This window comes from Aquila chrysaetos, chromosome 26 (assembly GCF_900496995.4).
Source record: "Aquila chrysaetos chrysaetos chromosome 26, bAquChr1.4, whole genome shotgun sequence".
In the NCBI taxonomy this organism is placed as follows: Eukaryota; Metazoa; Chordata; class Aves; order Accipitriformes; family Accipitridae; genus Aquila; species Aquila chrysaetos.
The window spans coordinates 902,151-971,802 of NC_044029.1; the positions used below are offsets into that span (position 1 = coordinate 902,151).

Genomic DNA, 69,652 nt, shown 5'->3' on the forward strand with positions numbered 1-69,652 from the left:
ATATTCAGCCTACATGCTACCTCAGTTTGACTCACATGTTGTGAGTATTTCCCTGAGAAGACTGCTGAGGCAACAAGGGGTTAATAGCTCTGGGGAATAAGTGACTTTTTTTCTCTTACCAAGCTAGAATGGTTCTTTGTGTGATACAATCACCAGAACATCTGGAATAGACGGGTATTTTGGGGAATATGACTGCTTGTGCCTAGAGCTAAAGTGTCCCTAAGGCTTCATATACCCAAAGGAATACCTTTGTAGCACTGGGATTAAATTTGCACTGGTGTGAAAGACAAGCTCAATACTCTCACTGACACCTTATTCTAACAGTTTGAGGAAACAAACCAAACCATATTGTTACTAATGGTTGTTACTGTTATCTGCTCTATGGCAATGCTGAGAAGCTAGGGCCCCAACGTGCTAGGTGCTGGTCCAAAATATAACAAATAAGCCACCACTGTCCTTAGAGGGCAATGTGATGCTGAAATGCAATAGTGATCACTAGTGTGGCCATCACAGAGATCTGGGTCCCTGTTTCAGAGTGCAAGGGCTGGCCTGGAAGGAAGCCATTTTCTTTTCATGTGCTCTTCAGTTTGGATACTTTGGGGAATATTTCCAGACATGCGGTGCTGACCTTCCCACCTCGGTTATTCTGTTGCTGGTGCCTACATGGCTGTCATCAGGAGCAGTGAGACCTGCCTCTGGAGGCAACCAGTCCTGTCACACCGGGATCGTAAGCTCTTTGCCTGCTGTGGGCAGCTGGAGATGGTCACAGCTGCTGCTCCCACAGACTGCTCTGGAATTGTGGTTTCTTACCACTTCTGAAAATCTGGCTCTTGCTCCCAGCATTGCAGGCTGTGGGCTTCCTTTTGACAGGGGGGTGAACCAGGGCAGGGCAGGGCTGGGACAGGCAGTTCTTCTGAAAAGCTGGGCTTGCACACACAGTGATGAAACTTTGTCTTGGAAGGACGGAGGCAAGTGGAATACGCTGCTTAAGGGAGAAGATCCAAGAAAAAAATAGCTGGAGTAATGGAAAGAGTTTGAGTGAAAGGAAATTTTCAGTTGAATATCAGGAAACCTTTGCTAGCAACTGACTTTTGTTGGTGTGTGGAATAGCTTCCCAAGGGAAACCCAGTAATGGAAGCCTAGCCTATCAGTTCCGGTCTCCAAAACTGGCCTGGACACAGGAGAACACACTGCAGGCCAGGAAATGGACTTGCTTTGGCTGGGATGAAGACTGTGGCTGTGACCCTCAGCCATAAAAAACTAATGCGAGTGTTGCCAGTGATCTCAGGGAACACAGGCTCCTTCTAAACAGTCATCCAGTGCTGATTTTCCATCTCTCTTCTACACTCAAAGGTGTTTCTTGTCAGTGCAGTGGTGGTGGCAGAGTCACCGGGATATCCAAAACCATGCCTTGCCATTCAATTCTGCTGTTTTTTCCCCTCAGGCAGCTGTTAAGGGATGGTGCAAGAGTCTCTGAGATGCACAGAGCATTAAGAGGAGAGAGCCAAATCTACTTCTCATCAGCAGGGATGGGAGGGAGCACATCTATACTGTGCATGAGGCCTGTAAACCTGTGTTTATGTGATTACTTGAAACTCACCCAGCCTGTGATCTGGCAGAGGTGAGGAAAGGGGAGGGAATAGATATCTTTCCACCAGGCTTGGTTTTACCTCATTTGTGCCCTCTGCTCCCCTGGGACTCCTCTGTCCAGTAGCCCTTACAGCAGAGGCAGGTGACACTTTTCTGGTCTCTCGTGCTGATGACTGGTCCCAGTGGACATCTCTGTCTCTTGCCAGATGTATCCCGGAGCAGCCATCCTCCTAGCCCTCTTTACAGTCCTTCCCAGTGCTCCCCAGCTATGCTAAGGTGTGTTAGTGCTAGGGTGCACAGGGCAGCGTGAGAAGGGTGGAGGCAAATAACTGTGGTTTTAAAAGTAAATAATTTAAGCAACAATAACCTCTCCACCCAGGTAATCACAATCATGGTGAACAAACATTCTGCATGTCAAAGGTGTTTCTGGAGATAAGGGTTAGCACAATAAGTCTCCTGCTTTTCTTAGCTTTATCTAGTACTCAGCACTTAATGCTACCTAGCTCCCTGCTGAAGGCAAAGTCTCGTCCCTCTAAGCAGCAGTGCCCCAGTAGAAGTTACCAGTCATTTTTCAAGGGCAAGTCTTTGGGCTGACAATAAGCTCCCAGTGTGGCAGGTATGGTGTTTTCCAAAGGGGCTGGATTTAACCCCTAAAACTTCGCCCTTGACTCAGAGAGTGCAGTATCTGTCTGGGGGAGAAGGGAAGAGGGACAGATACGGAGAAAAACTCATTCTGGTGGCTGGGAAATTCAGCTTCATAGTTGCAAACTGCACTTGTGCTTGCAAAGCAGGTTGAGGTTTTTGTTTTCCCTTTTTTCTTTTTTAATTACCCATGCAAATACCACTTGCTGGAGAAAATCTCTGTTTCCTCAGCTACCCAGCCAAGGGGAGCTCTATGAAAGAAGTCCTGGAGATTGCTGCTGAAGATTTGGCCTTGTGACCTTCCTGCGGTATATTGACAGGCCATTACCGTGTTGTGATGGTTGCCTAGCAAGGTGGTGACAATTGTGCTGAGGCACGGTGACAGCTTTGTCACCCCAGAGGGCTGCTGAGGCTGAAACTCTGTAATATTTGTTTTGCAACAGTGCAGCACTTGCATCAGTATATCCCCAAGTCATGAGTGAGGGCGTAGTAGCAGGGTGACACTGCCTACGTGCTCACCTAACTTCTGCCACCGAGTGCCCGGCAGTGGCTCCCTGGTTTGGTGCTACCAACGTCCCTGCAAACAGAAGGGACCGAGCCTTGCTGTGCTCGTAGAGACGAGAGGTAGAGTGGCTGAGTGGCAGTTCTGTAGACCTCTGCAGCTGAGCTTGGAACTGTGCTCAAGGGCAATGCCTTACGTACAAACCCCATCCTTTCATCTGCAGTACAGTTATTTTTATGTTATGATGTAATGATCAAGACTGTGGCATGTAAGAGTCCTTGGGCTGCGATACAGAAACCTTCTTGAGGATGGCAGGGTTAGAGGCAAAGATAACCACCACCACCTCTGTTGCATGGCTTGAAAGCTTATCAATGGTTAGACTTCAGAAAGTACCTGCCAGGGGTGGATCCTGTTATCAGCAAGTGCTTCTAGTGGGGTTCCTACAGAGGTAAACTTTTAGCCTGATGGTACTGAACTTATTTATCAGGAAAATTTAATTGCTGGCATAGATGAATGTCACACAAATAATAGCGGAGAGGGCAACAACAGCAAAGTCAACTCAAATTGCACAGGCAGAGATGGATCTCTTGAGTGCATTTCAACAAAGAAATGCCACGGCTACCTTCCTGTAGCAAAGTGTGCATGTGGGATGTGCCAGCAAGATTGGAGACAGTATCCTGGAAGACAGTGCCACTATAGAGGATATGACCATCATGGTAAATAATCTTTAGGCTAAAAACCTCAACAGTTTAGGAAAGACATCACTCCTAAATGTATGAGGGGAATAGCAAGTGGGACATTTTCATTTTTTCAGTCCCACTAATGTCTGTGTCCAAGCTGAGCAGCAGAAGTGTAACTTGGCACCCTTTAAACTTTTGGTCCCCTGAGAGCTCATGCCAAGGACCAGATTAGTGTACTGTCCAGCTGGCCCACACCTGTAGGATTCCTGACCCTGGAAATGAGGTACACAGATGAGCACAGGAGGACTTGTGCCTTGTGCTGTGCTCATAAGGGGAAGGGCAGCTGGGAAGGACCTGGAGTAAAGGCATAGCTGGTGAGATCATACTGGAGGACTGTCTTCTGTTTTCCTGTTTGTATTTCTCAAAGGATGCCGAAAACTGGAAAGGAATCAAACTGTAGTTTATATAAGAGAAAGTTAAGAACTGACTTAATCACAGTCTACAAATACTTCACTTGGGAGAGAGATTTCTAATAGTAAACAATGCTGGCAGAAAAGGTCTTGTCGAAATCTAGGTTACACCTACACTAGTAAATAAAGTGATCCAGGGCCAGTTCTCTGAACCTGAGGGCAAGAGGCACAGCATCCCTCTGAATAAAATTTCTGCTCCCCCAAAGAAGGTAACCTTGCCCAAATAACCTGCTGGGAATGATGCCCTGACCCGTGGTGTCAGACTCAGCCCTGCTGTTCTTAGGAGAGTACTAGCTGCCACAAGCCAAAACTTGCCATGAAGCATGCTAACAGTTTAACAATGCAGAAAATTGCATGTCAGGGCTCGAGTGCCTGGCCTGAACTGCTTAGCTTACTAATACAGAAGTCAACTCAGTGGCTGGCTGTTGAAGGCCATCTAGAAATAGGGTGTGCACTCCGAACTGTGAGGCTGGTTAGCCAGTGGGACAGTTTAGGGACGGTAGGTTCCTTGTCATTTGAAGTCTTTCAGTCATCCTAGAAAGCCAGAGATGTAAGAGAAACCATGGCCTTTGTGTTGGCTGGAGAGAGCCCAAAGCTGAATGCTGTGCCCGGGGTCAGAGCAGGTATCTGCAGGGTCCAGCAGATGCACCTGTATCCCTGAAGGGTGTGATCACTGCAGGGAAAGCCTCCATGAGAACCTCCTAATGATCGGAAAAGGACTCGTTCCCCATCATCACTGCTAGGAGCCCCAAGGTCTATGGAAAGCACTCGATTAAATCTCTCTGCCTCCGGGACAGGAGGTTGAGGCAGCACTCCCTGCGCTCCCTGCTGCTCTCTTCTCTGGGAAGTCTCAGCACCTACACATAACCTAGTAGCTGAGAGGGGATGTGGGGGCTCAGAAAAAGAGAGACAAGCTTTTTGGGGGTGGACATAGGCATTCCAAGCCATGGCCATTTTCCAAGCAGTGATAGAATAAGCTGGCTGAGATCCTGTAGGTGTCGAGTCACTTTCCTTGGATGTACATTTTGGTTAGGTGCTAGTGAGCCAAGGGTCGGAGTCAGGGCTCCAGTGAAAGCCTGGGAGTGAGGAGGTGGAGAAGGAACAGTACAGGAATCTTCCCATTAGGAAATACAGTAAAGGTGGCCAGATTGAAGGTATGGCTCCCCTGACATCCCTGCCTCCGCTCACCAGGATACATCCCCAAGACAGCATCTGGTTCTGTCTGGGACACTTTGTGCCTTACCAGATTTGATCTGCGACCTACAGGTTTTTTTCTTTAACAACACCAAAAAGATTTCAGTAGCTCTTCTGTCCCAGAGAATCTCAAAGCCTCTCGAGGACCACATTTGAGCTTTTAAAAGAACAGTCTCCAGATCTTCAGTGCAGAGGTTAAGCCAGCTGTAAAAATGACTATGAAGGATTGTGGGGAAGTTCAATCACTCTAGATTTTAATTTCCATTTAACAATTAATAAATGTATTTTAATCTATAAAGAGAGGGGAACAGCAGATCTGCTCCAGCAAAGCTGTGAAGCACACATTTAAGGTCTGCAACAAACTGTGGGTGGAAAGAAACACCAGTAAATTCCAGAATGGTTTTGTTGAGAATCTTAGCAATATTGCACTTCAAACAACACTGTCATCCCAAACCCGGAGCATGACGATTGCAGAGGGAGGTGTTTTCCTGGACTGCTGTGTTAGCCCAAACCAGGAGGTGTTCCAAGGCTGGAACAGTAAAACATGTGGTACAGTAGGACAGACGGACTTTCCTAGGGCTGACTGGGGATTGCTCAATACAGGTCAGACTTCAGATGCCCATTAGCAGAGCCCTAGAGCATCCTTAGGATTGCAACACAGACAGACTTACCCGGAGGGGTAAAGGGCTGTAGCACAGGCCGGTGACCTGCTTTGAGTCTCATGAAAAGGGAGCGTCTGACCCGTGACTGCATCCACGATGCATGAACTGAAATGCTAGGGATTTTGAAAGTCAGGATTGTGGTACATTGGTAAAGCTGCATGTGAGGCTTCAAGACTGATGGGAGTAATTAAGGATGTTTGTTGTGTCCAGTACTGGATTAATGAAGGAGTGAAAAACCAGCTCTGCAATCTCTGTTTTAATCCAACCCTCTGAAAGATGATTTCAAACCAAAGCAAACCAGAAAACTCTTGCTTTAAAAGGAAGGAGGGTGGAAAAGAAGCCCCTAATCAAATGTTCTGCTAACTCAAAAACCCTTTGGTGAAAACTAGCAGGGGAGAGTCATGCAGAGAGCTAGAGCTGAGCCTTCCCACTTCTTGTCCAGTGCTGAAGACTGACCATAAGTGACCACAGCACGCTTAATTAGGGTCACAGCTCTCTCAAAGCAACCCTCTTTACCATTGACGTAACCCCTAATCCTCACCCATGGTGCCCTCAGCATAGCTCACCTGCACATGCATCAGTCTGGTTGGAGCAGCCCCCCCCTCCCCAAACTGTGTTCCCTCCTGTTCTCTCCAGCCAGTCTTTCTAGTTTCACAGCCTCTGCAAGGCTGCAGGCTTCTTTTTTTGTGTCTTCCAGGAAGCACACCCACCTCTCTCTCTCCTGCCCCATCTTCTGCCTCGCTCAGAGATTCTGTAACTCATGTGAAGGAATTTCAAGCAATGCAAACTACAGCCAATTTAAACAAACAAACAAAAAAATCATAAAAATTACAGATGGGAAAATCTTGCTAGCTCATCCAGTCCATCTTCTCACATTCTAGCCCAGCCCAGTTCCTGCAAGATTCTTGCCTACAGTACATTTTCCAGTGCATTATCCTGTCTGGTTGTATATGATTTAAGCAACGGGCATCCTTTACTTCCCATGAGAGACTGTTCCACAGACAACTACTTTTCACTGTTTGGAAGAGGTTTCAAAGTTTTCTTTCCATTCTGCCTGACCTAACTTCTCTAAGCTCTTCCCGTGGTAACATGCTATCCAAATGTTCTCCTTCTTTCATGCTTACCCTGTTCAGGTGATGGCAAATCTTGTTCAGTCAAGGTGTTTAGCCACGACACTTAATACTTAGTTGTAAAGCTCAGCATTTTTAATCCTTGGCTACCTGGGGAAGACTAATGTTGAGATGATTAGCATGTTAATGGGTGCGCAGAACATAGAAGACATTGCTAGTAGCGTTGCCTCTTTATTATAATAGTCACTTGACACATCCCATCACAAGGTTTGGCTTTGGTTGCTTTTGCCTTTGCCAAACTTGGAGTCAACACCTTCTAGCTCACGTCTTCTTCAGCTGTTTTATTGGGTTCTTTTTGCTTTTGTTTTTAATTTCAGTGAAAACCACTTAGCTGTTTCTGAGAACAAGGCTGGCAGGGGAATATTCTTTTTTATCCACATTTGAAAAAAAATCTTGATCACTTTTTCTTTTAAAAAACCACCCTCTGAGCAATGTCTTGCTTTAAAATAAATCACAATTTTTCTGTCAGGAACATGCCTTTTGCCATCTATGACAAAATCTCCCCTGAATTTGGCTAAATAATGAGCCTTTGAGTAATTGCAGCTTGAGCCTGCTCAGAAAAAAATAATGGGGGCCAGGAAGGACAGTTGGTTTTTTGTTTGTTGTTGTTTTTTTTTAACTGTGGGCCTGATGGAAATACTAGCACATGATTTAAGGCCCAGGTTACAACGCGCTTGCACAAAGGGCCCTGGCTGTGGCTGCAGGGTCATCTCGCTCTGGCCTGCCCTGGCCCAGAAGGGTGTAACGGCTCCTGGACCCCTCCTGCCCGCGGCCGGGGCACCCTGGGGAAGCGATGTCCCCACTCCACGTGCGGGGCTGGGGTCGCCCAGGAAAACGGAAGCCTGGCTGTGAGGAAACAGGGAAGTACGGAGCGAGGAGGAGGAGAGAGAAAAGGGAAAAAACAGAAAAACCACCACCACCACCACCAAAAAAAACCCAGCAGAAGAGAGGGAGACGCCCAAGTTCTCTGCCAGCAGCCTCCAAAATATTTCTCGTTTCCGTTTCCACGACCGGGGCCCTCCCTTCCCCCAGGACGTGTAGGGAAGCCTGGGTGCCCCACGGCTCCCCGGCCACGGCCACGGCCACGGCGCACACGTGCGGCGTCCGCCCCGCGCCCGCGGTGGCTCCCGGCGCCGCCGGCTCCCTCCGGCCCTCCGCGGCGCTGGGTGGGCCAGGGGCCCAAACTGGTGTCCCCGCCGCCGCGTCCCGACCCGTCCCCTCCCGCTGTGCTGCCCGCCGCGGCGCGCACGGGCACGGCAGGCACGAGCCCCGGGGACGGCGCGCGACGGCAGGACCAGCCGTGAAGCCGCAGCTCCAAAAGGCCACGAAGGAGCGGAAAGGGATCCGAAATCCTCATTAAATCTGGGAAAAAAGGAGACGCCTTCAATCCTGGATAATTACCAGGACATCCAGAAAGATAAAAGGTGCGATTATAATATCTAGCGCCGTTGTTTTCAAAGCACCCGCTGTCACATAGCCCCTCTGCTCAGCGCTGTAAAGAAAGCTGGTTTTATTATTCCCTTGAGACCGGTGTATTAGACCTTGGCTCCTCTGACCTGTGCTCCCTACCATCTCTGCTCCGTCAGGGAAGCCAGCCTGAGAAACTTGCTTGTCCCTTCTGGCCACCCTGGTTGCTGCCCTTCTTGCCATGCTGCCTCTTTATTCATGAATCTTTCCCCTCCTGGTTTTCTCTCCCCCCTTTTTTTTTCTTGCCAAAGCAAGGAGTTTTTAATAGCTAGAGAACGAAAACACCTCCCACGCCTCACCTCAAAAAAGCTAACTCTCTGTCTTACTCACTCTTTTTGATTTCCAAACCTCTCCTGCTAGCTTAGACTCTTCCTTTGAAGCACTGGTTCCTCAAATACTAGCGCGTGAGTATAACTTTAGTAAACCGTGTAGTTCCAATGGCCTCAAGGGGACAATCCACGTGAGTAAATAATTCAGATGTGGGATGGAGACCATGGCATTTAGCAGAGATGGAAAAGTTTTCTGTTGGATATTGTGATTTGGTTGGAATTGAGATATTACAAGGGAATATACTGACAGAATGGAGTATCTGCCTTGCAGAAAATTTTAACAGTAAGCTTGAAGGTCTTCAGCGTGTCTAGATCGTATTGATGCGGGTAGATTGACTAGATAGTCTTTGGAGACTTCCTCTAGCTCTGCTTATTCTGATTCACCATAGCAAAATGGAGAAAAAGAGAAACTGAAGCAAAGAACAATTGCTTTGACTTACTCATTTCCATACATGAAACCAAAGTGCAGTGTGGTTCAACTGTAGTGTTTCAATTTTTTTTTTTTTTGCTTTAAAACTGATATTAAATGTTCCTTTGACTCCAAGATCACCTGCATGTGTGATGTACTCTTTGCACAGATTAATTCTAGATCCTCGAGTTCTGTCATTATCAAACCAATGTCTCTTTCCCACTGGCTTTGTGCTGATTCCAACACCAAAAAGGATCAGCTGTGCTGTAGATTTGTGTCTGTGGGAATGACTATGAAGACCCAACTTTATAGTGCAGGGAAACAAGAACTATTTTTGAACTATCAGTCCAGCCATGGCAACGTGGAGTTCAGCGCAGCTTACTCTACTCTGTTTCTGGACTGAGGTTTGTACCCTGCATTGTGCTCCATATTGCTGGAGCAAAATTGCTAGCAACACCCAATTAAAACAAGCACTGAATGTTTACTCCCCATCACTGCCACTGCTTTGACTGCAGCGTAAACGCACCACTAATGACTTGGCCAATGGGAGGGGAAAATTTCGTGTCAGAGCCAAGTACAGAACCAGGAATTTGGGCCATCAGCCAGCTTGTTAGATCACACTGTGTGCCTCTAATGAAATGCATTGATTTGTGACTCTGACAATAACATTTTTAGGAAATCATTTCACTGGCTATTTATTTGTGTGTTGGAGCAGCCTGATGAGGTTGGAAAACTGAGGCAGACACTGTGCTTACAAATCAAAAGCAAAATTTTAAGAATGAGATTAATTAACCATTGGAATAACTTTTCTAAGGATGTGATGGGTTTTCCATCATATTCTGTTGCAGAGTTGATACTAGTTAGTTGTATAAAATATGTGCTCTAGCTCCAGCAGGAGCTCTGTTTATTGCCAGAAATGATTGTCTGAAGTTCTTTGGGTTCTGCTACACTTGAGATGAGACTATGTTGTTGTAATGGTCCCTCTTGATGATAAAAAAACCCATGAGCCTGTGACAGCCATTGAGTCTGGGTGTTTGTGATTCTGTGGAGTAACAGACTGAGATCCCATAAGTGGTAGATTTAAAACTGGCAACAATTTTCATAAAGGGGACTACTGAATTACAGACGCAGTCTGCAGAAGTGGACACCCTGCCAATCCTGCGGCTGATATAATGTACTGTGATGAATTAGCGAGCTCAGAAAGAATTAACCCATCAATAAAATGACAGACTAGGTACATTTCAAAGCATCTGGTCAGATCTCATGGAATTTCTTGGCTGCTACATGTTCAGTCAGAGAGAAAGAAATAGTGGCGAGAGTCCATGATCACCTTGTAGTATTTCACTGGATGCCTCAGAAGAGCAAATGGGGACAGGGAGCAGTGGATAAGGTAAGCATTTATCTACTTGGGGGTTGGTATGGACCCTTTCCTGGACTGGCTCCTCTTTAATGTCCTTTTAGATCTATATAAAAAGTTGTCTTTTTCTTGTCTTCTTACAGTTTCTGGTTGGCTAAATTTCATAAATAACATTTTTTTCAGTGTGCTCAGGTGAACACATCCGAGAGTTGCCAGAGTTTAAGTACTCTGTGAAAAGCAGCCTCCTTTAAATAGTCTTATGCTGCCTATCTAGAAATTGAGGCATCTAGAATCTCTAGTGAGTCCTCAAAGTCTGTGTTGCTGCATTTGAATTTTTTTCTTTTCATGTCTGCTTTCCCTGGGGTTTTTGAGTGGCTGATAACCATAAAGATTAGAAAAATATCCAGCCAAAACAGACTTGTTTTGGAAAAAAAAAAAGAAAAAAGGAAAAAAAGAAAAAAAAAAGTGGTGGTGGGGAGGAAAGTAGTTAGGTCCAAACTGATGGCAAGCTTGTTTGTTCATCTTTAAGAAGCATTTACTTATTCCGATTCAATCTTTATTTCTGTTCTGCCACAGACTTGATGTCTAACAATGTAAGCTGTTCATGTTTAAAAACAGAATTCACCTTTAAATGTGCTTAGACTAGGAAAACTATGCCTGGTGAGGTCACTTGCAGAGCAAGAGTTAATGCATCATGCAAACAGCTAAATAAAGGTTACAATCTGAGTGGAATTATTCAGAGCTCAGGGAGAAATCTGGCATTTGCAGTCTGTCACTGGGTTTGCGAAGTCTGGCTCCCTCAGTGTCACTGCCACCCGGAGCCATCCTGCTTTCTGTGTGGCAATAAGGGAGGGGACCGCAGCGCTGGACCGTCTTCCTGTAAAAACAGCAAAAACAGGAGCGGTGGGAAGTGTCATGTGCAAGGAATGTGTGGAATGAGGGGTGAGTATGAGCCCGTCTTTGTCCAGGTTTCACAGAGCGAGTTCTGGTGTAAATAGCTGCTCTTCCTCCTCTCTTTTCCTCTTCAGGACAGCTGAAGAGCCCATGTCAGGACAGCATATGATCCCTGCCATCCCCGGGGAGGACTGCTGCATGGAGGGCTACGAAGAGCCGTGTGCCTCTTGAGACCTGCCAGTTAAGTATTGCAGTTTCTGGGCCCTCTCTGGTAAGGGCTGCTCACTTTTCTTTTCCACCAACAGCCTTGGGAGTTGAGGGTGTCCCTTTGGGGCAGGATACACCCTAAGTACGTATGTGATACAGCCAGAGTAAAAAAATGCATCACTTGTAAACGCCCGGGCTTTTTTGGAGTTGGCAATCTCCACAGAGGTGTTGTGCTAAGACTGTGTTTTGCATTTCGTTTCCTTGTTTTGTTTCTATAAGCCAAGCGCTTGGCTGATTGCGCAGGAAATCAACTGCTATGGGCATTCACTTCAATGGGCAAACTTTAAACGAGTCACCAGGGACTGGCTGCTGCTGAGTTCAAAGAGAAAGAGACATCCAAAACCTCTAGCCAAGCCAAGTTATGGTGGGAAATATCAAAGAGGAGAAAACTCGAAGGCACAACAGGGTGAAAGACAGATACAGCTTGGTTTTCCTGTCCATAATTGGTCAGATTAAGGAGATGCTGGAAGGGAGATTTAAAAAAAAAAAAAACCACCATAAAATTTTGCTGAGGGAAGTTTGTTGAACATTAGGAAATGTGCTCTAGTGTTCTATGAGCTGTGTGCAATAATCTGGGGATGGAAACACGTTGAGAAAGTTAATATGGTACTTGACAAAATATTGGAAAATATATTAAAAAGAATAGTTCTGTGCAGGGCAGAAGTTAGAGCAAATGCCCTACTAAGCTCCTCCATTCATTCCTGCTTTTTTCTTTCCCCAGTGATTTCAGAAGTCTCCCCAGGCTCAGATAACTCAAAGATAACTCACCCCCGCCATGTCCCCAGCTGAGGTAAAGAAGCTGCGTTCATAGAAATGGAAAAAGAGGAGGATAAAGGGGGGAAAAACATAAAGGGAAGGAACAGAAGTCCCAGCACACGTGAGCAGCAGGAACTCCCAAAACAAAGGCTAGAGAAAGATTGCCATCTTCTGGAAGGATAAATATCTGCCATTATTCAGAATACTAAATCTGATATGCGTATATTTTGGAAACCATAGCATATTTCTGATGAATTTATTTTTAAATCTGAATTCTTATCCCTATAAATCTAATTCAGTCTCATTTCATCAATATATATGCTGTGATCCCAGCTTTAGAAACTGACATAGCATCCTGGATTTTAATGAGAATCTCAGCAAGTTTAAAATTAGGAACATGTTAACATCAAGGATTATCAGTAGAGAGATGGACTTTATCTATTCTTGAGCCTGAAACCCAGGCTTTTTTTTACTATTTAGAAGCCAAACTTAAGGTGTCCAGATGCGGAGAGACTGACCAATGAAAAAAAAATAAAGATTTCCACTCTCCTTTCAAACAGCATCAGCTGCTGTTCTACCTACTTCAGTAAATTAAGTACATCTGTGTCCAACAGAACCTCGTTATTAATCAGAAAACCTGCACACTGTCCATGGAGCACAGAAACATTTAGCATTGCTTTCAGTTAGCCCGTCTTAGAAATGATTATCTATATTAGAGGAGTTTATGCAGTGACGGGGATTAAAATAGCCGCAGAGCTACGGACCGTTCTGCTCAGGGCAGGAGGGGTGAGGAGCCCGTGATAGCAGAGCCCACGTGCGGGACCACGAAGCTGTCGGCTCCGTCCGCCGCCGGCGCTGTGCAGGGACTGTCACGGGCGCTGTGTCACCCGGCGCTGGCGCCACCGGCCTCCCAGGCTCTGGGCTCTGGCGCTGGAAGCGGGGCATGAGAGCCGCCGGGCCGCCGGTGTCCTCTGTCCCGGCAGAGCAGCAGGGCAGGCGTGCAGGGAATCTGCCTCCCTCCCTCCCGGTGGTGGTGGGAGCCTCACCCGCTCGGCACCGGGCAAAGCCTCTGTGGGGAAGATGGGGTGCGTGCCTTTGGGATGCTCCTCTCCCTTGCAGTTTGATTCGATGCGGTGCTGCTCCATGCCCGCTAGTGATGGTTCGCTCTCATGAGAGGTGATGCCATTCTTACTTTTCACTGTTTTGATACCAAACGAGGAGAATCAACACCCTCAGGTATTGTGGGAGCCTTTAAACTTTCAGGTCAAGAGCTCAGAGGGAACTTGGGGTGAGTGTGAATCTTCCTGTCTCTCCTTACTAGCTTCCCACATTCATCCAATGTGAAGCTGCTAGGAGCTGGGAAGTTCCAGGTGAACTTCGTGCCTTGGTGCCGCTATGAGGGACACCGACAGTCTTCCCCACGCTCCCACCCTTTGAGTTTTGGACTTTTTTGACTCGTGGCTGTTTCACATACCTCTGTCACGGTGGTGATGCACCCATGGGGAGAGCTGGATGGGCATCTCTTCGGGGTCTGAAATCCTCAGTCCTCACAGCAGATGCAGTCGCATAAACTTTCCCCATTTTTTCCTTCTCCCCTTTCTGCAGCTGGTATCCCAGGGCTGGGGGGCCCGTGGCCTTTGCCATTCTGCTGAGACACTGCACAGGGCAAGGGGCGACCTGATGCCAAGGGTGCTGGTAGTTTCTGAGCTAAGGTCACTCGTCCCCTGAAGCACTGGCCAGAGAGCCACCAGCTCGCTCCATACAAGCTCCCAAAGAGCCACCACATGGAGATGGCTGGGATCTATCTGGTTTTTACAGAAACTTTCTACTCAGTCAATACAGGTCACCCTTCTGCACTTAATCCCAGCCTGCAGCACCAATCACTTCCCGTATAATCTCCCAGAACAGCTGTGCTGTGATTGCATTGTGGATTACAAAATGACCATTTTCCACAAAACAGCTGCTGGCTGGAGGGATAGCATTTAATAATCACTTGGGGGGGGGCGGTGAGGGAGGAGGGGAGGAGACAAAGGAGAAAGGGGTTTTGAAGCAATTGGGTTTCTTGGAGGATCTAGAGATGAGCAAACCAGCAGACAAAGCGTGAGTGCCATTTCTGTATTTCTCCTCCAAATTAACAGGACTTTGCGGACTTGCTGCCAAGGTAAATTCAACTCTCTTTCCTTTTGGGGTTATCTAGATACTGTGGTCAGTTATCGTCAGTAAGTGCTTGGCTTTTATGGAGGGAAACTTTTCTGACAATGTTCTCATGAAGGAGTAGTTCAGATTTGCTTCTCATTCCCTATGTCCTCTGCATCCTTGATCCAGTTCCTTCTTCTGACTCATTTGTTTCTTATATTTTTTTCCCTTTTTTGTTATCACTTGTTCTGAAATTATATGGCCTTTCAACTACTATCACAAATCAACTGGAGAGAATACTATTGAAGATTTAAATTAGAAAAATTATTTTTGTCAATATTATGAGTGGAAAGATTTTTTTTTTTTTAAATAAAAGCATGAGCAAACTGAAACCTGATGACAGAAAATCTTATAATCAAGCATTGATGAAAAACTGAAAAACTTTGTGTACTGAAGGTTTCTATTTTCAGATGAAAAATCATGTTTTTGAGGAGAGCAATTTTATCTGTAATTTCCTTTTCAATCATAAGCCAAATTTTCCACTGAAAAAAACCTTCAGTGAGGAATTTGCCACCAACCTTAGCCAGAAACCTTCAGATAACTGTTCCTAGTAGGTAACTGCTCTGTGAAAATGGTGATACCCAACATGCCTTCAGATCATGGAAGTCATTCGTTATGATATCACTAAGATGTTACCATCTCCAGGGTGCAGCATCTCCATTGCTGAAAGAAAGAAATGCTCTGGTGAAGAGAAAAAAGAAGCCAGAGCATAAAACAATACAGGAATTTTTCAGGAGCTGGGTATTTTCTTGCCTTTGACGAGAGTGTTCTGGATCAGTTACTGTTTCCTCAGTGTGATGAGATGCTAATGAAGTCCTGCTTTCCAAGAGGAGCTTCAGTATCTTCTTTACTGACCACATTTCTGAGCTTGCTGGTTAGCAGAACAAATGCTTCTAACTGCACCACTTTTAGCTATGGTGCAGTCACAAACAATGCAAAGCTCAGTCTCGTATCATTTATTTATAGTAGTGTCCACAGTACGCTGGGCCTTTCTCACACGTTCAGCGTTGGGTGAGTCAACCGAAGTTATGTGAAGAGGACCGGCAGCAAGCACTGTCTGCACAAACTGAATCTATTCATGGGCAAATAGATTTTGAGAGTCATAAATAGGAAAAGGTGGGAGTATCTGGATGAAGTTGTGCCAAACATAGGGAGTGCCATGTGGGAAGAGGCATGCGTTGATGACATGAAAGTTGATGTGTGGGTAGATGACATCTAATCAATCCATGGAGTGATAAGTTGGGGTTCTCAGAAGTCAGTGCAAGGTTTTGTAGGAATCATAGAATTTTAAGCTTCCCTCTGAGTGAGAAAGACCACAGGACCCTGGTACACAAACTGTTTTCTGAATTACTTTTTCCTGATGAGATGAAACCGGGAAGAGTGTTTGTGGCAATGTTTGCTCTTAAAAAAGCCAACCCTTTGGCACTTTATGTGAGAGCAGAGACACTGTCGTCCCACCACCCTACCAAATTTCTGGTGTGCAGAGCAGTGCTTGCTCAGGTGGGAGGTGCTGCTCTGGGGTTTGAACTCGAGCTGCCAGCTCTGGATAGCTGGGTCTCCCTCCTGAGCAGGTCACTGCTTTGATGTGTGACCTCCAGTGATCTGGGAACATTTTCCTGCCTTTCCCCACTGTGAAATCAATACACTCCCTACCTCCCTAGTAATGAACTGCTTGAAGAAGTGTTTTGGGACACTTGGCAGCAAGAATTCTCATTTTGTTGGACAGAGCATTCATCATGCCCCATCTAAAGGCAACACATGGTATTTGGGGAAGTTGGTTAACAGTTTTTTCCTACCATCTCTGAGATGGAGTGAATATGATGTCCCTTTCATTTTGCTCATGTGCTCACACACCCCGATGCACTCAGCCCCGCTGTGTCTGCTGGGTCACCCTCTCTTCCCCAGTACAGATATTCAGTGTACTTTGAAATGGTTGAAGCTGACCTATTGCTCCACCGCCCTGGCTTTCAGGAAATGGTTCTTCTGTGCTGGGTGAGCTGTTGGGATGTTGTGAGAAGGGCAGAGTGCTCATATCCCCTCCCCATAGGTGCGTGCTGGGAAGAGCTGGGATTCGTAAGGCTAGGTGGGACAAGTGGCTGGTGTGACCGTCCCTCCCGTTTGTGTGTTGTAGATGGAGCTGCTGAAGGGATTGCCATGGCGCCGTGCTTTCCTGGCTGTCATCCTGAACCTGCTGGCTCTCAGCCTCTCCACCACCGCCTTGCTCGGCAGCTACTGGTGCACCGGGACCCAGAAAGTGCCCAAGCCTTTGTGTGGGAAGAGCAAAGCCACCAAGTGCATTGGTGTCCCCATGCCGCCTGATGCAGGTGCTAGCAATGTTTCATCCCAGGATGTGGTGCACTACAGCTGGGAGACCGGGGATGACCGCTTTGCCTTCAAATACTTCCACACGGGGATGTGGCTTTCCTGTGAAGAGAGCATGGAAGGGCCAGGTAGCGTCTTGCCCAGGCAGCCACAACTTCTTCCCTTGTATTTACTCCATGGGAGTTTGGAAATGGAAGGTGGGAGGCTGACAACCCTTGGGAGAAAAGCCTTCGTCATTTTCCCAGATGGCATCGGCCCTGTGCTGCTGTGGTCATTATATTTCTGTCCTTCATTGGAATGTTTACAGAGGGGGCAAGGGAGAATGGTTGTCTCTGGTGTGCCCTTCGGTCTACAGCAGGGGCTGTGAAGTGCAAGTGGTGGTGGTGGTGGCAGTGACTTTGTGATGGCATCATTCGTCCTGATGTGAACTGGAGTGAGCCTGCTTTCCCTTTCCCTATATGTCCACTCCTACTCATGGCTTACTTCATGCTCTCCAGGGCACATTTGTGTCCCCTCAGAAACCTAAGCAAGGTGATTTTATGCAGTGTTGTCAATTTATAGTTATCAATGTGAGGACTGCAATAGTTGGTGTTCTCCTTAGATCACCAAACTGAGAGGTTTTGTGAATTGAACAGGGACTGGGCTTTTCTTAAAAAGAAATTAAAGAGGGAAAGAGAAGTACTGCCTTACAGATACAGAGAAAACCTGGAGGATCTGAACCCAGAGGAACTAAAGTCAGGAGGCAAATTGACCTGAGGATTAGAGCTGCCGTGTTGTAATTTTTTCAGTTGTTTTTGTGATACTGTGGCAGGTTTCAGTTGTGATTTTTTGACCATGTGGGACTGGCACTGTAAAGCCTGGAGTGTGAGGGGCTGGTTGTGCAACCCGTACGAGACCCCTTTGGTGCCTCCCTTCCCCTTTGGCTTGCTCCTGCCCAGCCCTGCTGAAGTCCTTCTGCTGAAACCCGTGCCGTGCCAGCACGGGTGGATGCTCTGCAGTGCACGGATGCTCTTTACGGCCTGGCACACACATCAAGGATCAGAACTGACCCAGAAGGTGGCCAACAGGGAGATTTGTATCTAAAGATAAAGTGATGAAAATCGCTTTCATCAGGCCCATTCCCCTGAGCCCACCGCCCTCCCTTCAGCTCTCCCTGAGCACAAACCTCTCACCTTCTTTAACTAAGCCACTGTTCTAGTATAGCATTTCTCATTTTCTTATCTGTTGCTGTCGGAGTTTGAAAATAAAGAACCGGTGAATAAAAGCAGACAGAAGGGGGGTGGGAGCAGGAGGGGATGTGCTTGAAACTCTCATGTCCTAACGAGAGGGCTGTTTCATTCCGAGATTTCCAGACATGCTGCAGAAGGAGATGTGTTTATTTGGGACTGGTTTGGGTTGGGGGTGTGTTTCCATGGTGCTTGTGGGAATGGGACTATATCCCTTGACAGCTTTCTCTGAAAGAATTGACTGGCCACCGGGCAGCCCTGGAATAACCCCGATGCCTGAAGGAACACAGAGAGCGTGTTACATCTGGATTGCAGCAGAGCATGGGGTAGAGCACACAGTCAGTCTCAGTCCCCTGCTTCCTGTAAATCGAGTACAACCCACCCACTGCTGTGGGTGTTTGAAGCAAGTGCATAGACAACAACAACAAAAAAGGGGCTACTATGAGCAAAAGGAATTTGAGTTGAGCTGGAGAAAGGATTTCATTATTCAGGCTAATCTCAGGACCAGTTTAGATGAGCCATTACCGAATAACCTCATTAAAGTTCTAGGTGAAGTAGCAAACTGCAAGTTAATGAGGACTGCAGATGGCACTAAATTGGGTAGTGTCCTGAGAGCTGTGGATGACAGAAGTAATACAGGAGATTGGGAGAGATTAGAACTGGGGATAGAAATTAAGAAAATGAGATTCTTACATGAAAAGCAGCAGGCTGATACTTCTGGGAGAAAATACTGTGCCAAGTAGAGGAGAGGACCCTCAAATGCAGTATGCAGTAGGCAAGACTTACAGATAATAATGATGGACCCTCAGCTAAGACAATAGTTTGCATCTGGCCAACGTAAAAAGCCAAAGCAAGTATGAACACCATTTGTCCAAATAGCATGCCTAAAATGTGAGGACAGAAGACTATATTTCTGTGTGATTCTCTGCCACAGAAGAGGGACTCACATCTCTGTCATACAGCATTTCACTTGGGAAGATTTTTTTTTTTCTTTCTTCTTTGGGAAGCAGTGCTAGAACTGCTCTGCTGAGACTGGGGTGAGTGGGAATTCACATCCTCAGCAGAAGTGGTGGGTCTGCAGTCTGTTATAAGCAACACCCTTAATAGGCCTGACCAACAGTAATGTTGTGAATGAGTAGCAACAGATTTTTATATTCACCAGGGGCTTGTAACATTTACAAATCACTGAAGTTTTTTGCTGGAAAGGCCACTTCTAGTTTTCCAGGCAGACATTGCCTTCCCCTACCTTGCCCCAGTGAAGGTCTGGAGAGATGGTCAGAAAGAGAGCAGAGGTGAGAAGATCTGATGGGTAGACTCAGGGATGACTGGAGCTATGCAGTGAAAAGAGAGTGAGAGGAAGAGATTTTCTTTTCCCTTATGTACCCTGCATTGTTTTGCAAACTAATACCTTTGGCTTTGTGTTTCAGAAGAGAAATGCCGTAGCTTTATTGAGCTTTCACCACCAGCAGAGAGAGGTAAGAGCAAATCCCCATACCTCACTGTAGCTGCCCAGTGCCCCTCCTTGGGATGGGGGACCTGCAACATTTCGCCTGTGTGAGGACAGCAGGGTGGGTCCCCAAAGAGCCAGACATGGAATCCTGGCCTCATGGTTGCTAAAGGAGCCAAGGTTTCCTCCCAGATATTTGCCTAAACCTCTGCCATCTGTGAGGTCAGTGCTGGAAACCTCAGACCCCCTCCCATATGAAGTGGGATTTGTCTCATCTAATAAGTTTCCCAGTCTGAGCTTGTCATCTTGCTGTAGTCAGCAGGAAGGGGATGGATGCCACCTGAGGGCAGTCACTCCCACATACGCTACATGTTGACTCAGTGCTTCAGTTTTGGGGCCTGACTCTGGAAGCGAAATCACCTCTTACTTTGTGATAAGAGGACATCTGAAAGTTACACTTTCACGGTGAAGTCCTTGTCTCATCAAACACAAAAATTCGTTTGGGTTGGAGAGCTTACCCCTCCTGTCATTGTCACAGGTTTCAAATTATCCTGGGGATAACTTCAGTATACCTGGATGTATGTGTACCTATGTGATGGAGATTTTACTTACTAAAAGCTTTTCAATTGGTGTGGGCTTGCTAACTATACCCTGAGATGGAGGCTGGAGGCAAGCCAATTCAGAGGATGGTCCTATGTGAAGGGAAAGGGCTGGGGTGCTGAGCCTGTGTCAGCATTCAAGCCATGAGAGCAAGGGCTGGAACAAATGCTGGGGAATCATAACAGCCAGCAGGGAGATGTGTACTTCACATCTTCTTTTTCTGCCTTGTTTCCCCTATTTTAAAAACACTGGCAAAGACTGCTGACCTGCTTTTATAAAGTGATGCGCATTCCCAGGTGAGTGGTCCAGTGCGAGTGGCGTGCAGTGGCATCACTCTGCGGATTAACCTGGGTCACTCTTGGCACAACAGCAGGGTAGAAAAACCTACCCATGCTTATTCTTTTGGGAAACAGTATTCACACAATTCAAATACTGCTGGTGTTACAAGATCATTTTGAAGTCATGTAGATCTCCACTCTGTCATAAAATGAATCCCTTAACTGCATTTACTGAATGACTCTTGCATTTACCACAAAATGCTCACTTCACAGGGACTAGAAATGCATTTTTCTTCTTTCTCACCTTCTTGTGCTTCATTCCCTGCCCAGGCCTCTGGCTCTGTTGCTTCCAATGTCTTCCTTATAGGCTGTTTTCCTAAGAAAGGAGGTTTATGCAACCAGATTACATGTCTTTGTAAATCTTTCTGTCTGTCCCCCCTCACACTCCTACTGCTCCTTGTCTAATTGCAGCCCAACATTGATAGAAAGGCCATGGTCTGTAAGGCATTGAGCTCCTACAAATTGATTGGAAGACCACTGTAAGCGTAAGCATGACACTCGTAGTGACACTGTGGTCTTATCAGCTCTATCACCTGCTTTCGCCCCTTCCTGCACGTAGCATCATCTGAAGATGACCTTGGCCTTCAGCGCAGCTGCCATTACATAGTTGGGGCAGCACTGGGGAATGTGGTGTGACTGCTGATTGCAGGCCGGGCTGGCTGGGCTGGGTGTGTGGAGAGCAGCTCCACATTACGTGGGCAGCATTAAAAGACCAGATCGCACAGCATGTGTGGGGAGCCTGGACTCACAAGGATGATGCAGAGACCTCTGTGCATGTGCGGTGCTTGCAGCCTCCAGGACACTTTTGGCAGTCTGACCTCTAATGAAGTAGTCTCCCTGATCGTGCTGCAGCAAGGAAGCCAGCTCCTTTAAGCAGGGAATGCAGCTCATCAATTTCTGCTAAAGAGCTGGGTGACTCTGTGGCACTAATGACGTTGAGGCGTCAAGTCAGTGCCACATTAATGAGGGTTTTCTTCACACTCCTTTTCCCCAGTTGAATGTCTCCTCTACGGCCATGAATAGTTGCTAACAGTAGTGTTCACAGTGCTGCTTCATTTGCCAGATTAATATTTCTTCCTCAGTGAATCCTGTGCTTTACCACAGCCCAGCATTACAGAGTGCCTTTTCTCTTTCTCGTCCAAGTCCTACTGCACAGTGAGCCCCACTCATAATCCCAGCATGAAAGTACCTGCACTCTGTGCAAGCAGCAGGGTGAGTGGTGAACATTATTGCCCTAGCTGGATATCCACCCCAAGGAATGTAGTTTCTTTTTAATTGGGGTTTCAGTGAGAAATACAGGTTTGCAAGGGGCTTCCTGAATTCCAGAGGCCAGGTCCCAGCCACAGCTGTGAGTGCACCATACAGTTCTTCACTTAACCAGTTGAGTCCCAGGTTAAAAGTTGTTTGCTTCCATTGGTGTGATTAGAAACCTACTCTGAAGGTCACTACACTAATGGGTAAGAACCTTTTAATGTCCAGCTCGGATGTGTTTGTGGCCAACCTATGACCACTAGGTCTTGTTCTAATACTCAACAGCTTTCCTCCATCTTTTTTCCCTTGGTTTCCTCCTTGCTGTTTATAAATAATGCTGGCTTCTTTACAGACAGCATTTTAGCTCCTCTCAGCTTTTCTCATGCCAGACTAGCCAAGCCATCTTCTGCAACAGACTCTCTGTCCCCTTAAGCATCCTTTGAGCCCTTGTTTACAGCCTGGGGGGATTGCTTTTGGGTGTTTGTTGTTTTCCTTCTTTCCCTTCTTTCCAGAGAACATCCTTTCAGGATTGGGTTGGGAAGGGGGAGTACTCTCCCTTGAACAAGCCATCCTGCATTGATGTGAGAAGTCTCTGGTTCCCGGCAGGAATCCTGTGGCTGTCGCTGGGATCAGAGATGCTGTACATCAGCTTGCTGCTCATCAGCTTCATCCTCCTGATGGTGGAAATGCTGCATACTGGCAATCCTGTCTGTGGGTTGAAGCTCAACGCCTTTGCTGCTGTCTCCTCGGTGCTGTCAGGTGTGTTACTGCAGGCTTGGAATCGCAGCAGCAGGAGAGGCTCCTCTCCCACACAAGGCTGAACTATGCTGCTCTGGCTCCTGCTGTAACTCCTTCACTTTTTTGTCTTTTGTGTCCAGGTCTCCTTGGGATGGTGGCACACATGATGTACACTCAAGTCTTCCAGGCAACGGTTAATCTGGGACCAGAGGACTGGAGACCGCACTCATGGGACTACGGCTGGGCATTCTAGTGCGTGAGCTATGAAGTCATCTTCACCTCCCCAGCCATTTGGGCTTCAGCCATGCTACACCCTGCCAAAACCCACCTCCTCCTTTCTTGACCTTCTGTGTTTCCAAAGACAGGTGTACCATGGTTCTCCTACCGCTAATCTCCTGTCTTTGCCTCATCCCCTGTTTTAACAAACAGTTCCTGAGTTACTTAAATGAGTAGCTACCAAGGACTGGCAAAGAAATGGGGTCACACCTAAACAAGTGCCTTCAACCCTGCTGACTAATCAGGTTTGCCCCTACACTGGTTTGCCGTTTGGTCTCAGCACTTCCCTGTGTGCAAAGGCCAGTGTCATGCTTGTGATGATGCTCTCAAACATGCCTTGTTTTTCTGCAGTTTAAATGAGTTCCATGCTGGTTTGGCATCTTCACTAACCAATGTCCAGAGGGCCTATTCCTGCAGCACCAAGCCTAGACACATGCTTAAAGATGTGGACGCTGTAGCCAGGAAGAGCAGCTGCGAAAAGCAGGTGGCTCAGGGTTTCTTTCTCTAAAGGCTAAAGAAGCCAACTGCAGCCAATATGCCATAGCTGACTTGAAAAACAGCGGGATGAACCTTGCAAGTGCCCATGGAAAGTGCAGGCTCAATTTGCAATGCTGTACTCACAATGACCACATTGATTCTTAAGACTTAAACACTCCAGTGCCAGGTGCCAGCTGTGGACATCAAATGTCAGCATGGCCATCTGGTTATGCTCAAGTAGGCATGCCTCGTGCCAGGAAGACACTGAGCAGCCCTACAACTTAGAACTTGCTTTCAAGCTGTGCTGTCCTGCTCTGACCAGTTACAGACTTTCCTGCTGCCCTTTTATTTTCCCTGTATCCCTCCCTTCCCCGTGACAGGGATAACCAGTATTTACCCCACCGATCTAAGAAGGAACTTGTGGTGGGATAACCCCTAAGAACTGTAATGTGACAAGCCTTAGTCTTTCTAGCTCATGTCCATGCCCAGCAGCTTCTGCCTGGCAAATCAGGGTGCATCACGGTGCATGCAGTTCAGTTCCTTACCTCACCTGGCTTCTCACAGGACGTGCTGTTCTTGTGTCTCTCCTGTAGCATGGCCTGGGCCTCCTTCACCTGCTGCATGGCCTCTGCCGTCACCACTCTCAACACCTACACCAAGACGGTGCTGGAGTTCAAAAGGAACCACATCAAGGGCTACGACGGGAGCTTCAAGGACCAGCCTCAGCACCACCAGTGCTTCCTACAGCAGCAAATAAGCAGCTACTACGAGCCCCAGGACAAGCCCCTCCATTCAGTCTCTGAGGGAGTCGACTTCTACTCTGAGCTGCAGCAGAAGGTGCTACAGCGGGAACCAGAGCTGGAGCTGGATGAGGTCTTGGGACAGACGATCGGGGAGGATCGCTGTTAGGGATGAGCGCGCAGGGGCAGAGCAGTGGGGTTTGGGAGGCACGAGAGCTCTGAGCGGAACACCAGCACCACTGTTAGCAAGTTCTCGGGGAGCAATTCCTGCCTCCACGCTTCGGTGAGTGAGAAGAGAACACCAGGGCAACAGCAGTGCCAACAGGAGCAGGGTGGGTCCTCCCTGATCACGGTTGGATGGTGTCCTCCGCTGGGAAGGGGACTGGAGGGACATGTTGGTGCCAGCTGTCTCCAAGCGCTTTCGGACAGAATCGAGGCAGATGTCCTAATCCCAGCAGTATTGCACCTGGGAATAGATAGTCAGTGCCATCCAGCTGGCAAATTGCAGTGCTGGGTCTCTTTGGGTGGTGTCACATTGGTGTTCCAGCAACCCCCCAGGCTCAGTGCTATGGTGAAGGGCATCGGTGCTCATATTGATTGGCCGTAATCCTCTCCGAACACCTTATTTATTCTTCATTTCCAGGCCCACCCCGCTCTTCTCCCCGCCCCCAGATTAAAAGTGCTGCTGCAGTAGGAATGGGAGGTTGCTTTCAGACATCTCCCTCCTGCTCTTTCCTACCTGTAATGACACCCCCATGCTCCCTTCTTGCTTTTACCCCCAAAATCTCCCATTCTGAGGTACTTTCCCATCTGTCTCCTTCTACTGTGCTTCTCCACAACCTTTAAGAATCCTTGGCTGGGCTTTTGCTTTTTTCTTTGTTTCTCTTCACCTTGTCCCCTTTTCTCCATTGTAAAAATATCACAGACAATCCCCAAACCAAGCAAACTCCTAATCTCTCAAAGGTGAAACACTGGTTCACATGACACATGATGCTGTACAGAGTATTTATTTGCTCCACTTCAGTTCACAGTTCAAATACATTTTCCCAACAATATACAGACAGACTCTTTATTCACAGTGGGGATGTGTGTGTGTGCAGGCAGGGTGAATTCACATTATGGAGGAGCTAACATCACTGCACTTGAATATCAATTCTCTCAGGAACAACCTCAGGAGAATAACTATTTCAGGTAACAGCCGCTTCACCTTTCCCAGCAAGGTGGTGGCTAGACAGGAGGGAAGGGGCACTCCTGTTTAATCCTCATATGTTACTGGTCCTCACACTATCAGTCCCTATTAGGCAGCTGTATTAACTGACTAAGCCGTCTGGAGGAAAATGCCAGGCCTAGAGCCACTGCTACAGTTGTGCTAATATATACAAAGCTATTTACACAAAAATACCATTAAACATATACAAACTGTTCACAGGCTCTGACATTAAGAGAGCAGGGCCCAAGGACCAGCCTTGGGACTTACAGCTAATCCTGAAGGGCTATCCTGGAAGCTTTATATGGAGATGCAGGGACAGAGAAAAGAGAGGGTGATACAGCAAGAAGAGGTGTCAAGAGCCCAGGAGAGCAAAACCATGGTAGATATGCCCATCTGGAGGGAGTGTCAAAGTCCTGCCATCACCTCACCACTCACAGGGAAGTGCAGGGAGGCTGGAAGGGCACGTGTCAGCAAGAGGACGGAAGAGTCCTTTGCAATCCTCATCTCAGCCTGGCTCTGCCTAACGTCAAAGGTCAGACCTAGAAAGGCATACCGGGAAGGCAGTTCCTACATTGTTGCCCTGCGCTGTGGGGAGCTGCTGGGGCAACAAAGTGGTTGCTTTTTATATGGTCATTTATATTACAAGAAAATTCATGTAGATGCTCTGCAACTACAACACAGGAGACTGATGGCACACTCAGAGGCACAGTTCAAAGCACTAAACACCCTGTGAGCAAATGTGCCCTGGGGGTAGTCTGCTCCTCCTGGAACTGCACACAGGGCTGGGCTGGCAAGGGAATGGTTGAGCCCAGAATAGGGGTAAAATGCACAAAAAAGCTTTCCAGTTCTGCCTCTGTCTGAGCCTTTAAACCCCGAAGCAGTGGTGTGAGAATCAGCTTTGCTGTGACTGGATCTAGTGTGATCTCCACAGTGCCAGCAGGGATCTGTTGGGAATCCATCCCAAAAGGGCTGTGATGCATTTGCAAAGGGGGACTCAGCCCATTGGACTGCAGTGTGATGTTACAGTGACACTTTGGCTTCATAAAAAGTTTAGGGATGGACAGAAATAAGATGTGAACCTTTTTGCTTCTACATCACCCACCCACATGAACCTGTCCTGAACTTGGGATTGGGGAAAGAAATATACATGTACAAGGGCTGGCAAATGCTGTGGGGACGATCTTTCTCAAGATCGGGTGATTCAGCCAGAGAGCTAGTTTGTTTGTGAGTTTGGGGACAGAATGGAGAAGAGGGCTGAGAGCACAGGAAAGGTTGTAGGCAAGACTAGCCCTGCAGGAGCCAGACAGAGGCTTCACTCCAAAAATATAAAGATTAAAGCAGGTGGTGTCCTTTAGCCACACCATTTGCCTTGAGTCATCATGGCCCACTCCAGGCCTAGAGCTTATTTGACTGCCTGGAAATACTGTCTGGACATAAAAAGGAGTGTCCTAAATCTCATTCATAAATTAAACATACAAAAAATATACATATATTGTATAAATTGATACATACATATATATATATAAAAAAACTGGTTTTATATATATATATATATATATATGTATGTATGTATATAAATTCTAAATTCACATTTCTGTATTACCTGGAGGGAAGCATGCAAGAACGGCATATGGAGGGGGAGATGCTGAACAAGGTTCCTCTGGTACAGGACAGGTCTGCCTAGGACAAACCTGCCTCCAGCAGCATTCCCCAGAGAGCTGAAGAAGGGGGAAGTGCTTTTAGTCCCTCTACACAGCAGTTTTCCTGAAAATCCACAGAGCAGCTTCCTGTATTCCCCATACAGGCCATGGGTCCAACCAAAATCTGAGGAACCACCAGGCTAGAGCTGCAGAAGGAAAGGCAAACAAAAACTAAGGCCAAAACCTATTATCATCCAGTCTGGTAGAGGAAAGTGGCAATTCACAGGTCAGCAACTGAACCTGGGCACCACTATATGGAGGACCCTTGTCTGTCCATGTCAAAACAAGTGATCCCTGTCCCACCTCTCTGTTCCCTCTGTGAGTCTGTCAGTCCCTTATCATCAGCATCCCTGGTTCTAAGATCCTCCTCCTTGTCCAACTGCCAAAGTACAGCTGGGCCTCACAATCTGACCAGCTTATGCCCAAAGGGGCAGCCAGTCATCTTGCAAACAGACTCTTTGCATCCCACCAGGCTCTTTGCATCTCAAAGAGCACCCAACTGTGTCTGGAGAGATCAGATGTTTTCAAAGGCCTGGATTTCATTAGGGATTCCTGAACAAACTCACCTTCTGAGGAAAGTCAACAAATTTCAGCCGGGCAAGAAATCGCCTCACTTCTCCACGGCTGATTTTGGGAGTGGTGGTGTCCTTTAGCCACACCATTCGACCTTGACTCATCATGGCCCACTTCAGGCCCAGCTTGCTGACCGAGAGAAATCCTGGCTGTTTTTCAGAGGTTGCAGTTGTTGTCACAGTGATGTGAAATGCATCCTTCTGGAGATCGTTAATTCCAACTGGTCCATCAGAAAAGGGCAAGAAAATATTGGTGAGGAGTAAATGATTACATTTCTTCCAAAAGAAATCTTACAGTGTTTACTCAGTCAAAACATCCACTGGACTGAGCGTATATTCAGTCTGACTTTACAACTCCATGGACCTTAGTTAATCAGGGAAAATTTATAAGTTAAATATTTTCCATGGAAATAAAGTGAAATTTAGATCAGAAATGGAAGGGTTTGGTTCCAGGTGATGTTTTTGAGCTTGACATAGGAGATGCACATACTTCAATAATGCAGTTCACTTTCAGCAGCTATTGTTTTACCTCTACAGAAGGGGAAATTGGTACAGCACAGGCAAGTAAACTCACTCCAGCCACTGCAGAATGATTTGTACAGATCTCAGAAATCCCTCAGGTGCTACCTTTAATGGCACTACACCCCATTGTTTCTCACAGCTACCTCTCCCTCCATATTTCTCTTAGCCTAGGTAGTTTCTCCTCCATTTGTACACACCTGCTGAAGCAATGACTTTGTCTGTTGCATTAGTGAGGTCCAAAAGGACTGTAGGAAAAACAGGATGGAGGAGATAGAGGTGGTGCAGCCCTGGGCGCTCAGGTCTGGGACCAGGTTGCTGTTGGAACAAAGGACATACAAAAACGTTACAGCTGGCTAGCAAAGAGGAGTTTAGCTTTGCCAAATAAATAGTTTTCTGACACTGCGCTGTCTTTACATGGATCAGAGAATCAAAAACTATATGGTTTTACAGGGATTAAATCCTGCAAAGTTTTTTTTCTAAAACATAATTTGCTCCACAGCTTCTGGTTGGTAAGGTTGAGATCTGACTCTGTCAAAGCCAGCTTGATGGGTGAAGCTACAGTCTGGAAGTTTGAGTCTCCCTGCTGACTTGTGTGCCTGCATGCAGAGAAGAAGTGCTCTGGGGCTGGGAACAAATCTGCAGTAAAAATATCTCAGTGTTGCAGAAAAAAAAATGAAATTCACACAGAAAGTTTTGATTTTGTGGATGCAAACTTTCTGTCCACAAAGCTTTCTGGTGAAGAAATTGCACACAAAACCTCCTGCGTTCAGGCTCAGAGAAGTCAGAGTGTCAAAGAAAGAGGAAAAGATGTCCCTGACAGCCGCCTTCTATGGCAGGTTTAAAGTTCAATTACATTAGGAATATAAGACAGAGACTGCACGTGCCTTAAAGTGAAGAAAGGATGCTTGCTCACCAAACTTTGTAACACAGGCTGTGCTTCATCAGCCCAGAAGAGAAAAACAGACTTCTTGTCCAAAGTCATGACTGACAGTGCATCGAGTTGTTGCTTCTGCCATGGGAGTTCCTGGTTCCAGACAGGGAGGCCGGATTTGCCATCTATCACCACCACCTCAAGGCAGGGGAGAGACCTAGCATTAACAACTGTCCAGGTGTGGGCGTACACAGAGCCCCCTTGCAGTGGCATGGCCTATGCTGTTCTCTTTCATGCCTGTGGCCACACAGTGATGAGTGTCGGCCACAGAAATGGGAAAAGCAAGGAGCAAGGAATGATTGTCCCAGGGAATGACTGTCCCTTTCTACCCAACCTCCCTCACTCCTATGCTGCCACTGCCCTCCTTGCCTTCACTTGTTTTACCTTTTTGTTCCCATCTCCGGTCTGTGCTTGCAGCATGAAGTCCAGAGTTTGGTCAGCACCAAAGTAACCTGGTACAGGCTGGCTGCAAATGTGGAAAAAGAAACACTCAGCCCTGTGGCAGAAAATCAGGGATTTCAGATGGAGGCAGCACAGTTGCTTTCATCCTCCATTCTGTCTCTTAAAAAGGCAGGATTTGCCATGCTAAGACAGACCTTCCATCCACTCAGAACTGTTCTGTCAGAAACCATTTGTTGGTGGATCAGAAAAGTGAAAAATAATCAAACAGCCCATGGTGCTTGTTAGCCACACTTCATCCATATGGGGGACATCCCTTGATAGGCTGTGTAGACACCTGTCTACCACCCTGAGACATGACTCTGTATTATTCTTCCCTTATCATGAAAAACTGTAGTTTTGCTATGGTCATAAAAAATTGCCCAGCCCTTTCAAAATGCATCGGCACATTTGACCTCCTGCTGAAAGTATATTTCCCAAGCTGCCTTAGCGGTGAGAAATGGCTCTTAATATACTCACCATTAATGTCAGCCCATGATTCTTTGTTTTCTTACTTCTGGCAGTTTTACAAGCCTTTTTATAACCTTCAGCATTTTAAATGAAGTCCCCTCTCATCCTCTCCCTTCTGGGTGACATAACGCTATTACTTGAATCTCTCTCATTATAACTCTTTTCTAACCATCTTGCTTGCCTTTGGCTTTCTGACTCTTATCTCTGTCTTCCTTAAATTCACCACAGCTAGACACAAGGTTCTAAATAAGCACAAACAACTCCTCAAAATTCACAGGATCAGAGATTTTATGGCAAGGCAGGTTCATCAGAATATGTCTTCCATCCTCTTGTTTATGACAGATTGCTGTATTTCACCCAATTAACCAAGTATCAGTAGGCTGACTTTGACTAGATCTACCAGCCATGAGGCTTGCTATGGAAATACAAAGATGAGATGAATTCATCACTTCTCGTGACAGTCAGTTCTAATGATTAATCTCACCCAAAGAAACATGCCCACATTTTCATTTTCTTGAACATGAATGCCTTTCGCTCCAAGGCACTTGTTCTTGCTGTGGCAAGATTAAAATGCCTGTTAGCTCCTGTTACTTACACATGCTTATGAACTCACCTCTCAGGCTTCTCTTTGATCATATAAACCCACTGACTTAAATCTTCCATGCTAAAGCATTTTTTCCAGCCCTTTTCCCCAATTTTTTCCAGCTTCCCCTTTAAAATGTGCATACCAGAATGGCTCCTGAACAGCAATGCCACAGTACAGCAGTGGCTTGACTATTTATACTTACTACATCAAACAATGTCATTTGCTTTACAGACACCTTTGGCAACCAGAACCAATGCTTTCAAGGCAGTATCATGGGATGCTCCTGTAGCTTGAAAGCTCTCCAGTAGCAAAAAGGAAGTAGTAGGTAGCTCTATCCTATGGGCACAAACTTAAAACCTGTCCTAAGGTGCCTCTTCTCATGTCCCTTATGGGTTACAGTCAGCGGCAGATCCCACAAACTGAATGCAGACAGACATATGTATTTTAGATGCTACCAATCAACTGCAAAATCCCCTGGGCATTTTCTCAAATGAACCAGAAGGCTAGCAATTATTCCTGCCCAACAGTAATCCCCACAGCAACCTGCTATTAATCCTCTCTCATCTGAAACATCCATTTACAACACAATTTTCAACTGCTTACTCAATTTCATGGTCTCTGAACTTCACCCTTGTTTTATGACTACTGATTCTCCTTTATGGTTTTCCAGGGATCTTGTCAAAAGCTATCTGGAAATGCAGCACATCTGCACCAACCAGGTTGTTTTTCTCAGAGACTGTTCCCAAAGGGCTGGACTCAGTCTGCCTGGCTGGAGTTGTGTGCTTGGGGCAGGTTTACCCAGGAAAAGGGCAGGTCTCAGCTGGCTCTGTAAGCTTTGTCTGATGAGGAACTGTGTTTTGGTCTGTTTGACTCTGTGGTGACACCCGTGAGCTGGATTTGTCCCCCAGCCTGTGTTGCTTAGGCAGAACTTCTCTAAGTCCTAAAAAACCAAAAAAACCAACCCTCTTAAATAAATGCTTGTCCACAATATATTCAGTCTACCAGATTTGGTCTCTCTTAAGTCTGAGAAAACAGGCAGTCCAGGACTTCAGCATAGTGGTCTTGAGAACAGGAATTGCTTTCATTACTTTTCAATGCCTATCTGGCAGCTCCTGTACATGTGTCGGTATTCTTGTCCCTTGGGAGATCACGGAACCAGAAAAACCAGGGCTGGAGTGCAGCAACCTGGAATACCAGTTGCTCAGAGAGGTTGTAGAGTCTCCATCTGTGGAGACATTTAAAACCTGACAGCACACAGCCCTGAGCAACTTGTTCTAGCTGAGCCTGCTTGAGCAGGTAGGCTGGACTAGGCAACCTCCAGAGGTGCCTTCCAACCTCAACCATACTGTGATTCTGTGAATGGAAGAGGTAAAGCAGTTTTCAACCGTTCTTGATTTGAACGCATAGAAATTTTCCAATTAGTGGGTCCATTTAGAAATTTCTTGCGTATAACTGATTTTACAGCATCTATTAACTGGCTTTGCTTAGTCAGTACACACTTACCCTTTAAACTAGACCCCAGACACATCCAGAAGACTGCAGACTCTGGGCCCAAAACACTTTTAGTCCATCTCCTTTCCTCATAGCACAATCAACTAGCCATAAGCCATTCCTAAAGCCATTGCTTATGTCACCCATCAGCCCTCAAGAATGTGGATACATGAATATCAAACCTAGCTGTACACCAATTTTTTTTGCTTAATGAAGTTCCAATGCCTGCTTCCTATAGATGCTCTTTACAGTCAGGTAACACTGGGCTGAGAGCTGCTTTCTTTTCTCTACATAGCAGAGCAAGCAATTTGTTTCCCACATAATTTCCCTGAACTGTGCCCAACTACCCTTTGCAAATATTTAATACGGGGCAAGCTGAAATTGCTGGTTATTATCAACCCACGAGATCTGGCAAATTACTTAATTTCCATGTGTGAAATCAGAGGATAAGCAGTATTTTTTTAAGGTTTACATTTAGTATAGATGGTGTGCTGACTGCCATCAGAGAACTCATTTTCAACTTTCAAGGAACATTAAGATCTGTGGGCCATACTCAGACACCTTCTCTAAATACTTAACATCACTAATGCAACAGCTCCTCTCCACTGAGCTGGCAATTGGCAGCCCTGGACAGCAGATGGGCTGAATCACACACCAGTAATTCCCTGAATGTCAGTGCCACAACATTCCCATGACATCTATGTTGGGTATTTCAATCAAGCCTCTTATTTGTGACCACTCACAAGCACACAGCTCAGGTTTCCAGCCTTCTGTTCCTTGCTCCCCCTGCCCTCCTCGCTTGCTCAGCGATGCATCTGCACACCTCCAGTTCTTAGATTTCTCTGCAGACTTGGAGAATTCTTCTCAATTGCTTTCTAAGGAGCACATGTGCTTACAAGTAAAAGGCAGGAAATGGTACAGGAAGAAACAAGACAGAAAAATATTCCCAAGTATGTAACCTGCTGATGTTCTGCAGTTCCAGGGTCCAGCGGGGCTCCAGGTCCTGTCCCCGCAGTAGGATCAAGCCCTCTTTGGTTGTGATGAGCAGGTTGCTGCAGTTTGTGTCAGGTGTCTTCATCGTCTGCAGGAAGTCAACACCCCCACTGGGACAAATGGAAAGCAAAGAGGAGATTCTGAGGCTTGTATCTGCACATCTCAGCACTAGCTGCTTGTCCACAATGCAATTCATCCTAACAAAGATTTGAATTATTCTTGGAGAAGCCCATCTTCTCCCCAGTGATGGAGCTTAGCTCCCTTTGGGGGTTCCTCAGTTAAGTTGGCTAAATTCAGGTGTGGGGGTCTTCTGAACATCTTTAGTTACTATAAAAAGCACAGAGTTTGGGAGTTCACATTTGTTCGTTCCCTCCCTTTATTCCTATCCAGGCTGACCTTGACCACAATTTGGCAGTAAAGAAGGAGCTGAGAAATCCAGGCCTGCAATGCTGTACAGAGCTTCCCAGAGGGACTCCATTAGCTGGGAACACCTTTTTTTTCCCTCCAGGTATGCACAGCGGGTGGAAGAAAGGAACAAGGAGAAGGAGAAGCAAAGGATTCCCTTTTATCATACTCTGCACTTCTTTTGCTAGGACAACCACAGGACAGGGTGGAAACAATGGGTTCCCCAGAGTACTGTTATCAACTGGTCAATGAAAAGGACAGTATTCTACTTCCACAGGGAAGCAGAAGGGACCATCTCTAGGAGTACTAAGAGGTGCCTACCCTCCCCTTCCTCTCCCAGCAGAAGCAAGATGACAAGTCCATCTCCTACCTGTAAATGTCAATGAGCTCTGACAGGTTGACAGATCTGCGCTTTTCCCACTCTGGCTCCTCCTGCTGTGGCATTGCAGGAAAGCTGTCCCGGTTTCTGGCTTGGGTAAAGATATCCCTCAGGGCAACTGCTTGAACATTACCTGCCAGGAAGAGTAAAGATGAAGAGTCTTTCCTGCAAAAGTTAACTCCTTAGTTGCATGGGGGGTCCTTGCGACCACTGCAGTTGTGGTAGAAGGCAAAGAAATGCCCAGAGCTGGAACTTCCCTGGCATGACGTGCCTTTGGGAAACTCCAAGGTATTCCAGGCTAGCAGGTATTGGTGCTCCTGCACTTTTCCACACCATGGCAGTGAGACTTGTTCCCATGCCTTCTACTCCTAGCTTTTACAGCAGAAGGTATGGTAGAAGTATCCCAGGGATGCTCTGGGCCTTTTTAGGTAAAATGAATATTTTCTCAGTAAGGTGAAGTGCTGGAAAGGCAAGGTCCATCTTACCAAAGCCAAACAGGATGTAGATGGCTCCCTGGCTGGTGACGTGGACTTCGGGGCCAATCACTTTCCCTTCTCCATTGGTGCTGTACTTCACAGGCCCACCTAAAGCAGTCCCAGTCTTTCCTGACACCAAGATGAAAAACACATCAGGCTGCAAAGAGAGAGATGTAGAGATTTTTAGCAATGGTTTCATGCACTTGTGCTCTCAGAATCTTCCCCGGTCCCCACAGCACGAAGCTCCATTGCTCTTCCCCCGCGAGCAAGGTCTGGCTAGTGGTCTCTTTCTCTTTGCTCAGTCTCACTTCCTGAGCATCTTACATTCATGCTTTTCTCTTGACTGCAAATCCATCAAAGATGGAAGGGACTTCAAAAACCTGAACTCCTCTAACATTAATGCCAGAATTGTAGGGAGGGATGAGCATAGAGGAAATCTGCATCTGAATTAATCACACAAGTATTTCTTTCTTTTGGATAAGCTGAATGCTCCTTTCTCCAGAGATCTATCTCAAGACGGCTCCCTACACTGCTGCTAAACATCCAGTTCAAACCAAGCTTTCACTGAACAGAAACAGGTAATTCTCAAGTCTAAGCCAGGGGTAAATAATGACCCTTCTGTTCATTCCCAGCTGACTAGAAATGCAGGTAGTGTCATTATTGCTTAATCTCACTGTTCTGACCTATTGATAGAAAAAGGGTGCTTTTCAGGGAAATCTAAGAGAATGAAAATTAGGGGCTCTTGCAGCTCCTGTTGCAGCCTTTCCACATCAGGCTCCCTATTCTTCCTCTAGATAGTCAAGGTCCTTTCAAACCTTGAGCAGGGATATGCTGTACCTGTGTCTCTTTGAGAGCCAGAACAACAATATCCCTAATCCCATCTCCATCTACATCTGGAAGAGTTGCAGCCGGTGCAGCCAGGATCCCACTTGAAAGGTGGATGGAGTTCAGCGTCCAAATGGTCTTGCCTGTGGGAAGAACAGGATGAAAGAGACCTGCAGCACTTGGGGAACCAGCAGGCAGCCCAGAGGGTTCCACAAAACCTTCTTGAAGAAAGGAGCAAGAGAGGTTGTTCCCCCCATTCTCTGAGAAGAGGAAAGACAAGCCTACAAACTGGGGCAAGCTGCAGTCTAAAGCAAAGTTCTTCCCCCAGCATTTCTTCAGGCTGTCTTTGAGTCAAGCCTCAAGTCCTGCTGTGCTTCCTTCTTAGCATCTCTCTAGAAAGACCTGAGCCCAAAACAATTCCTGAAACAGCAGAGAATATTTGAGGTTCACTCTTGGAAGAAGAACCTAAATGAGAGTGCTGTTCTGCAGGACAGCAGTTGTTTTCCTCAGCCAGCAGTAAAGCCTGTAGGTAGATGCCAGGAAAGGGAACAGATGGGCAGTTCTGATATTCAAAGTGCAAATCTGTGTCTCAGTTAAATTCCCAGCAGCAAACAGTCACTCCAGCATGGCATACTCACTCCACCTCAGGGTGAAAGCATGTTAGCAGACGTGATGTCAAATGGTTCAGCAGTCCAGCATGGACCCAGCTGGAAACTCACTAAAACCCGATTTGCAAATTGGCAAATAAACATGTGAAAAAGGCAAAATGAAATTCAGTGCTTTTACTTTTCCATGATTCTTTTGCCAACATTTCTGCTTTTTCAATTAGAGTTTAAAAATGCTTTTCTGCTGTTGCTGCTGCATAGGATAGGGTTTTCCCCTGAATGACAAAGGATACCAAAGGCCACACCTGCAAACACTTGCACACATTAATAACTACTACTGCTGGTAAAGGAGACAGCCTATGGTCCTGACCATGCAAACACTGTGCAAGTAATCCGGTCCCTAAAAGCATTTGAAAGGTAAGTGCTGCTGCTCATTGACTGGATCTGCCACTTAAAACCAAGGTTTGTTGTATGTCTCCATTCTCTGTTTTGATTCCAAAAACACTCCTATACCTACCTATGACTATTTCTGCCAGTAAATTAATGTGGTAGAACAAACAGCAATCAGAGAATGGAGGTGCACATGATCAGGTGATTAAAAATGCAATATTCATTCACATCTAATCAATTCTTCTGTGGGCCTAATTTCTCTGGAAGGTTTCTTGGCTGTAGCACATGTCCTTATATAACTACCCCAAGAATGGTGTTCAGCTTTTCAGTGCTGTTAGGTACGTGCTGAGTTGTACTAACCGCTCAATGTTGATGAGAACAGACCTTACATATCCTTTATGCCATGGGGATGCTACAGGAGAAGATTAACACTTTGAAATGTTCTGAGGTGGTAGAATGAAGATGCTGCCACAGAGCAGCAATGGTTTGGATTCTCTTATCCTGTGTAACTAGAAACTCATGAGTGTTTTGACTCCTTCCTGTGTGTCACTAGATAACGGCCACCATGAAGTGCCAGCACTGAATCATTCGTGCTTATTAGTCCCTTAAAGAAAACAAAAAGGCAATAGCATATTTCTAATATGCTGGTAGTTGACTCTACCTGTGGAGGCACTGAGAAGGCTGAGGAATTTTGATGTTCCTGTAACAAGGCAGACGGGCTCTGCAGCTGCCCCCAGTGACAGCCCTTTGCATTGCACACTCCGAGTCTCCTCTGGAAGCTGGATGGACCACAAGGTGCTGCCATTCATACCAGAAAGGGCCACCACAGTTACAGACGGCCTAGAGACACCTGCAAGAGGCAAAGAGAGAGTGAAATCCCTTGGCATCAGAGGCTACGTCCATGCTGCCTTTGGTCTTTGCGCTTGAGTTCCAGCTCTAGCTACTAGAGCTGAGTGGCTCAAGCCAGCCACATCCACACTGCCTGAAAGCAAAGGTCAAATCCCACCCCATGGCTGAGTCTCTCTGCCTGCAGAGCCTAGCAGCGATCTCCAGACAAGCTGGGCTGTCAGCCAGCAGCGCAGACAATCGTGGAGGTTGGACCTGAGCTCACAGCAAGAAATGTGGTCAGCTGGGCGCAGAGGAATGAAGATCCTGGGGACAACCTGCTCAGCTGTGCTGACTTCCTGGTGTGAAATGTACTGCTGTCAAACGAGACTGATCCTTCTGATCCCCTCCACCTCAAGAAAACGGCTAGCACCAAGGGGAAACCTTGCAGTGACTTGCGAGGCAGATGCCACCCCGTGTGAAAGTCCCGGGTTGTTTGTAATTCTGGAGCAGCAGCAGGTGATGGGCAATCTGAGAGCTTTTTCCTTTGTTCTCCAAGTGAGTTTTATTACTGTGAATAACAGACTGAATGCAACCAATTGGTGTAACTCAGGGGTCTTTTCCTTATTCACCGGTTAGCACAAAATAATTGTAAAAAAAATGTCCTCTATGCTGTTTCAATTGACTGTTGGCTCTGATTCCAATGTGAGCAACTTTTAGCTCAGCCTGCCCTCAGACATAACTGTGGTTACTGTAATCTCCACCTGGTATGCTCATATCGCAATTTAAGATGAACTCCCATACATTTCAAAATAACAACAGTCCCAGTTGACTCCTGTCTTACCAGAAAAACAACACATGACCTGACTACACAAAGGGCATATCTGGGCCACTGGCTAAAAGGAAGTCTGAGCCCACTCTCTAAATCAAACTCACTCTCTTCTCAAACTGAAAATCATCTGGCTTATGCTAAGGGGTTGCCCCAGCCCAAGTTCTCCTCGTTGGGTTGGCAGGGACCAAGAACAACTAACTCCTGAATGCAGCTCACAGCTGCTGTGTGTACAAGCTGGAGAAACAGCTAACAATGTCATAGCTTACTCCATCAGGTACCTATCCCAAGCTTGTCTCTACCTGACACTGTGTGAATGCTCTGAGCCCAAGCTACAGGAGGGCTGATGTCCAGCTATGTGGGTTTAGGATTGTGATGTGCTTATACCTGCTTTAGTGTCTGCTTTTTGTCTTCCAGCATAGCTATAGCCCAGGATGCAGCTAGGTATAACTAGTTCCATTCAGAGCGTGCTGAGAACTGTACATACGTCTGGGATGAAAGATAAATACAACACAGTGGCAAAATATAGAACGCAAGAACAACCTCTACAAACTGAATGCAGCCTTTACGTCAACGGTATCTCCCTCTCTCACTTTCTTTTTTAACTTACTCTACAGTTTTCTCTCTGCTCATAGGTTTCTTTCTATAGGACTTGCTGTGAAATACCGAGGGCCTTGCCTGGGCCATGGAGAAGCAGCATCTTCCCTATCCTCTAACTATATTTTTATTACCCTACTCTTTGAAGACCCAAGGCATTTTGCTCCCACAAGAGTTCTCTTCAGGCTGTGCAACGTATGCTTACCCCCCTGAAAGTGTCTCTGAGCCTGAACAGATTCACATAATCTCAGGCGATGCCAGGCTGGGCAGGCACAGTACAAGAGGCAGCTGGGAACCTCCAGGACTTCAGAAGCCCAGCACAATAGGATGCCACTTTTGGACTTGGCAGCCCCTGTATAACAGTGGCCAGTATCAGCAGGCTGCTATGTTACCTGAGGGGTGTGAGGGTTAAGAGAGAAAGCCAAAGCAGCTAGGAGGAGGAAGCAGGGCAATACCTGCTGAACAGCCAGGCACAGTAGCTTCTCCACCATCAGCCAGTCTATTATCTGTGAATTAACAATGATTTGGAGTCTGGCAAGTATATGGAGTGACCTGGAGAAAAAGGCAGCAAGGTGAGGGTGTTTCCTGCAAAGCCGACCTACAGCTGCTCTAAAAAAATCCATAATGCTCCCTGTTGGCAAGCAACTGGTTAGTTCAGAAGAACCAGAGCTCTCCAACAGTCAGCTCTGCCATCACTGTTCCTGTCACCAACTACCCTTGGTAATGACCAGGACACTGAACCACAGATCAGGAAAGAGTTGAGACTCCACCACTAAATCTCATCTGTGACCTTTGTCAAGCAGCTTCCCTTCTCTGTGCTTCCACCTCTGTGCCTGTAAAATGGAGGTAGTTAGACTGAGCTCTTTTGTGAAGGGCTCTGAGAGATAACAAGGGGGAAAAAACCCCACCTTATTCCCAATTGCTATTTGTAGAGCAGTGCTTTCTGATCACTTTATCTCTGCCCCCAAACCAAGCGTACACAAATAAAAGACAAAGAGATGGACTTGCCCCAAGATGAGATAAGGGGAAATAGATGACGTTGACCCAACAGGTATGGGAGCACAGGCTTGCAATGAAAATTATGAGCAGCATGACAAAGCACAGGCACAGTAGACCAGCCATTTTAAGGAACTCTGAAAAGAGCAATGCAGTGGATTTGCAGTGGCAGGAACTCTTCCCGTCCATAAGACAAACATACAAAGGTCAGTACTGACACATACAGAAAGAGGAATGGAAAGGAGCTGCAGTGCTTACCCATGACGCTAGCATTCATCAAGGCAGTGAAGACAATGAGGATGTCAGGGAGCCCATCACCGTTCACATCACACAGCTCCAGTGGGGATAACACACCACCTGCAACAGTCACAGCAAATCACCACACTGTTGTCAAAAAGGCCACCCAGCCCATTTTCCACACTGGGAGAGGAGGGCTGGCCCAGAAAAGAGACTCATGGACAGCCAAGCCTCACAGAGTCTGCTAGGGAACCACCAATGCCAGGCAGCTCACACCACGGCAAGATCTTTCATTGCATGGAAAGGCAGAAATGTAGCATCTGGGTCAGAGAAAGGAAAGGGAAAAATGGAGGAGCTAACAGAAAAAGATTTCTGCTTCCCACTTCACTTTCTGACCTGATGTGGGAGCCACGTATCTTACGAAAGGCATAGATTTTGGAAGCTAGGGGCAGAAAGCAAGGAGGGAGAGACATATCTAGACCTGGCAGAAATTATTTCACAAACCACTGTTACTTTAATGCAGAAATCAGAACAGGAGATACTTTAGAAATGTTACCAATGGCCCGTATAGGATGACAAAAGATCTCGAATGTTGATTTACAGATTCAAGCAGGACAAGAAGACAAAAGAAATAAGGTTAGTTAAGCCAGTTGGAAGACACAAAGACTTCTATCCTTCTCCTCCCTAACACACCCACACACTTCAGTGTGGAGGTGCTGGTGAAACCCAGGATGTAGAGAGGGAAGCGCCATGTTTTAAAGTGGGCGTGGGCCATCTCCATCTGGAACAGAGCGCACCATCCGGACAAAAAGGCAGGATGCGAGAAGAGTCAAAATGTTTTTTGGTGTTGACAGAAACAAGATTTTGTGGCACTGTTATCTACTGATGCCAGATTTCACAGGCCTCAGCTTGAAGAGCGAGCAGGAACGCAGCTGCCTGTCTATTACCTTGGAGTGTCTGCAGTGGTGAGGAAGGGCCTGTGCTCCGACCTGGCTCTCCCAGATAGGTCTCTCCCGCCGAAGCCCAGCCTGGGAGCTGCCACCTCCCCCACCAGATGCTGTTCCTGGGGCTTTCTCACCTGCTCCCTGACCTAGGTTGCGGTTCCAGGTGTTATGCAAGTCTCTAGGGGGACAGGGAATTAGAAATGCGCACACCAACACAAGAATCATCGAGATCACCACAGTGAGCAAAAAGATCGCTGTGCGCAGGTATGGCATGAGGGAGGGAGCAGCCTTCTGCTCCAAACTCCCAGCCGCCTCTGCAGGATAACCCTCGGGTGCGCTCTCTGACGTGTGCTGCTTTGCCATCCCAACCTCCACATCAGAGTCAGGGTCCTGCACCTCCTCAGGGGGGCTCTTCCCGTTCTTGACCCCCCCGTTCTTCTGGATGTTGAGTACCAGGTCATCTTCACTTTCATCACTGTCAGCCTGAGTGAGGGGATCGTATTCCCCGAGGTCCGGACTCTTCTTTCCTGAGGAAAGAGATGGAGAGAGACAATAAAGCACGAGTTCCTCGCTTTTGCAGGATCTCAGTGGAGAAAAGGCTGCAGCGGAGAATGGTATGGAAGGGACGACAGTGCAGTCTGCATTTTGTATGGATCCAAGTGAGAGGCGTGAGAGGAAAGACAGGGTCTGTCCATGTTTCAGAGTAGCAGCTGCAGGAGAAAAGATGCCGACAGTTTATTTTCCCAAGATAAAGGTGTGTGTGTATATATATATAAAATATCTATAAACATATATATACACGCACACATATGTATGTGTATATATATGGAATTCACAGCCGATTTAATTCTAACACTTTCCTGTTTTGTAATGAGACGCACTGACAGGAAGCCATGCTTAACACTCTGAGTACCTAAACCTCAGCACTCTCTTGACTTCAGACTCTGAACTCCTTTAGCATTTGCCAGTCTCTAATCCCGACACAGCCCCTCTTCACTTGTAGTCTGTGTTCTCTGAGGGGGCCTCCCTCTGCAGCTCATTGCTCCCCTCCTCCTCCTCCAGCCTGCTCCAAGCACCACTGCTGCCTTCCAGTGTGCCACATCTGCTGTCCTGCTTTGTGAGGGATAGAAGGGATAGAGCACTGCGCATTGTTTCTCTGCAGTGCTGGTAAAAATGGGTATTGACTCCCTGAAGATGAGGGCAAAGTGATTTTGCCCTTTTGGGCCAGTGACATGCTGGTGTCTGAAGGGATCAGGGCTGCCCCTCTAAGATACCACCTTCTCTGCATGGCTCAGCACCACAAGAGGGAGTGCTCCAGCCCCTGCAGTAGGAAACCACAGTGCTCCTGCTCTGTTCCTGCTCCCACCAGAGCCAGCAGCTTGTGCTTGGCCTTGCCAAGATAGATAACTTAGTACTGATTGACGCCTTCAGGTGGTGGTACAAGAAAGTAGCTTAGCTTTAGGTGTCTCTCCCACAGGTGGCTGGCACATGCATGACTTCTCCCCCAAGCCCTAGACAGCCGCAGGGAGTGTGACGAGGGCAGGTGTAGAGCCTGGTCGTATATACTGGCGTAACGCCAGGGCCATCTGTTTATGGGGGCAGGCAAGATAACGCAGACTTGCTGCCCTGAGCTACGAGTGGAGGATCACGTCTCAGGCAGCTGCCCTGCGCCACCAGGCTGGGCATGAAGCCATGGCCACTGCTCCAATGATTGCAGGGTCTCAGTCTATTTCTCTCTCTCTCTCTCCTATTCCAAGGTGGGACTCTGCTATCCCAGATATCTGCTTCATTTCCCTTTGCCTAAAGCTGACCTGAGATGGGAGCTGACTTGTGCCAGAAGATGCTTGAGGTGATACATGCAAGGCATAAATAATAAGCAAAAACATGCAAGCTGTAACCATGCACAGACACTAAGATGATGGGAAGGCTTTACAGAGCGGAAATTTAAGGGCTTTCAAGATTATTCTTTCTGCATAATATGCCTTACTTCTGGTTTTCCTGTTAAAGGCAGACTCAGTTACAGACATACTGTAGTATCTAGTTAGTGCAACACACCTATTTTGCATCATCTAGAATCTATTTTGCAGCACACGCATCTCACTTGTTTCTCATTTCTTGCCCCACGAAAGGACCTTCACTTCCCCTTCCTGTACCACTATAAATGGTATTCAGTGTCAATTTCAGGACTTAAGAAAAACTGTCGATCCCAGTAAAGGCCAAATGCCCCACGCTAAGTGGAGCAGCCAGGACAACCCACCCACATGGAATAGAGGGAAATAAAGATATCCAACGAGATCACGTATCTAAATCAGACCCTTCCTTTTTGAACTAGGGGCTCCTAGAAAAGAATCACATCAAAACAATCTGGTGCACATACACACTCCAAAAAGCTGTTCCTTGTGGAGGTAGAGCACCCAGCTAAAAGATACTACATTCCTACACGACGGTCCACTGTATCCCTGAGACATTGCATCATTTCACACAGACCTGTCCTAAACATGCGTTCAAAGTTGGGCTTTTCAGGAAGTCTTGATAACCTCGGCTCCATCCTGTGAACAGCACTGAAGGCCACCGACCTCGGTGGCACACAGCTCTCTGCTCAGAGATTGCAGTGACAGCGCAGTGTGAATTTCCCAGATGTCTATATAGTAGGTTGTGGTGACAAGTTGCTGAAAGAGTACTCAGCGAAAACAAGAAATTCCAGAGAGGACTCGCTGGCAGAGTATTTGCAGCTTCTCACTACAGATCCAGATGTGCCAGTTCAAGCCAGGTCAGAGTGGTATGAAAAGCAAATACTGCTGGCCCAAGAGCAAATGGTATTTAGCCTAGGAAGTCAAAGTTGGACAGTTATGTTAACAAGACTGCTCCGGGTTTTGGAAACTGGCGTGCTTTGAGTAAAACAACTCAACAGCACACTTACACTTCAGATATATTGTGATTTGTTTAAATATTTTAATTCCAGACAGTCAAGCCAGAAGACTGAAACCTGCTGTTCACCCTTGGGGCAAATAAAAGCATTGATAGGAATGAGCTTTATCTGGAACAGTTTTGTTCTGTATCTCTAGGAGACAGAAAGGACCTCGAAACCATGGCTCACCCACTCCTTGAACCGGCAGGGACTGAGATGTTGGCAACATCGACAGTGGTGTCAACCACAGATGATCTGTAACAGGAGCACCCTTCCTGCTGAGAACCACTGATCAGAAGCTAGAAAACAGCTACTACACAGTAATGACTTATCTACACAGGAAAGGATCTACTGAGTTATAGGAGAGCTTCTCAGTGTTATTTCATGTCTAAGCCTCACCAAGAACCAGAAACCAGCATTCCTTCCCCCTGTCTTTTCTCAAAAGGTCAGCTGGTACTCTCACAAGGCACAGCCACTCCGTAAGGTCAGGCATAAAATGCCCTGCTGATTACTTTTTGTAAACCAAAAGGAGGGAAGACACTGCCCTTTAACAATGGCTGTTGGAGCACTCACCTAGCACATGGGAAACCCAATTGCATATCTAATCTGCAGATTAGGTCTGCAGATCAGAGGATACAAATGTTCATCTCTCACTGTGGGGAGAGAGCCCTAACAATTGATCTGTAGGTGTTTTGGGAATGCGTCTGGAGGGCTGGCAGGGATGTGCCCAGCCCGGCCTCCCGAGGCTGTTCTGCACTGCAGAGAATATGTAAGTCATGATTCATCTGGCTGGAGAGAGAGAAGGAACATGACTCTTCATCTGAGTTTTAGGTCACTTGCTGTGGGAAGGAGGGATACCACACCTGCCTTCCACTAATCACTCCCAAATTATTTTTCAACAGAAAAGCATAAATAGAGAGACATAAATAGCAGTAAAGAATGTGTGAAAACAAGGGCAATCTCACACCATTTAGAGAATTATGATTTATTGAGAAGTGCTCCAGAATTCAAATTCTTCCCTTTCTGGTCAACAACAAGGCTCAGGCTGGGGGAAGACAGTATGTCCATCACAAGAAAGCTAAAACTGCCTCTGTTGGAAGTGATCAGCTGTCAGAAAATCCAACACTCCCATGTAGTTTTCAGCTTTTCATCAAGGAAGCAGAAATGCTAAGACCCAAGTTGGCCTCTTGGTCAAACTCTCACCCTATCTTGTGAAACAATAATCACTGTGTAACCTTCATGATAAATTAGTCCCTGTACTAAAGAAAACAGACTCCAGATCTACCCTGAGCAGGACTGTGGCCTTGTGTATGTAACAGATCTGTGTAACTCACATCTTGTTATCTGTCTTTTGCAAAGCACCTCTAAGCTTATGTAAACCTTGCATCCACTTTACAGGGATGGAGTTCATATCAGCAAATTCAGTTTCCCTGCTGCACTGTGTTCTCTCCTACAGGTATAGTAAATAAACTGCTTCTGTTCTGACCTGTTCTAAATTGTACTCCATTTTTTCTAGGGCACCAGTGATAAAACAGAGGTTCCCAATCAGTGGCCTGTCGTTACAATCAGAGGAACTCTTGCTCGTGGTCTGTGGCTAAGTTACTGGTCATGTCGCCCTGGATTTTTTTTTGCAGCCACTCAAAGAAAAAGCAAATACTGAAGAGGGAGGTTTTCAGAGGCTGAAGAGAGAGAGAAAATGCCCCAAACTTATCGACTTTCAAGGGCAGTTGGACTCTAAACTGCACTTTATGACTTTGCAAATCCCCTGTGCATTTGCCTAATAGTACTTTTTGCACAGGCAGCTCTTGCAACTATTACAGTAGAAGAATGTGACCTCTCAAAGAAGAAAAGATGACTCGTGATCATGATTTGGAAAGGAGACATCTGTGAAGTGATCTGTGTTGGAATCAGGTCTCGCTCATAATGAAATACTCATTGCTAGCGCTGATGGCTTGAAAGATATTATTAATTGTAATCTTTTTTCTGTTTTTAACTTACTGGAAAGGTTTTTCCTTGCACTCACTTTGGAGTGAAAAGAGCAGATCTTGGACTTTAGATAAGTACGATTTTCAGTGCGTTATTCCAATGATGACATACTGGTTCCAGTATCCTTTGTATTCGCTTCATGTTCTGTTTATTTCTCTTTTTTTTCCCCAGCTGGCAGTTGGCAGGCACCAGGTACTGCAGACATATCTCTAAGCCCATGGGGAGATAAGTTGCCACATATTGATGTAATTAATTTAATGATGCAGCAGGAAAAAACAGCTATAGCAATAGGCTTTCTGCTTTCTCATTGCTGTTGAAAGTTGCATTTTTCAAGAGCTAACCACAGAAACAAGGTATGATATATGCAATTTAACCTAAGGACTGATGCGAGAACTGTTTTCTTAACTGCAGTTGCAAGGCCTGTGCTCTTTTCCAAATCAGTGCCTCCCAACAGCAGATACCAGATAGATCACGCTGGTTCCAGAGGTCCAGGAAGAGATCTGTACTTGTTATTGTACAGTTCCCCAGTGGTCACACCCCAATACACACACTTATACCTACCAGTTTGCACTTTTCCTAAATAAACTTCGTGCCAAGTGTATTCCTTCCCATTTAGACATAGATATACCTACTCAGGAAGAAACTGATTTGCAAACAAAACTTCTTTGAATGAAATCTAACAGGCACTACATAAACTAACGACTCCTGGTACGGGTTACTAAAAGCTGGCGGGAAGGGCCCTGAAGATATTACTGTGCTCTTCACGGACCAACGGAGGAGGAAAGCACGACCTGCCCGCCGCACAGACTGGGGCACTGCGGGACCAGAGCGGTGCGTGGTGCAGGGGCAAAGCCGTCCCCAGCAGCGCACAGCCGGGCCCCATCTCTGTCCCACGGCTGTCCCGAAGGCGAGACACGGTCAGGAGGGGCAAGGAGGCACCTTCCCATCGGGTTAACACAGCCAAGCACGCCAGCACTGTCTCCAGTCCATCCAACCGCAACTAGCACGCTCTCAGGATCTGGTTTCGCCACGGATTTTCGCTCCCTTTTAATCTCCTCGGCTGTTGGGCTGCCGCTCACTGCCTTATCTTCCAAAGATCTGGTTCCCTGACACAATAGCCCCTTATGCCTGAATATCCTTTCATCTCGCTGAAGATCCCCGGCTGGAAGGCACGCAGAGGCGGTAGGCACGACCGTAAACGTTTACCTGGGTAACTGCAGCGGCACTCACCGAACTCCTGGCCCGGCTTTTGAGGCCGAAGCCCGGCGGCAGCGGCTCCGAGAGGGACCGGCGCTTCCTCGCGGCGGTGCCGGCCGTTCCCCAGCCCCCCTAGCCCGCTTCTGCGCGGCCTACGGCACCCGGCGCCTCCTCCCTCCCTCCCAGGGCCGCGGCCGGGCCCAGGCCCGGGCCCAGGCCCAGGCCCAGGCCCCCCTCCCCGCCACACGCGACGCCCCCGGAGCCCCCCGAGGCGCTGCCCCGTCCCCGGCAGCCCTCCCTCCGCCGCGGGACCCGGGCACAGGCCGCCGAACCCCACCGCACCGCCTGCGCGGCCGCAGGACCGGCCGGGCCTCGCCCCGCGTCGCCGTGGCGACGCGGACCCGGACGCGGCTGACCCCGGCCCGGCCCGTCTCTCCCTCCCGGGGGTACGGAACCCTTACCCGGCAGCTTCAGCGCCCGGGACAGCACCGTCGCCATGCTGGAGAGGCGCAATGCGCATGCGCGCCGCCCCGCTGCCTGCTTGCTGGGACTTGTAGTTCTGCGGCGGGGGAGGCCCCTCCCGACGTGGCGGCCGCCCAGGGGGCCGCGTCGCTCCTCGCCCCGGCGGCCTCGCTCTGCCGGGGCGGCGGAGGGGCAGCCCCGGGGGTCCCTGTCACGGGGAGCCGCGGGTGAGGGCCGCTCGGTGGGCCGCCGGGCCCCTGAGGGTCTCTCCCCAGGGGGGGCTGTGCCTGACTGGAGCCGGCAGGCCTGCGGGTGGGGCGGCAGCGGGGCCTTCAGCGGGGAGCTGCCGCTCTCCCGCAGAGCTGCCCGCCTGGCGTAAACCTGGGGCTCCCGCTCGAAGCCGAAGCGCTGCGCTGGTTCCGTCGCCCTTCGTTTCCTCCCGGTTGTTTTACGGGGTCAGAGACCCGCAGGGCGGCGGGGGCTGGTGGCAGCGACCCGTCACCGAGGACAGCCCAGATTTCGACAGCCTGCGTGACTGTGCTGGGCACAGACCCTGGCGAAAATACACTTGTTGTCCTAAGTGGTTTACACAGAAAGCGCCAGTCCTTTAAGTTGTTCTTGATATAAATACGTGCCTTCATTGTTGGAAGTTTTTGGTTGGAAGAAATCTTACTTGTTGATTTTGTTTGTGCAATGGGTTTTTTTTTTACTACTTTAATTACTAAAGTCCGCCAGGGCATTTTCCAAAGCTGTCCTTGAGTTTCACCACAGCCTTCCGAGGTAAGCGAACAAGCGAACTCTCCCACGATGGGGAAGTGGAGCAAGGAGCGTTTTGTGGCTCCCCCCAAGCCGCAAGGCTCCAGCTTCCCGATTCCCAGGCCCATGCGCAGGCCATCTAACACCATCACTTCTTCAAGTCATGATTTGTGTGAGAACTCTCAAGGCTGACTCCTTTGTCACAGAAGAGAAAGGAGTATTGGCTAAATACATCAAAAGAGAGTCCAATTGGCTGAAGAACACGTCATGTTTCTTCAGCATCTGCTGCTGCTGCTGCTTTCTCCTGCTTCAGGCACTGTTCCTGTGAATAATGTACTTACCCTTTCCTGTCCAGGACTGCCCTGAAACTGTTTAAGCAATAACAATAAAGAAGGAGCAGAAGAAGGACACCAAGTGGTCTAGCTGGTGAAGAGAATTTTTTTTCAGATATGAACGGGAAAGGGTTCTGATCCCAAACCTTTTGTACCAGGGGGATTTTTTCCATTGATGTCATCAGGCTTCAGATCAGGACCTTCCTGAGAACACAGCACTTGCAGGGGCAGTCCCAGGTGGCAAAGTGGAGAAGCCATCAGAATCGTTCTTTTTCTTTCCCTTCCAGGTCTTTCTGAATACAGAGTCCTTATGTTCCGTATGCCATTTCCCTTCCTCCACTTTTTGATTTGAGAGCAGTAACAATCCTGTATCTATGTAAATATTTACAGGAGAGATCCTGGATCCTTTTCAAGTCTCAGTTAGCAAAGCCTGTGATACGCAGGGACAAGAGCTGTCCAGCAGAGCGGCTCTTTCTAAGAAAATGCGTCTGGCACCAATTAGTGCTGGGGGGGAAAGGTACGGCAGAAAACAGCCAGAAGCAGGAACTGGAAAATCTGGTGTCCTCATTTGTGATCTTCTAACATCTGGCATACATATACACTGCAAGAGCCCATAGTTTACAATGCTTGTACATTTGCGGTACAGCATAGCCCACTTTTAATTTCATGCATCTGCACAAAAATGACTCGTTCCCCAACCCCTGAGATCTCTGTGAGGCTAATGGATAGCAAGGACAAGTGATTTGTGGTGAAAACTGATGCTTTTGAGGAACATATGACTAAGCAAAGTGTTCAGAGGGTTTAATGATTTGCAAAGCATGAGGAATGAAGTTTTCCTTCTTTACATTGTGAATGTAAGCTTATTTGCATATAAATTGGACCTGTCAAGTGTACTAATATAAATCAAAAAGCTGTGAAAATAAAACTGAAGCTGCAAATAAATCATTCATTTATGTGAATGTTGCTGTTAATTTTATTTATTTTTTCCAAAGCAGTTTGCAAAAGCTAGATGCTGAAAAATGAGATACTTGGGGTTAAGCTTGGAAGTCTGAGACCTTTGGGATGGCAATGTGGTCGTTTAGAAAAATGTTCCAAGCCAAAAAGCATGAAAATATGCACCCACCAGCCCCTTATCAGTGTTGAGTCTGTGCAAGCCCTCTCTGCCCACACTGACATCTGCTGTCCTGCGTAGGGTGAAGACCCTGCCTGAGGTCAATTTGCTGTGCCCTGCTGGATGCCTGATTTCTGACCTGACCCATGCCCTTCGAAATGCCGGTGTGTTGGAGTCGCTGTACGGGTACGCAACATTCACCTGACCTGCACAAACTGTAGTGATATCCAGGGTCCACCTAGTAGGGCCAGTGCAGAAGACTTCGCACTTCACTCAAAAATGGTGGGACACACCATAAGGAAACCTTTTCAGTGTCACCTCTATCAGTCACTTCTCGCTGTCACTCCACACGAAAGGAGAGGGGCAATGTCCTTGAATAACAGCAGGAACACAATATGTGGGGACAGCTGCCTTGTCCAGAAATCCCGGATAACGCACTCAAGCCCTGCACCCAGGTTGCAGCTCTCTGCTCTCCTTCCTCTTGTTTATTTCTTTCTGGGACAGGCCACGCATAATGCCCCTCCTCTCTTGCAATCAGTTTGTTCAGTTCTCTTCCACTAGCCTCTAGACCAGCCTACACTGAATGTCCCACAAGTGAAAAGCGCTGCCCTTTTGGTACGGTGATTCCCCTTGTACAGCTGCCAATCACTTAGCTCCAAAGACTGATAATCCTAATAATTGCACAGGAGCATCTGTGGCACTTCAGAGCTTTACTGAAATCCCTGATGGCTCATGTGTGGACTTTTAGAAGGTCTCCAGCCCTACAACTGTTAACATCTCAGCGCCAGCCTGCCCTCTGGTCCCTGGGAGGTGTCAGGAATTCCTCTGCAACTCCATCTCACTGACGGTGCCCAGTTTTTGCACTCTGGGGGTATTTTGGCTCAGTGTGTATATGGCAGCCAGGACCAGACACAGCGGCAGCACTGAGGAGACCCTCACAGCTGCTGCAATTCCGTATGGCCCTGGGCACAAACAACCTGCAAGGCACAGGGGTTACAGGGAGGGTTTGAGCCCCTTTTGCCCTCAGCTTGGCATCTGCCCAAAGGCTGCAAGCTAAACTGGGATCCAGGAAAATGAGCACAAATGTTCCTGCAGATGTTATTCTTGCCAGGGGGATTTTGCTGTCTTGGAACTCTTGGGTGTCCTGAGAGAACCACAGACAGACATGTGCAATAGCCTGTTTGCATATCACAAGCGAGCTTCATGCTGAGGCTACTCAAGTTTAGAAAACTGACTGCAAGCAGCAGTCCTCACACAGGAGAGCAGATCGAACAGACTGCAGTTGCTTACAACACAGTCACGGAGATGCGACAACAAAAAAAAAAGGGGAGTTTCTTGTTAGTTGGTTGTATTAAAGTTCCCAGTCTTTGCTTAGTGTGGTACAGTGATGGCACGTGGGCACTGGGTGTTCCTGTCTGAATGCAGCCATGGTGGTGACGGTGGGCTGGGCAGTGCTCCTTTCACATCACTTTGAATGTGGATGGTAGCGGGCAGGAGACAGGGAAGGGAAGTGCTACAGCTCCCTCCTGTCCTGCCTCCCCTGCTAACCCCCGAGGAGGCACAGGGAATGGGGAATTTCTGTGATACACACTCCTGCCTGATGAGAGCTGTGCTCAGGTTGCATGCCACCAGCACAAGACCAGGACATTGGGCACACACTGCAACCCTTCACCAGCACAGGTTGGATTTGGACCAGGATTTCGGGAGTGTGTTGCCATGCCTGTGTGGGTTTCGCCATCAGGTTCGCTTAGCTGGTGTCTCTGTGCCATGCTGTAGAGAGGTTCTTGCTCGGAGCGTTCCTCCATCCAGTGTCCCCATCCCACGCTGACCGCCAGCAGCTCGTTTCCTCTTCACAGGGAGTTGCAACGGCAGCATAACAGGATTGTGTTTGCTGCGTGCTGAGCGGGGAACAGCTGGAGGCAGATGATTGTTTGGGTTATTTGCCTGTTGCCTGGACATTTTGTTTGCTTGTTTGAGCCCTGAAAAAATAGGTTTCCTGCTCCTCCAGAGGCTGGTCTGTGTTAAGCTTGTATATTGTGGGCTGCTTTTGAAAACTGGTGTTTTATAACTTTGCAAATGAGTGTCCTGCTGTTTTAGTGGCAAGACTCCATAAACAAGGCAGTCTTCTCAGAAATTTCCCTGCCACAGAGCCAGCAGAACTAGAGGAGCAGGAGCAGCCAAAACCACATGCTTCTGGCATCAGAGAAGCAGATACCCCCGAGTGTGGTCCCGGCTGGACCTCTCTCTTGAGTGGATTTAAGTGGGTGACTAAAGAATAGTGCTGGCTGATGTTTATGTGCTTAGAAGGATGCCACTCAGCTTTCCTCCCCATCAGCTCCTCACCTGGGGTAAACCAGCATCACTCTGTTGCGAACATAATGCTGTGTTTGTAACTGCTTTCTCTGTCTGCAACACTTGCACATATCCTCTGGCTCCTTACTTCTGGGTGTTTGCTTTTATTCTGAGCGGCTGGACAGTCCTTTGCCCTGTGAGAAAAGCATCTTTTTTCTCACTGCTGAGTGCAGACGTCTTGGCTGTGGAAAATGGAGTTAAATAAGAATAGGCTGGTCAGGAAACAGGGAGGGTGTTGCTGCCAGCTGATACTGGAGAAGTAATATCAGGAAGAATGCAGATTTGGCCAAGGCACTCGCAAGCAGTGCCATGGGTCTAGTCATGAGCCTGGGTGCACAGCAATCGTGCAGCTTCGGGCTGTGGCGGCTGCACATCCTCTCAGATCACAGCAAAATATCAGTCTGACATGGACATGGGACCAGAGTCGGGGGCCCACCTCCCGCTTCACAAAAATCATCACTTTAACACCTTGCGTTTCTTTGGAAATCTCTGTATCGAGCACTGACCAGACCTGAGCCTGTTTGATTTGGCAGGCACGGACATGGGGGGAGCGGGCAGGGGAAAAAAAAAAATAACAACACTGCCGCCGATTCATCTCTCCTTGTTTATTCCACCAGAAATAGATTTGGCAGGGTGCATCAGGAATGAACTAATCAGCAGGGAATTAATTGGCATGTTTGTTAAAAGGCAGGAACAACGCAGTGAACAAATTCATGGCTGGATGGCCGGAGGGTTCAAGCAGCCAGAGAGAAGCGCTGCATAGTGGAAACTGTGACTAGTAAGAGAAGTCGTACAGCTGTGCCGGAGAGCCAGCGGTTGAGAGCTGCCCAAAAGAACCGAGGGCAAAGACATACGGGTGTCTTCGCAGACGGAGCTGCTTTCGAGAGGGGCTCCATCACCCAGGCTTTCCTTCCCATAAGGCTCCCATCTGTGGGGGGAGATGGCTTGCTTGCAGGAGTGGGAGGGAGGGGTAGGAGAGGTACAGCTGGAGGAGGCTCCATGGAAAGACTGTGGAAACGTGGAAAGCGGGGAAATGAAGAGGGACACGTCACTCATTGCAAGCTGAAATGCGGAGGGGGTGGTGAAGAGAAGAGGAGCAGGGAGGCAGAGATTTGGAAGCCTCGTCACAGAAGGACTGGCCTCAAGAGCACAGGTAATGCTTGTATGCAATTCTCTGCCTTCTTTCCCAGGAAGGTTTTGTTTCTTCCTCTGGAGGAGACACATCCGTGCACCTCGGAAAGAGCTTGTTGTGCTGAGGGACTCTAAAGGCACCTGTGGGAAGTGCCAGGAGAGGAGGGAACATGTGCAGGCTGGCATAGACTTGGAGGTTGGAGGATTGCTACCTACATTTCCAGACAACAGGGGTGTGCAGAGTAAAAGAAGGAGGGAGAAAGGAGGAGTGAGCAAATCCTTAGAGGCAGCCAGACAGGCAGACATGGAGAGGGAAAGGTCTGTGGATGCCTATCCAGGGAGAGAGAGGAAACTTCTTAAGAGGGAGCAACAAGCTCTAAATGAGACAGAGATGGAGATAAGACATATCTTGAAAAAGCAGGCACACCTGGAGAAGAGGCAAAAGCTGTATATTACCTCCTCAAAACCAACAGTACTTTATTAATGTTGTGATTTGTAGTAGATGTATGCTTTACACCTGGACAGCTTTTTTAAATTTCTTTAGCATCAGTATGCCTGCCTGCTGGCAACAGCATCACCCTAGCTGTCCATCATCAGGGCTGTCAATCAGATCCCTTTGTTTAGCAGGATGGTCAGGCTATTTGAGGGATTCAGGTGCTCTTTGCTGCCACACAACTTCCAGGTAGAAAATGAGCAGTGTAACTCTTAATGATATGCAAAAGCACTATTTAACTCAAATATGTCGCCACACTTTAAAAAGTCAAGATACTGTTATTCCTACATAACCCAAAGCTGGGTGTGCACATGTACCAACATACGGCATTATACACACACACATATAAACCGAAGAATAACACATTAGAATGGAATTTTAACAGGGACTTTTGAAACAGGTGATATTCTAGCTGTACCACTGTGGCTGGGTTAATATTGTAGGATCCAATTTTTTAAATCGCTTTTGGCATTTTTCTTGATCTTTCCACCATTACATAATACTACAAGCATATGCTAATGTTTATATTACCCTGATTTTTTTTGCTTGGAGAGCTAACAAATGCCATCCGCTTTGTAAGTAGAGCTGGCAAATTCTTTGATTGCTCTGGACTTGCAGTCTTGGCAGCTTTCTCCTCTAAAAGCTCAGAGTCTTTTCAGGATCCCAGCCTGGGAGCTCTGGCAGAACTGTCATTAACTGAGAAATTGTGTGCAGCTACTATATGTTCTTCTAATGTGAAGCTGTTTGGTTCATAGCACCTAAACCTTCTTTGACTTCATTCATAAAACAGAACATTTTAGTTAGGTGTGTGGAAGTAATGTAACCTTAAAATAGTCTTAAAATATTGCATATGGAAATAAAGATAGAGAAATTCCAAGAGCCTGCAAAAATACCTTTATTATCTATTGAGATCCTTTACAAAACTGAGAATCTTAAACTTACTTTGATGTTTAAATATTCATTACCATTGGAGTGAGAGCTACATTTTATGTATTTATGATTTACCTGAGATCAAACTCCCTGATTCATTTAAAAGTGTGTTTTATTTCTCTGCAAATAACCCAAATCCCAGTATCACTCTTCAGCTTCAGTTTGAAAGTAGCTCAAAAGGAACTTGGGAAAACTGAGGGGAACGGGTCTCAAATGGAAACCACAAAGCTAATTCACTTGCTGTCCGATATTGCGGCAAAGAAATCCTTCATCTTGGTTATCATTACAGGGGATGCTAACTCTAATCAACAAAATCCTCCTCTCAAAGCGTGCATGGGCTTGAGTTAACACACCCGGATGCTCGTGCACAGCATCAGGAGGGCGTATGTGTTTAGAGCAGTCAGAAATGCAGGGAAGGGTTTCAAGCCCTCTTGATATACAAGGGACAGGCCAGCTCTGAATCGTAATGCAACAACTCACATGTCTGCAGTAGGATCAGTGTGTTCTCCTCAGGCTTCAGGGGAGACGGGGCTCTCTGAAATGAAGCTCTGTTTGGGACCAGGAGAGGAAAACCTAGGCCATTCCCCCATATCCTAGCAGGCAGCACAACCCGGGAGCAGGAGTGACCTTCAGTCACCACCACACTTGGCCTCAGTGTGTCAAGGTCTGGGGCAGGTACCGGAGAAATCTCAGTGCTCCGTGGGCATTCCCCGCCGCCGCTGCGTGTAGGGAGGGATGAGCGCTGGAAATGGAGTATACTGGGGCAGCAAGAAACAGAAAGGGTGAACGGGAGAGGGACAGAGCGGGGAGTTCCGATCCTGGCAGCGCTCCTTTGCTTTGGGGCAGGGATTCAGGCTTGGACGGCACAACTGCCAGTCCCCGTGGGGCTGTGCTGGGGGTATTGAGCTAGCAGAGCTCTTTTATCCTGTCAGAGTGAGGAACTGAGAGGTTAAAAGAAGAAAAAAATATTGTGTGATGATGAGACGAATATGTCTGTCTTCACTGCTTGCAGATGAAGGGACTGTCCGGTGAATCACTGAGCCTACCCTGCTCCAGGGGCAGAATATGACGTAATTTTCTGACAGAAAGCATGCCATATTATTGTAATTACTAGTAACAATAGCAAAGCTACTATGTTGTTAATGTTAGTCTCTGGATTTAGGGAAGAGCTTTCATCCAAGGCTGTAAGGGAGTTTTTCGTGCTTGTCAATCGGTGTTCTACCCTGACAGTATTTGCCAGTGCAACACTGCAATGGATCTGAAGACATATTTGTAATGGGCTTGGGATCTGGTTCCCATTACAGATGACCCTGAAGACTTTTTCTGCTAGAAACCTTGTTAGTGAATATCCATTTGCCTTCTACAATTCCACCTAAGAGAGGGAAGATTGCTCAATTTCTGTGTAAGTGTCTGAGATGTGGGAATCTATTTCAAAGATGATTATAACCTGATGTTTACTATGATAATAAATTACAGTAGGCCCTCAGGAATGCAGGGAGCAAAGCTACAAAGAAACTGGTCCGTGAGGGGCCCTGCAAATAGAGCACGTGGGTCTTTTGTAATTCATTTGGACACCTGATGTTTTAACAAGTTTGAGATCAAGTAGGCTGAATTTTCAGTATCAGATGTAGGTGGAATTTATCACCACCCTTCATTTCAAAAAATACAGGAAGATCAAAGTATCCCAGCCCTGGGGTATTGAAACAGGTGGGAGGTGGAAAGGGTAAGGAATGGACAATCTCTTCAGGAAGTTTTAAAATGAGCTGGGAAGCCACACTGCCTCCTTGACGTTGGCAGCATTTTCAAATCATTTGCAATTAGAGATGTTGGTGTCTGGTAAGTCCTTTCCAATCAGGGAAGATTAGAAAGGCATGTGCAGTGCATAGTCATCAAAAGAAAGAGGAAAAAAAAAAGAAGGTCTAAAGGCTGGAGTATTTATCTGGAAAAGCAGAGAGTCAGAGGAGCTGTTGTGTCAATGCAAATAGTTTCAAGAAGGTCCATGAAGACCTTTTCATTATGTGCCTTGGTGATATCATCAAACCTTCTAAGAGATGTTCATTTTGGCAGCTCTCAGCTGAGGGGAAGAAGAGGTGTATGTATGTGCGAGATAGGAAGAAGGTAATTTATTTTTTTCCTTTAAATGAATACTGTAATTAGAAGAAGAATACTGAGTACAAAATACATCCTGACAGGTGGAAAATAATATTTTTAAAGTAGTATGACATTTCCATCAGTATGGCTATATTCATACTGCTATTTTAAATAGAAAGAAAAATAAATGCAGTTGCAATTAAAATACACTAGTGATTTAATGTAAGAAAGGCACAAAGTAAAAGGATTTATTTATGTACTGCTTTACCTGCTACAGCTCCTAGGAAGTTTTGAGGTGGCTGAATTCTTCCCAGATGGTTAGGAGATGAGGGTTATATGATATTCAAAAAGCAGTTTAATGTTCCCATATTTTGCAGTGAGGTCTTAGCCTTTTGATGCATGTACCTGAACAGGGGAATAATTTGGAATTTCTGAATGTGCCTACTTCTCACATGAGCCCCTCCATCACTGTGACTACAGATGACTGCAATCATCACTAAAACCCATGAACGTGGCAATGTATTTTTTCCATTTGCTATGTGCAATATGTGCATAATTGGTATTTCCAGCCAGTTTCTACCAGTACAGCTGTTCATGACATTTAAAAAAAAATAAAAATATCAGACTCAACACTGTGGGACTACTTAATTAAGACAGAATAACAAATTAGCCTGAGTAAGCTGTGGAGAGACTGATCTATCCTCTTACATTTAGAGATGGTAATTGTCCAGATGGGCCTGTAGGTCTGAGTTGACTTCCATTGGCTTGGGAGTGACGGTAAACTCAAAAGAAGACAACGAACTTAGGTAAATGCTCACATCAGTTCATATGCCCATCTTGCCTACTCTGCAGATTTGCTCGGGAGGACCTGACCCTCTGACACCAGGGCAAAGTGGAGATAGTACATGGGGGGTGGAGTTGCCTTTGAGGCTCCATCACTGGGCAGCATCTCAGTTATTGCCACTGGTTAGTGGATCAGATAAAAAAGAACAGTTTTTTATTCTGGCCCTTATTAAATCCTTGATAAATTGCTTTACTGGTTTGTACCTTGCTTTCCCTCATTGCAGAGTGGGGATGCAGCTATTTCCGTACCTTGTAGTACCTCCTCCTGACATTGATAGAACACTTACAGCTATAAGGTGCTATCCCAACACGGCTACCTATGAAGCAAAGCTACTTTCCTAGCTGCTGCCAGTTGATGAAGCATCTCTGTACCACTCAATGGCTTGAAAAATAGTAAGGAGGCTTGTACTTGTGAAAAAGAAAAGTCCCTGTGCTTCTGTAAAAGCTAGGCTGAGCAACTTGAACATTTTAAAGAAATACATCATCAGAGAGAAATTTGGTGTTGGGGTGACAGGTGGGAGGTGGAGAGAGAGAGGAAAGAGAGAAATAAAGCAGTTAGCAAGATTTTTTTGTCTCCACAGAGCAGGGAGAAGTCAAGATCCTATGACCAGCCATCATGGTGACTCTTCCTCTTCTCCTCTTCTTCGTCCTCTTGCCCTGCAGTAAATCCCAGGAGGACTTTCTGGACCAGCATCAGAAATGGAACTACAGAGAAGGTGGTAAGAGGTGGTGGTGGTGGGTCAGCGTTCAGTGACTCAGAGCTGAAGATTCACTTATTTTGTCCTTGGAGTGAGACACACAGTGCTCATTCATGAGTGCTTGCTCTTGATTCCGGGGTAGGTGCTCAGATTCCTGGAGAGAAAAATGGTTTTAGAAATAATCATCTGGGGTACTCAGTGGCAGCAGAAAACTTGGGCACCTGGAGGCAGAGAATTACGCTGTGAGGGAGGGTTATCTGCTTTTTAATTTAGATCCTTCTAATGTTTAATATTTGGCATTTCATTGCGACTCTGTTCAAGTGAAGGGGAGTGGAATCAAACTAAGACCACTGGCTTACGTTTTCTTGTTCTATCACATTTATTTTCCTCTCTTTCATGGACATTCTGCTAACCTAGCTGACAAGGTCAACATAGAAGGCATTAACAGCATTACTCAAACCCTTGAGAAATGGGGAAACGGCATCTTCTGGCAGATGAAGCACACCCTGCTGAACAACCCAAACGCTTTACTGCCTGAGTTCTCCAGGTAATTCCCTTCATCTGGAGGTGGGATGCAGTCCTCTCCTGGGTGTCTTTTCTTGAGGGATTCATCTTCTTTGAGATGAACTTTCAGATTGCTCAGTTGTGGGGAGATGAATCCCGCTGTCTTGGTATCTGTTGTGCTAGCAGCTCTGATTACTCTAGTGAACTGAATATGCTGCTGACTATTGTCATGGTTTAACCCCAGCCAGCAACTAAGCACCACACAGCCGCTCGCTCACTCCCCCCCTCGCAGTGGGATGGGGAGGACAGTAAAAAAAGAACAACCCCAAACTCCTGAGTTAAGAATGGTTTAATAACTAAAGTAAAATAAAATATAATACTAATAAAATATAATAATAATAATTGTAATGAAAGGGAATATAACAACAAAAAGAGAAATTAGACCCAAGAAAAGACAAGTGATGCACAATGCAATTGGTCATCACCTGCTGACCGATGCCTGAGCAGCGATCTGCCCCTCCTGGCCAACTCCCCCCAGTTTATACACTGAGCATGACATCCTATGGTATGGAATATCCTTTTGGCTAGTTTGGGTCAGCTGTCCTGGCCATGTTCCCTTGCAGCTTCTTGTGCCCCTGCTTGCTGGCAGAGCATAGCAAACTGAAAAATCCTTGACTTAGGATAAGCGCTACTTAGCAACAACTAAAACATCAGTGTGTTACCATTATTCTCATACTAAATCCAAAACACACTGTACCAGCTACTAAGAAGAAAATTAACTCTATCCCAGCTGAAACTGGGACACTATTTATTATGAAACTTTCTCAATAGCCATGACTGTGTTGTAACAATTACCCTAAAGAAAATATAGGCTGTCCTTGGCACCTCACTCCTGTGAGAACAGGCTGGAAAAATGAATTGAGCAACAAATCCACACACGGACTTGGCCACAGGGCAGAGAGAAGCAGCTGATTTGGCCTGTGATGTTTTTTATTTCAGTCTCTAACGCCCAGCTCTGAGAAAGCTATTCACTAGTCCATGTCATCATATTTCCCCTTTTGCACTGCAGGAAATACTAACAATTGAGCACACTCACAAAATTTACTTCAATCTCGTATTTCCAGAAACAGAGTGGGAAAGGCAATGAAAGAGAGAGAAGAGAAGGGAATACTCGGAATTCCTAGAAACCTAATATCACTTAAATCAGGATTGTTTGGAAAGCAACGTGTCCTCTTCCACAACTCAGCTTTCTCTTTAGGAAAAAGAAAAAAAAAAAAATCTGTCTGCAACTGCTATGCATTGAACCACTTGAAAAGGAGAGGCTAGAAAAATTAAATGGCACTAGTCAGAAGGTACTACAATTTTTGTACAAATTAGGGTTTCAGGAGGATATAGTTGATTGATAGATTATATGTTGGCCTTTGGCATCAAGAGGATTTCTCCCCGGCTGCATGGTGGCTGTTATTAGCACAGAATTCATCACAACTTTCGCACTACCAGTGCTGAAATTCATTGGTGCCTAAGATTATCAGGGCTGACATTAAGTCATGTATTTGGAAAGCTCTGACTTTAGCCCAGGGAGATGTAATGAGACTATTCAGCCATATTTCCTGCATAGGGCTTTGAATTAAGAGTTTGCTGGCAAGGACACAGGCTGGTCCATTGGAAAGATTGAGGACTGACAGTAATCCATGGGAATCACTGGCCCAACCTCCATGTCTGCTCCTGGTTAGCAGCAAGGCTAATTAATACTAATTAATATCAGGTGAGATTAGAATGAGCATCAGAGCTTTGTAACACCCAAAGGGTGCCTGACAGATGGCCCTCCAAGGGAAGGGACAGGGTTACCCCCAGGCACACTGGTGCATCGGTGCAGCCCTCACCTTGCCAAATCCTGATGTAAAACCCGGCTCCCCCCTCGCTCAGCTCAGGCAGAGCTCCAGCCCAGAGCCACGCTGGGGCTGTGCGGCCACAGCTGCACCATGGCACGCAGCAGCCTGCCCTTCGCTGGGAAGTCCTCCGAGGTGATCCTGCGCATTGCTGCTCTCTTCTTCTCTACCCTGCTGGTTCCAGCCAAGCAGGATGGTTTTCATCTCCCCCCGTGAAAGCAGGAGTGCTGTGAAGTGCTTCTGGGAGCTCATAAACCAGCTGTCATTCGGTACCGAGCCAGCTGTGCTTTGGTGGCGATGGAAGGACCATGTTGCCCATGCTGGTCCTGAAGCTCGTGGTTTCCTGGGTTCAGATGGGGGGCATCTCAGAACAATTCCCACCACCCAAGGGGCAGGGTGGCTTTGGAAGCATCTTTCAATGGTTGCTTGCAACTCTTTCATCACGAAGGGTCCTTACCCCCCAAGAAACAGAAGGCCATGGTAAATTATTTTGCATGCTCAGGAACACTTCGCACACTGAGTTATTCTGCTGTATTATTCTTTCTGTAGTCTCCGCCCTGTCTCCGCAGCTGTGGACAATCTCGTGAGGCAAGTCCAGTCAATAAGGAAAAGGCTAGAAGAACTGAACGAACGCCTCAATGTCATCAACAAAACCATCCTTCCCATGCGACTGAATGCGCTGCGGAGCCAGAGGCGTGGAAATACTCAGCTGCGGAGACTTCCGATGCATAGGAGAAGGTTGTATGCTCGCAGGAGACCTCAGAGGAGTTAATTCTCTATCAGGAAAAAGGGAAAGCTTTATTTTTTTCATCTGCTTAAGCCTTTCTCAGTGGGATGCTGCTAGAGAGAATAAAGTAAAGGATATACAAGTCAGCTTTACTAAGGAGACCAGAACTTCTGCATTTTGTTGCTGCCTTTCAAACCTAGGTCAGTAGGTGAAATCTGACCCTGTTCTGCAATGGCTGTTTTGTGTCCCAAGCAAAATGAGTTGACAAGCTCAGTCTACTTGAGTGTGAATACCTTTAGGCTATACAGTCATTCTTTCTGCTTACCAGAGGAAGCTTTTTCTATAAAGATCAGGTGAATGTTCTCTCTGTCCTATTTTTACAGCACTCCATCTGAAACAGCTGGGGAATTTGATATTCAAAAGTGCTGAACGCCTGATGAATGCAGAAAGATAGATTAGTGCTTGGCACTTCCAGCTGGGCAGGGAGGGGGGAGGAAGCTGTGTTTTAAAATACAGCCTTAACCTATTCTCCATGAGTGCAAAGAACACCCCGTTCACATGTTCAGTGGTTGGGTAGGGTTGGATAACCTTGGTCTGTGGATCATGTTTCAAGACTGAAGATGTGTCAGATTCTAGGGACCAAATCTGAACACTTACCTTCTGCAAAGAGCTTTTTTTTTTTAGCTACCTGGAACTGGGCACTCAGAACCTTGTTATTCAGCAGATATGTTCAGAATTTCCAGCATTTGGAAGGACATCGCATTGACTTCTGCCAAGATCCTTGGAAACAAGGGGATGTTTTTCAAAACTATTTAGATACCTAATGGCATAGATAGGTGTCTAGAAGGATTTCCCAAAATAGCTTCAGAGACAGTCCAGTCCCCAAAATCACAGGTAATAATTCAACTGGTGTCTAATTTGTAGAGTATCTTCTCCACATGCAAGCACTGGCCTGCAGACATTTCCCAACATCCTTTAGCACAATTAGGATCTGTAGAAAAAGAACAACTACCCACCCCAAGGACTTCGGTGCCTCAGGGAGTACCCAGAATACCCTGCCTTCAGCTTGTCTTTGCCTGTGGCTTCCTGACAATAAAATTGGTGATAAAAACCGGTGCAGAAATCAAATTATGCACTAAGCACAGGATAGAGTGGGCGTGCCCTTCAAGTCTCTAAAGGTAAATCCAACACAGAGATTCCCATCCAACGTTGCAGCCAACTGCATACCTAAAACCTGTTGAAACATAGGCAGAAGAGTCAGAGAGGAAAATAAACTATTTTTTTTAAAGGTCTGGATGAAGCAATTTATGAGAACAAAAATAAAGAATGCATTATGTCTAAATGGTTGTGGAGGAGGCTGGCATGACAGTTGTTTTGCAAACACTCTCCAGTCATAAACAGTGATGATGCAGACTAGCTATTTAAGGATTCCCAAGGCCTGACTTTATGGAAAGAAGTTCAGTGACACTACAATGACCTCCAGAGGGAAAAGGGAAAAACTAGTTTCATAGGAAATCTTTCAGAATGAACCAGAAGAGTATTTTGGCTGCGACTGGGGAGTTGAGTGGGGGGTGGGGGTGGTGTATGAGGAGTATATCAGACAATCTGATAAATATTTCCCGTATGTAAATTCTCTGAGTTCAGGTTTTCAGAAAATAACAAAACTCTAACTTGGAAGGTCTTTCCTTGGCTTTTGCTTGGGAATTTGAAACACAGCTTAGCTAGACAAGTGAAAAATCAAGCCTGTGAAAAGGCTGATAAAAGGATACAGTTGTGCCTTTGGTGAAGTTGTCATCATAATTTCTCAGGAAATGTAGCGTATTTTGATCCCAGAATATATTTACTTAAATTACAAGCAATAACAGGAGAGAAAGCCCCCTCCCCCGCCTTGTTATTCTGCATTCAGAGCTACTTGGCTGTGCTGTAGCATCAGCTGCATGCTTGCACAGACTGCTGGTCCCTCCAGGGCATGATTTTCACACTTTGCTTGGGGCTGTAGGGACTGCTGGTCAGTTTGGCCTATCTGGATGAAGAATACAACATAAATGTCATTTTTCATGTTCATGTTTTAGACATGAGCAACCTGAAGTTGTATAAAATCAGTTGAGGATTACTTGAAACAGAAAGATGAGCCTTCTCTCAGTCACAGATGGCTGGAGGTGGGAGGCCAGACCAGATCACTGCATGCTTTTACTTTTTACCTACATGTCCACCACTGGTTTCTGCCAGAGGCAGAACTGGGTGAGATGGACCTCTGGTCAGACCTGGTCCATGTATTCCTACACTGATATGTGCAAGTTGGTATTTTTGGCACAACTCCTCAGCTCAATGGAGAAACTCACCATTCGTTTTAAGAGAACAAATAAGCTGCAGCATGCAAGGTATATTACAGTTCTGCAATTTCTTGCATAATGGTGAATAAACCAAATAATATAAATGGTTAATAAATGGCTAGATCTGTGGCCTTGTCACCACTGATAGCAGCCCCTGTCATTCACTTTGTGAAAGTCCGTGTCAGGCTCCAGCCCTGCTCCCTGACCTGAACACAGCCTGTTTGATCAGATGATTGTGGCCAGCTGCTTTAACTTCTTTCCCTTTGCACAACCCTCTCTCTCTAGATGGAAATGCTTTAATGTCACATTTCTTTTATCATTTTCTTTTTTGCTCTTTAAGAGCATAGGACAGTTACGTATCAGCCCGCTTCTGCACCCCCCGCCTTCTGTTTGAGGAGGCAGGAGTCCAGCTGAGCAGCACCTCGAGGTGCCTCTGCCTCACCTGCCTGGGGAGGCAGGTCTGATCCGTGGCTGCCCCAGGGACTGGTATTCGATTCCTGCCTCCGCTACCCTCTTCTTAAACGACCCTGGGCAAGGCACTTTCTCTAGCTGGCACTTGTCCTTTGACGTGGCTTATACAACTAAAACCCACTTGTGATCATGAAGGATCCAAGTCCTCCATACACATAGATATATCCAGCTATATAAGCCATGTAAGGCCCCTGTTGTGTCCATTTAGATATATTTCTGGGAAGGGACCTGGCTGGAGCTTTAAATGGAGTTGACCGGTTGGGCTGTGAACACACGCAGAGGTCAGCGGAGGGAGAGCAGGTACCATCAGCAGCTTCCAGGAGCTACCCCTTACCTAAAGCTTACCACATTCACAGCGCCATGGAGCACTTCCTTAAATGCACTGTCTTAGAAGACAACTGTGATCCCCCTTAGTTCCGTTTATTAAAAAATAAACAACACAAAAAGTTACGATGTGGCAGCGTCAGGAGGGCTGCGCCCCCCCGCGCTATAGATCACCCCCTTTTGTCAGTACTCCCCCTCCCTTGTATCTGATTTCCAGCAGATTTCCTCTCTCCCCCAGACCAATCCCCCCTGCTCCCGCGCTTTATTACCCCTCCCGCTCCTCGGCGCCCTCCGCGACTTCCCCCCCCCCGGGGCCGCCACCGCCCCCCGCCCGCCCCGGCCCCGCCGCCGGCGGCCCTTGGGCGCCCCCTAGAGGCGGTGCGTGGCGCTGCAGGCGGCGGGGCGCCCGCGGGCCCTCCCACCTCGCCCGAGCGGGGCCGGGCCGAGCCGAGAAAGGCCGGGCCGAGCCGAGAAAGGCCGGGCCGAGCGAGCGGGGCCGGGCCGGGCCGAGCCGAGCGGCACCATGCTGGGCATGATCAAGAACTCCCTGCTGAGCACGGTGGAGACGTGGCCCTACGAGGTGCTGAGCAAGGGGGAGAAGGTAGGTGGCGAGGCGGGAGGCCGGGGTCTGTGCCCCCCCGGCGGGTTTCTGCGCCGGCCGGGCCGGGTGGGACGCTGCGAGGGGGAGCGGGGGGCCTCGGGGCAGCCCTTTGGTCCCGCCTGGCCCCGGGCAGCTGGCAGCTTCTCCGTCTCCTTCCTCAGGAGCAGCTCGGCTACGAGGAGAGGGCGTGCGAGGGTGGGAGGTTTGCGGCGGTGGAGGTGGCGGGGAAGCCGTTCGACGAAGCCTCGAAGGAAGGGGTGCTCAAGCTCCTCAAGTACGTCGGAGGAACCAACGACAAGGGTGAGAGACGCTCCGGGCCCTGCGGGGCTTGGCGGGTGTTTGCGGTTGACCGTCGCTGGCAGAGGTTTGGGGAAAGCCAAAAGTGGATGGAGGCGACGGCACCGCGGGCCTGCCTGGCTTGCGGCTCCCGGCACCGGGGGTCCGTGATGGGGGACGGCCCCCGGCTGGGAAAAATAAACTTGCCACAGGTTAAAGTGTGCCCAGCCAACTCATGCTGTGAGTCCGCTCCTAACCCATCTCTGTTTCAGGGTAAAATCTCAAAAGTGATTCGTTTAAGCAGGAACGAGTTACCTTGCAGCTGGGATAACGTGAGGACAGGCACATGTGTATCTTATCACAGTTCCCTGGGTGAGCAGTAGCAGATGAAATCCAGGGTATCTGGGGCGCTTCGGTTCTGTGATGTGCCCTTGTAGGCAGTGAAATAATTTTTATGACCTTGATATCTTATCATATACTCTGGCTATTTTTATTCATGAAAGGGTAATGAACAATGAGGTTGCTTTTTGATGGTACTTTGTAGTGTTTTATAATGGTGCTTCCAGGTGATTGCTTCTAACTCTCAATTTACTAAAGTATGCGCATCGGTAATCATCCGTAGCAGGAGGAGAAGACCATGGAGTAGTTCTGAGGCATATACATTTGCTTGCACACCTTTCTCAGGTGCCTGGTAGAGGGACTTGTATAGTCTCTGTGGGAGCAGGAGCTGGATGCGGAGGGAGATGGCATTTACAGCAGCATGTTTTGGAAAGGTGATGATTGCTGTTGCTGTAGGAGAAAGGGTGCCTTCTGTAATGTGTGCCACAGAGTCAGGTATGGTATGAAAGCGAAATAAATGAGAAAGATGGCTTGATCTCACCTGGTTCTGTGGCTGCCTTATCCTGAGATTTGGAGGTTCCCTACTGCTGAAAGAAGAGGGAAGAAAAATGTCCTTCAGTGCCATGTGGTACTTCTTGGCAGTAATGAGCAGAAAAGCAGCATGCTGTTCCTGGAGTGGTGGACAGCATGGCCAGTCCTGCTGAAAGCCGTAACAGCTCTGAGTTTTGGGGCACTAGAACTTGTAGGATGTCTGGAAGCATTTGGAAGGGTTTAGGAGAAAGTTTCTGTCACCCAGTATTGGCTATGGGGTCACCACTAAGTGTAGATGATAACAATTTAAATACTGATGTAGATTTACATGTGCCACAAACCTGTCTCAGAGCTATAGACCCTGTTGTGTTAGAGGTGATTTGTCAGAAGAACAGAGTGTCTCGGTGGCATGAGCTATATGGTTGAGAGCCACAAAACTAGGATCATTAATAAAAGCCATCCAGAGGTCCCCTGGGGCCCTTATCTCCCAGGGCCCTTGTATAGTCAGTGGTGCGAGAAGTTTGGCCCAAGCAGAAGCCTAATGTGGCTGTTTCGCATGCCCCAGCGGACCCCGCTCTTGACTGACTATACTAGGAGTTCAGTGTGAGGAGTTTTCCTAAACTAAAATTAGCTTTTGTAAATCCCCTGTTAATTCTGTGAGTTCCTGAGAGCCTAGACTTCTTTAGTAATGTCTGTGCGTCTCTTTCAGGGGTTGGAATGGGCATGACTGCTCCTGTCTCCATCACTGCTTTTCCTGCTGAAGATGGCTCCTTACAGCAGAAAGTGAAGGTCTCTCTGCGGATCCCGAGCCAGTTTCAAGCCAACCCTCCTTGTCCTAGCGATGAAAGCATTAAGATTGAAGAGAGACAGGGGATGACCATTTATTCAACGTAAGGAACGCATCCTGGGATTTCCAGTCCCAAGTGCTGAGGTCTCTAGTGTGCTCTGAAGAGCAGTGTTGGTTTTAACAGGTGATTTCCTGGACAAGGGGTGCATGTGGTAGGAGATGGAGGGGTCTTTCTAGACTGAAGACAGGTGTTTTATGTCGTTTCTTATCATTGGTCATGCTGCACTGGTTTGGAATACAGATTTTTTTTCACTGGGAAAACAAGTGTGGAGGTTAGCCCTGAAAGGCTTTTTGTTTCACCTCGGGGCGGGGGGGAAGACCAGGGGACAATGAATACAAAGGTACTGAGTCATTTCTATCTCTGAAAACTATTGTTTTCCCCACTTTCTGGGATCAAGATGATTCTTAGTCATCAAGAATGTCCTTCGATGTGGTTTGCATCGAACTACAGGTGTCAGCTGAAGCCTCATTTAGATGGACTCATGGCAGAGTCCTTCATGGAAACAAGCAGCCATTGCATTGCTTCAAATCACCTTTGAATGTCATCGGCTGTTGACTGACAACCTGGACTCAGACTAGTATCACAATAGCAATAAGCTCTTCACCTTGTATTTAACCCCTTGGTTCCCCTGCCTCCTTGCTTGAACTATTTTGGCTGATTCTAAACTGCCTGGCTCCCCCTTTGCCTGCGCCTGGCCTTTGCTGCGGGCATGGGTCACTTCTGCAAACACAGCCTGGTTTGTCTCAAACCTTGGCCCTGAGGCAGGGTGGTGAGGTGCGGGCTGATGTAGAAACAATTCCTGTTGGTGGGAGGTCAACATAAACCAGACCAATTCCAGCCCACCCCTTTTAAATTGCTGTTTGTGAGCCGTAATTGCTAACATCTCTGTTCCTACCTCCCCTTTTCCTTGGGCTAGCTAGAGTTTGGCTTCCCTTCGTGATCTGGCTTCCAGCAGATGGTTGTTCACACCACAGTGAACATGGCTGTTGACAGCATTGGTGTAAGGACTGCAGGCTGAGCAGACTTGGAGATAACTTTGTGTTCTAGGAAGCTGTTCGTCTGATATGGCGTTGATTCAAAGGGCAGGGCCGTTCTGCTGACTGATATACGTCGGTCTGTTTGGTGTCTGCCGGTGGATGACTGCACCCTGGCAGTGTAACCCTTGAGACTTAATCTATCACGGACAAAGTGTGCTGATTCACAAAGAACAGTGCCTGCACGAGTGCACGTTGGCGGGACCTGGACCAAAATGCATGGCTAAATATATTGTGGCTATATATTGTTCTCCCTCTCTTCCTTTCCGTGCTTTGCCAGGAGTGCTCAGCACCTCTCCGTGTTTGGTTTCTTTGCAGGCAGTTTGGTGGCTATGCCAAAGAGACGGATTACGTGAACTATGCTGCCAAGCTGAAGGCTGCTCTGGGGAGTGAAGCTGCATACCGCAAGGATTTCTACTTCTGCAATGGCTACGACCCCCCTATGAAGCCTTATGGGCGACGCAATGAGGTCTGGTTTGTGAAAGAGTGAGCATCTGGCTCCCCATGGTGCTGGCTTGCACTGATAACCTCCCCTCGCTATGTTGCTGTCCTCTTCAAAATAAACTAATCATTTGTCAGAGGCAGAAAACCATCATTCCCTTCCTCCACACCTATGCCTCGGTCTTTTATGGACCAACCACTTTAGAAGAACACTGCAGACCCCCTCGACGGTCCTGCTCCTTCGTTCCAGACTAGGTCCTCAGGCACACAGACTCCTGTGATCTCTCCGTGGCTTGCTCTTATCTATCTCCCATGTGCTCCCGGAGTTCAATGCTGAGACAGCCAAAAGTACTTAATTAGCAAGACAGGTGCCTGACAGGAGTCACGTCCAAGTGCTGGCAGAGTATTAGTCTCACCTGAAGCAGGCAGGGGGACAGGACAGAAGTGCATACAGGGACTTTTTTATCTTCTTGAGCTTGCGGCAGCTGTAAAATGCTGCTTTTATCTGTGCCATACCAGTCTAAAGGGATGTGGGCATTGCTACCAACACAGTGCAGTGAAAATAAGCATCCTTTACATTGAGTCATAGCATGCAGGAGAGCAACGCTTGTCATCTGCCTGAGAAATGGCATTTAGAGGAAGATCCAGGTTTCTGTTTGCAGCTATCCTTCTGTTTCAGGTGAGACATTTTGGGGTGTGTTATGTCCTGGTTTCAGCTAGCAGCTGGACAATGTGACGTGGAGACCCCAAGAACATCTCCTCGCCTTCCTGTTACTTTTGTGTAACATTTCTTTAAAACTAGCCTGCGCAAGGGCCAAAGCTGGAATGTGTGTGGTCATCTAATTGAATTAGAAAAATACAGGCTGTGAAAAAAGCAGGTGCCTATTACTTGTGATCTGAATGTGCATTTGAAGAGTGGTGAGCACCTAGTGGAACTACTGTAGATGCAGATCTTTTAAAAAAACCCTCTCTTCTTAAATGGTGTTAGTTTCTGAAGGTCTACTCAGAGCAACTGTCATCTTTAAAGGAGGAGGAAAACCTGGCTGTTCTTGAGAAAGAGATTTACGTCAAATAATGAGTGGCCTTTTGGAAACTTCAGATACAATAGTAAGGGTGGGTCTTGTTTTAGGAAGACTGGCGATGTTTAACTCTTAGACATCAAATCAGCATTTCAGCTGTTAGCTCTGCCAGGGAGGCAGCAGGGTGCCCACAGTGGGAACATGCTTGCACACCATGCTGCTGTGGGTGCCTGTATAATTCGTTACCTCCACTAAAAGAGGTGTGCTCCTCTGATGCTTCAGTGCACCAAAGTTCAGGTACTTTCCAAAAGCCATTTTCACCCTGGAGCTGAAAGAGAGATTTGTCAGGTGGCGTCCCACGTTCTGGCCAGTCGAGCTGTTTGACATGCACCTGCTTTCTGAGAACAAATCTCGGCAGTAAAAGGAGAAAACCTGAGGTTCTGATGTGCTTTCCTTTTCTTTCTTGCTGAGCCATATAAGAGCTTTGCTGTGAACATCACGAGAGAGTTTCAGTCACCTGTGTGCAAGAGCAGCTAGTCAGGATGGGTAAAAAGAGCAGGTATCATTTAATTTTCAGAAAAAACAAGGGAAAAGCTATTGGCTGCAGTTAGTGATTGCAGTGCAGGGGAGGAGGAATCAAAAG

The 69,652-nt window shown here is 47.2% G+C and overlaps 3 protein-coding genes and 1 long non-coding RNA gene across 14 annotated transcripts in view; 3 read left to right on the forward strand and 1 right to left on the reverse strand.

Annotated features, from left to right (window-relative positions):
* Positions 1–11,215: 11,215 nt before the first annotated feature.
* Positions 11,216–25,015, forward strand: GSG1 (germ cell associated 1). 9 transcript variants are annotated; one of them, XM_030002611.1, is made up of 8 exons: positions 11,216–11,374; positions 11,461–11,567; positions 12,315–12,383; positions 16,677–17,064; positions 19,521–19,568; positions 22,336–22,488; positions 22,608–22,719; positions 23,814–25,015. In XM_030002611.1, exons 3-8 carry the CDS (start codon positions 12,369–12,371, stop codon positions 24,127–24,129), a joined length of 1,032 nt encoding a protein of 343 aa, XP_029858471.1. In that variant the 5' UTR covers positions 11,216–11,374; positions 11,461–11,567; positions 12,315–12,368; the 3' UTR covers positions 24,130–25,015. The 9 variants fall into 9 exon arrangements, with proteins under 9 accessions (XP_029858471.1, XP_029858473.1, XP_029858474.1 ...); XM_030002613.1 differs by lacking the exon at positions 12,315–12,383 and adding an exon at positions 14,488–14,510; XM_030002617.2 differs by having other exon boundaries at positions 11,217–11,374; positions 16,677–16,995.
* FAM234B (family with sequence similarity 234 member B) lies at positions 20,624–47,031 on the reverse strand. 3 transcript variants are annotated; one of them, XR_005931472.1, is made up of 14 exons: positions 46,935–47,031; positions 40,517–40,909; positions 39,460–39,558; positions 36,616–36,804; positions 34,972–35,102; positions 34,144–34,291; positions 33,650–33,791; positions 32,841–32,984; positions 29,280–29,361; positions 28,878–29,033; positions 28,162–28,279; positions 27,437–27,663; positions 26,774–27,016; positions 20,624–20,794 (listed from the first exon to the last, which is right to left on the reverse strand). XR_005931472.1 is itself a non-coding variant. In XM_030002610.1 (13 exons), the coding sequence occupies exons 1-13, from the start codon at positions 46,969–46,971 to the stop codon at positions 27,011–27,013; spliced, it is 1,872 nt and encodes a 623-aa protein (XP_029858470.1). In that variant the 5' UTR covers positions 46,972–47,031; the 3' UTR covers positions 24,952–27,010. The 3 variants fall into 3 exon arrangements, 1 of the variants encoding a protein (XP_029858470.1); XR_003921610.1 differs by lacking the exon at positions 20,624–20,794 and having other exon boundaries at positions 24,952–27,016; positions 28,849–29,033; XM_030002610.1 differs by lacking the exon at positions 20,624–20,794 and having other exon boundaries at positions 24,952–27,016.
* A 5,177-nt stretch (positions 47,032–52,208) lies between these two features.
* LOC115336093 lies at positions 52,209–63,190 on the forward strand. Its single transcript, XR_003921611.2, has 4 exons — positions 52,209–52,639; positions 57,556–57,693; positions 58,090–58,219; positions 60,615–63,190. It is a non-coding gene; the product is annotated as an uncharacterized LOC115336093 (long non-coding RNA).
* Positions 63,191–64,353: 1,163 nt separating this feature from the next.
* Positions 64,354–69,652, forward strand: part of HEBP1 (heme binding protein 1) — a 5,927-nt gene continuing 628 nt past the window's right edge. Inside the window, exons 1-4 of the mRNA XM_030003102.2 lie at positions 64,354–64,521; positions 64,683–64,821; positions 66,377–66,557; positions 67,868–69,652. The exon at positions 67,868–69,652 is cut by the window's right edge and continues 628 nt beyond it. Of these exons, the coding sequence (XP_029858962.1) occupies positions 64,444–64,521; positions 64,683–64,821; positions 66,377–66,557; positions 67,868–68,039 (570 nt within the window). The 5' untranslated portion in view covers positions 64,354–64,443 and the 3' untranslated portion in view covers positions 68,040–69,652. The remainder of the gene's footprint in view (positions 64,522–64,682; positions 64,822–66,376; positions 66,558–67,867) is intronic.

Coding starts and splice junctions, on each gene's coding strand:
- GSG1 (XM_030002611.1), top strand. Junction 19,569..22,335: donor TTCACCACCAGCAGAGAGAG/GTAAGAGCAAAT, acceptor GGTTCCCGGCAG/GAATCCTGTGGCTGTCGCTG. Junction 22,489..22,607: donor TGTCTCCTCGGTGCTGTCAG/GTGTGTTACTGC, acceptor TTTTGTGTCCAG/GTCTCCTTGGGATGGTGGCA.
- FAM234B (XM_030002610.1), bottom strand. CDS start 46,971: ATGGCGACGGTGCTGTCCCGGGCGCTGAAGCTGCCGG. Junction 39,559..40,516: donor CAACCTAGGTCAGGGAGCAG/GTGAGAAAGCCC, acceptor TGACTGTTGCAG/GTGGTGTGTTATCCCCACTG. Junction 35,103..36,615: donor CCTTCTCAGTGCCTCCACAG/GTAGAGTCAACT, acceptor TTCTTCCCACAG/GCAAGACCATTTGGACGCTG.